This window comes from Amblyomma mixtum, chromosome 2, assembly GCF_055824585.1.
Source record: "Amblyomma mixtum isolate Tamu chromosome 2, ASM5582458v1, whole genome shotgun sequence".
NCBI lineage: Eukaryota > Metazoa > Arthropoda > Arachnida > Ixodida > Ixodidae > Amblyomma > Amblyomma mixtum.
In genome coordinates, this window is record NC_143013.1 from 70,859,707 (window position 1) to 70,931,795 (window position 72,089).

Consider the following 72,089-nt stretch of genomic DNA (forward strand, 5'->3'; position numbering starts at 1 on the left):
GCTCTTACCAATTGTGCACGTCGGTTTCAACTGAACATATACTCTCAATAGCGGATGCTGAGGAAACGCATCGGCTACGCCCGTATTGTATTATCCAACGTTGGCTGCATGCAGGCAATAGGCCGCGGGGGTCGTATTTCGGCTAGAATGAAGAATAAAAGAGCTCTTGAGTGGATGTTTCGACAAATCATCAGACAAACCATGGAGGTCGAATCTACTCGTACCTTAGTATTACTGCATTACTGGCAAGCTAAGCATGCCTTTTGAAAGTCAAGCGATCGAGATAAGTGGAACCCAGCGTTAACGCAGGACAATGGTTTTCCTTGAATTTCGTTCCTGGCTGTGACAGTATGTGTTACAGGACATTAACCTCAAGGCTAGAGAATCGATTACTGAGCCAGATGGCCTTGTCCGAAATGGAGCAGACCGTTGACGGCTACCATTTCACGCAAAAGCACCTTTTCCTTGTAATTCTGTATTTTTGTTGCTTCACGCTGAAAACAGTGTCTGAGATTTCTCTCGTTGTCAGCGTAATATTAGGTCGGCACCGAAAACTCCTGCGTTTACCTGGGGACCGGTTAGGAAAATACCCAGGTAAGCCAGGGAATACGCACTGACTCTCGAGAAAGCGTTCTGTGTGTTCACGTTACGCAATTTTAGATAATCGTGCTTATGGCGCTCGGCTACTGACCCTAAAGACATCGGTTCGATTCCGACCGCGGCGGTCGAATTTCGATGGAGGCAAATGCTAGAGGCACACCTACTGGGCGATGTCAGTGCGCGTTAAAAAACCTCAGGTGATTGAAATTATCTAGAGGCCTCCTCTACTGTGTCCCTCATAGCCTGAGTCGCTTCGGGACGTTAAACCCCATTAAACCAAAAACAAAACAATTTTAGATAATCACCACTCTCCGTTTGAGCAGCGTTGAAATATTTTGCCTGCATGGCGAGATGGGTTACTTTTGAAATGACCAGTACACGAAAAATGCAGATCGTGCCCGGAATTATTTTCTTCAACCTTCTACCGTGCATTTCAATACATTGCTGTGTTTGTTTTGTAATTTTTTTTTACTGCTGCTTTTTCTTCGGTTCATTCGTTGCGTGAGTCCTGGGTGGCAGCAGAAAACATAGGCAGCATTTTTACGCTATGCTTTATTGAAAACACATTTATGAGTCTGAAAATAAGAAAGACCTGAAGCCAACCCTATCTTCTCCCTCATTCGTTACATTCGTGTAAAATGGCAGCGCGTGTCCTGAAGGCCATATACGCGCAGGCCGACGTCACGTAACCCAGCAGCACAGAACAGGGCTCTGCGTCTACGGTATTACGAGGTGCCTCTACCTCTACTCGCAGGCTAAACGACACTAGTGAGTCACGTGACACTATATTCACTGATGGAAACAGCGGTTTGCTTCATCGTCTCAACCCAAGTTTGCATGTGAAACTGCCTAGCAAAGATCCTATTCTTCTTCTTCTTCTTCTCCACCATATCCTATGCACAACTGCTTTCGTTTTCTTCTATAATTTGTTTTTCCGGCACATACCGAGTGGCCAGTCAACGCTGTAAGGAACGGGAGGGAAGGGGGGGGGGGGGGGGGGGGGGTGCAGGGTATCATCGTGCGCACGCAGAACGCTGCCTCACTGCAATTTTCTTATATATTGATAACGGAAGTATTCTATGAACTGAGGTGCAACAGGTGTACAAACACTAATCATGGTGCATGTCCTTTGTACTATTCATGTGAAACGACTAGCGCTTAAGACGGGGACCAAGATATAGAAGGAAAAGGACGCGCGCTAGGCCACCTTTCTACTGGCCTAACTAGCCCAGCTTTTCGCATAGACGTCGTTCAGAGCTCATAGACAGTTGACTTCTAAATATCTCACAGGCTGCAGCTCACGGGATCATAACCTCCCTGCAGTCAGTTATTCCGCGTCAACCTCGGCAAGGCTCGGCAGGTCACCCACGGCTCTCTGCAATATCACCCTCCTTGATTAATCGGACCTGAGGTGAGAGTACCGATCCTCCTGTGCCTGCGCAATCGCTCTCTTCGCTGCCCCTTGCTCAGCACATAGTAGATACGTTGAGAATACAGGAAGCTGCACGAACGCCCCAATTGGTGCGTGAGTAAAAGGTTTTTTCACTCTGCCCCTCAACGGCGCGACATTTGTCGCTCACATAGAGTTTCTTACTATTACCTAGAGGGAAAGCTGGCGGCCCGTCTATGGGAGTTTGCATGGCGACCCCTCGAGACCACTTCAGCCACCATGGGCGCTCAAAGCATCATGGGGCGGTGAGCTACTTGTTGCGGAACTGCAACTTTTGGCCAAAAAATAAAAAAAAATAAAGCTGTTTGATAACTACAAACGTCCTAACATTCAATATTTTGTCTAATGATTGCAACAAACGAGCAGAAAAGCATTTAAAGGGCAACTGCAACACTTTTTTGAGAATTTCGCGACATTCAAGGGTACAGATCTTTATAGGCTGCAGGTAAAGCATGCCAAGTGTTTTTTCACTGGCATTTAAAATAGTGACCTAATCGACGATTGAATTTTGCGCTTCTCCTCAATGCACCGGAGAAGTGCAGGGAAACTCAGCGTGACGTCATGGAAGGTATGATTTCAAATTACCGCTGTCGTCAGCCACACCCTGCCCTGACGCGTTAGACGCTGCCAAACAACTCTCGGCAGGGTTCGCCTTCGGTGGCGTTGGTTTTTTTCCTTCAAAGCACGCGTTTGTGCGTTGGAGATGTACCCATACCTTCGATGACGTCATCATGCGCCCCCACTTGGCGCTGTGCGCTGCGGAAAAGCTGGAATGGCGTCCGGATTTTAATCGGCGATTACTTCACTATTTCAAGTGCTAGCCCAAAAAGACTTCGCATGCTTTACCTGCAGGTTTCACACATTCGACCCTCTTAAGCTCGTTGATTTCTAAAACCTATGCAGTTTCCCTTTAAGTGCAAAGTTTGCCCAAAATAAGAGACGACTCGCTCTCCTATTGGCCAAGTAGTGAACACTATAAAAACTAATATTTCGTAATTAACAGGAGCACTTTTAAAAGTAAATATGTTTTCAAAAAAGATGTTGTTGCATAAATACTATAAGAGGTTTTTTAATGGCATTTTGGAAAAGTGAAACCTTTTATTGGCGTCGTGTGTCGTCGCGGTTTCACTACTATGGGTTTTGCCCACTGCGTTCGCGCGAAAGTCGTCTGCGCACACACGAACAGCGTTTTCGGAATGAAACGTCTTAGTAGTGCCACTCCATGTTCCCAAAAAATTACGACTGTGCCGCAACAAGTAGCTCACCGCCCCATGATGCTTTGGGCGTCCATGGTGGCTGAAGTGCAGCGCCGCCAGCTTTCCCTCTAGGTAATAGTAAGAAATTCTATGGTCGCTCAGCTTCCAGGTATCGATAACCGGTGCTTTGCCTTTTCCGTATTTCTTCGTGCGGGGATTGGATTGGAAAACGTTTATTGTCAGCACTGAGCCCTAGTGGGTATTATACTAGGTGGCTTCGAGCCCATGGCTCTTGGCGACCTTGTGAGCCCACTCAGTGGCCCGGACTTGCGTCAACGGGTCTGAGCTGGCCAGTATAGCCTCCCACCGCTCTAGAGAAGGGACTGGTAGTAGGTCCGCCGGTGGCGGCGCCTTTTTGCAGCTCCATAAAATGTGGTCATATCCGGCTATCTCGCCGCATTGTTTGCAAGTAGCGTTGTATTGTGTTGGATACATGTGTGCTAGTCTCGACGGGCTAAAGAAGGCTCGCGTCTGGAGCCGACGCCACGTTACCTCCTGGCTTTTGTCGAGCTTTTTGTCTGGTGGCGGATAGATCCTCCTTTCCAGTTTAAACTGATTGGTGTATTCGTGAAATGATATGAATGCATCTCTCGTGAAATTTGGGGACTCGACCCGGCTCACTGCTCGGCTGACATAACCTCGAGCTATACTGTGAGCCAACTCGTTTCCCCTGTTCCCCGAGTGTGCCGGCACCCATATTAGTTCCACCTCTCTTTGGTCCCAGTCTTTATGTCTTAATATTCGTTCTGCCTCCTGGGAGATCATACCCCGCGCAAAATTGTTGATAGCCACCTTGGAGTCGCTAATTATGGTGACTGCTTTGGTGCTGGCCATTGCCATGGCGATAGCCACCTCCTCCGCTGTCCCTGAGTTTTTTGTTTTGACCGAACCGGCCGTTAATGTTTCACCCGAGTCGTTCACGGCCACGACCACAAAGGAGTCGCCTCCTTCGTATTCCGCCGCGTCTACATAGGTTGTGTGTTCCGAGCCGTCGAGCTTGGCTTCAAGGGCCTTTGCTCTGGCTCTCCTCCTGCCTTCGTGAAAAGCAGGGTGCATGTTTTTTGGAAGTGGTTTAATAGTGAGTAATTTTCTAACTTTGGTCTGTAATTTTGCCTGCGCGTTTCTTTCCGGAATTTTATCATGTAATCCTAGGTTGCTCAGGATCTTTCTCCCCGGGGGTGAGGTCGCAAACCTCCGCGTCCGGCATTCGGTGCGTGCCCTCGAGCCTCGACGTAAGTCCTTGGCCGTCGCCCTGCCGCTGTGGCGTATAATAGCCGTGGCTATTACTATAGCCGCGTTCCAAATAACCCTGTCGCCACGGCTACTAAACGGCATGTCGATTGGCATTCATTATCACAGGAAGGCCACGACCGGCCTTCATTATTGCCGCCTCGACACCTCCTTTGGCCTGTTTTTGCACTCAAGCTGAATTGCACTTTGATGTGAGTGTGCACGTAAGGCTCCCCGCTCTTCTACCGATCGGCTTGCTTTTTTTTTTTCTTTCGGTTGCCACTTGATACAACATGACATTTCTTTACTGTTTTTTTTTTACTTTTATTTTATGCGATTGCATTTATGGGCCAGAAATTGTGTAGACTGGTAGTGCAATTCGGTCCACCAAAACCATGTGACTTAGGGATCGCGATGGGTAGTGAAAGCAAATGAACGCAGTTGTACAACTATCACGTCAAGTTTTGCAAACAGGCAACCTATCACATAGAGTACGCTGTCAAAGAAGGCCAGCTTTTCAACAGTGCGGATCAAAACTTTCAATGGCCAAATTTATGGCGCCCAAAACAGACTGGTTTCCTAAAAAACAAACTCTCTTATCTCGAAGCCTGAAAGTGCGGGCGTAATTAAATGCAGCACGCTGTTCTATTCAAAGAGCGATTCCGATTGTCCCAGCAGAAATGAAGACCTATTGTGTTTCCATGAGCAACCGCACCAGCAAGTACTTGCAGCATGCGCATGTCATACCTCTTTTTCATTAGGCAACGCGTGAAAATACGTACGCACCTGTAGGCACCTATACATTATTTTAGTTTTGATACCTGGGCGCCGCCATGTTTGTTTTACTCGAGCGCCGCCTACCGCCGACGCCATCTTGGACTGATAATTTGCAGCCGGTGGGCTGCAGACGAAGCAGCGTGCGATCTCTGAAAGTGTCATTCGCCCGTTTTATTCTTGCCAAGCCTAGAAATTTTGGGTGGGAGTTCGCCTCGTGTCCATCCTCGTGTGTGCTATGCCATTAGCTCCAGCAATAACCAACTGTGAGCAAGCGACCATTCCTCGACGCAGCGAACGATCAGCATCGGTGAGTGCCATGCTCGCAGTTCACGCGTGCTTTTTTGTCGCCGGTTGCCTGTAGGGTGAATGCGACACGGTGTTGCATGTTAGAAAAAACTAAAGCAAAATGTGTTGAAACACAAGATCGCGGAGAGCAATGAATATCTAGTTTTTCGTGGAGCGCAGTTTTTTATGAACGCTTTCGCTGCCTGCTTGGACATGGCGAGTGTGACAGTTTAGATGCTGAGCTTGCGACAGAGTACCCCGTTTACAAACTGAACATTTTGGAAACAACGAGTACATGACCGAAACGAATCCACTTCTGATGATCAGAATGTTTGTTTGCGGAGATACGCGCGATGAAATTGAAATTCGGCCCCTCCTGCCGCTTGCGTAGGGCTGTTCGTACTACGAGCGATACAAGCCAGTTGACTGAAAGCAATTCGCATTCTCGCCTTCTCCGCGCTCGCCAGTACTCACTGGTGCACAAATACCAGAAAATGTGCAGTTAGATGATCTAATAGGTTGGTACGCTAATGGAACGCTATTACCACTTACACTGACAGGCAGAATCGCCGCACCTGTGTTGAGAATTCCAATCTCAATCGGGTCGGGGCACTGCTCAAGTCGCTGCGTTTGTTGTATCTCTGGCACGGTTATGCATAGTGTGGATTTTTTTTACAGTGCATTCGATGCGATTTCAGTCGAATAATTTATTACAATGCGTGGCAGAGTTTACCGTCCTGTGCATGCCGTGTATTTTTTCATCTTACGTTGCCATGGCTGCATTTTTCCTCACTTTGCAGTTGGGTAAAAGTTCATGTCGCCGCTTCTATTCATGCCATGCTGTGCAAATTAAATTAGTATTTTTGCACTAACGACATGTTTATTTTTTTTTTCAGGTGGCGATCCCCACACCCTCCCGATATTCACGATCATGTGGGGCGGCGAAACGAAGTGGCCAAATTTGTGAAGTCCTCACATAGTGTACTGCTGAATTAAAAGAACTTTGCCAAGGCCGTCCAAATACTTGATCTCTTAAAATTATGCACAGATTATAGTTTGGTAACCCAGGCGCTGCGCTTCGTTCCGCGCCCGATATTAGGCACAGGCAGTGGGTTGTTTCTGTTTGCATTTCGTTCACAAAGTGCGCTAACGTTTAAGCTTTTTGTTGGCGCAAGTATTTTTTGTTCAACTACGCCCACTGCCAATGCAACTCGGGACCGGCGGAAAAGCGGTGAAGAAATGGACACCGCAGACGTGCTGAGACCTTCACATAACATGATCCACGTAAATACTGGCGGCGTTTATTAAGCATGAAATGCTTTTAGCTCCCGTTGTCGGCAGTGTGGTGACGTCACGCCGAGACCGAGAGCCATCATCCGGGCACTGAAATCCACTCATCCGGGCACTGAATTCCAGTCATCCGGGCTCTGAAACGAGAACATCCGGGCACCGTACGAGACTTAACGAGATTTAACGAGACTCTCTAAGCCCTAATAACGCGTGCAAAAAGCACATAAATGCCACGTTACACTTCGTTCTCGGACGCGCCTCAGCAGTCGGGAAGAGCGGACGTGTCTCACGTCGGCTCCGCCGAATTTTATGATCCTTTCCCGAAGCATTTGCCGAAGCGCTGCGACACCATCTGGCTACACTTCCAGAACAACGAGGAGACCACCCACCCTTGTTCAGGTGGGACCGTTTTCTCAAATCCTTCGAGAATTTGAAGACCAAGCGGATCGCGCGAGTTGCTAAGCCTAACAGTTAGGCCACGACTCAGCTGCCCGCCGCGGCTCCGCGGGCAAATTCTGCCGCAAACCATGACGACCCTGATGGGATACGACCCGGAGGGGATGCAGATTGTCACCATGCCGCAGGCGAAAACCCCAGTTTTCGACAAGGTTACGGAGGCGATTATCCAACGCAAGATAGAAGAGTGGGAACGCGCATCAGCCCGTGACAACCACTCGGCACGGCAAAAAGGTCGAACGCCAGATGGACGCGTCACCGCGGCAGGGGATACGCCGCTGCAGCAGACGCCCCGCACGCAAGTCAAGCGTTGGAAGCCTCCTCCGCAGCCGCGTCTGGACAAGCAAGATGCAGTGATCATAATCAAACCTAAAGGAACGCTGGATCTCAGCAAATTCAGGGGAAGCAACGCGGTCGGAAACGCCTTGCACATTGCTGCTGGCGTCGACAAGGGCTCAGCCGAGCTCAGCGTTTGGCCCATATGGGAACAGAACATCATCGTCGTCGGGGTGCGAGACGCCCAAATAATCAGAAAGATCCTGGCAATTCACGAAATTCAGCTTGGGGACAAGGCACAGGCAGTGTACTCCTACCTCCGCCCCTCCGACGACACTTGCAAAGGAGTAATACAAGTGGACCCGAGGGTTTCCAACGAAGACATCACGAACGCGCTTCGCTCCCCGGACGCACCAGTGGTGAGCGTGAGAAAATTAGGTTCCTCCAACGTGGCGGCCATCACGTTTGAAGGAAGAAAGGTTCCGTTTCACGTCTTCTACTATGGTGAAGCGGTTCCAGTACGCCTATACAAGAAAACAACGCCAGCCTGCGCACTGTGCGGGAAACTTGGACACCGGGCGGATGTTTGCCCTTGCCCTTCGAAGTCAAGATGTCCGCAGTGCGGTCAGCAAGATGTTCCAGAATCCCACGACTGCCAACCCAAGTGCACGGTCTGCGAAGGTCCACATCCCATGGGGTCGAATCAGTGCAAGTACAAGTACCGAACATCACAAAAAACCAAGCCCAAGACAGGAGAATTCAACCACCGGTCAAGATCCAGGCTTCGGAACCGGTCCGGCAGCAGAGGTCCATCGAGCAGCGGGGACCGACTGACCCACCAGGACCAGTCCAGCAACAACTCAGCACCACCCGGCTCACGCTCTTCAAGCAATGGACCTGGGACTACCGATAATATGTCGCACAACAACGGCAGTCGTCCAGCCGAGAAGACAACAGGACCCCATAACAAGGAGCAGCGCAACGGCAGCAAGGTGAGCTGGGCAGATGTAGCTGCCTCCTCCCCCGAAGCGTTGGCTTACAAACGACTTAAAGCAGAGATTGAACAACTAAAATCAGAAAATAGCACATTGAAACAGCAGTTAGTCATCGCAGTCAATCCAAACAACACATTACCTCCATCGACGCAACAGGCATGTCCGATGGAAGAAGATAGGGCAGAGCTACACCCTCCGTCTCCACACCAGTTAGATGCTGGCACCCCCGAGAGGCAAGCAACTACACCAGACGCACCCCACCAGGCACCAACTCCGCAGGCACCACCATCGCAGGCACTAAAGCAGCAATATACAGAGCACCCCCAAACCCAGGAACGCATCACTCGCTTGGAAAAAACAATTCAAGACCTCATTGAAAATAAATTACAAATTATGATCGAGACGACAATCAAAAGTATGTTCGAATCAGTTATTAAACCCATGATGGAAAACCTCGAACCAGTTTTAATAAGGATGCAATCGCAGGAGATCAGAATTGACCGCAAACTTCAGGAATTATCAGATGGTTCTCACAACAGAGGCACAAAGCTGCAGGGTAAAATGGGAACTCGTCGTCTGCCAAGCACTCAGCCAGATCTACAACCTGAGGGCGCACCACATGATGAGGCACAAGTTTCTAGTGTTCAGCATGGCTCCACAACGTAGACATAAACTTACTATCCTACAGTGGAACTGCAGGGGACTAAAACGGAAGAGGGAAACATTACAGCAATACATAGACTCTCATCCCGATACGCCGCAAATAATAGCCCTGCAAGAAGTGAATATGGAGGCTAAGATCAGAGGATACTCAACACATCAAACAAATCCCTCGACATGCATCTTGGTCCACAAATCATGCACGGCAATAACTGTAGACCTTAATCTAGACAGCGACATTGAATATACCTTCATAAAAATACTGCCACAGCACAGAAACAGCAAGGGCACCTATATACTCAATATATATAGTCGCCCCAAACAGCACCGCGTAGCCTTCGACGTGATCTTTCTTAAAGCCCTAAGAGAAGCCCAAAAAGCTCCCCTAGCTATAGTTGGCGACTTTAATGCTTCTAGCCCCCTATGGGGATACCCCAGGGAAGACACGAAAGGCAGAAAACTAGCATCCGCCATCGCTGACATGGCCCTGACCCTACTCACGGACCCGCAGCACCCGACGCGAGTCGGCACCAGCGTAACGCGGGATACTTCTCCCGACCTCACGCTCGTCCGCAATGCCCGCAACTATGAGTGGCTCAATACAGGAGAGACCCTAGGCAGCGATCACTACGTGCTGCAGACCATCTTCGAAAGCAACAAGCACAGCAAACCACGAGGGCAAGCCAGAATTACAGACTGGGAGACATTCAGAAAGGACACCAAACTAACCACATCCGAACAAATAACCAGCTACGAAGATTGGGCGGCTTCCATTCTCGACCTTAAAGAAAAGCTCACAAAGTCTCTTGCCACCACGGAGGACCACCCAGCTGTTGACAACCACCTCCTACACCTTTGGGAAGCAAGACGTAGTCTTATAAAACGGTGGAAAAAACAAAGACACAATCGGAAACTAAGACTTCGAATAGCCAAGCTTACTATTCAAGCAGACCAATACGCATGGGACCTCGCTCGCACCAATTGGCTAACGAAGTGCGAATCCCTCAAAGGCCGCCTAGACACCAAGGCTACATGGAACCTTCTGCGATGCCTAATTGACCCTCCGAAAGCGAAGAGTGAACAACACAGAAATTTGCATCGAGCCCTACACAGCTTTCAAGGCACGGATCATGAACTCGTGGATGAACTCACGCGTCGCTATATCTGCACCGCGCGAGACCCACAACCCTACAATAAGGAGTACCGTGGGGAACCGAACGAAGACCTAGACAGAGATTTCACTTCAGAGGAAATCATTGCAGCACTAGCAGATATGCGCCGAGGCACAGCCCCGGGACAAGACAAAATTACTGTCGGACTTCTGGCCAACCTCGGCACGGAGGCTCTGCAGCAACTCACGGATTACATAAACGAATGTTGGCGTACCGGCACCATTCCACAAGCATGGAAAACAGCCAATGTACACTTTATTCCCAAACCCGGCAAGAAAATCAGCATTGAAAACCTGCGCCCCATATCCCTCACGTCGTGTGCAGGCAAACTCATGGAAAAGGCAGTCCACACCCGTCTCTCCAATTATCTTGAGGACAATGAGCTACTGCCACACACGATGTTTGGATTTCGGGCACACTTGTCCACCCATGATGTGCTTCTGCAAATCAAACGTGAAGTCATTGATCCCGCACGCACAAACAGTAACCGAGCGCTTCTAACACTTGACCTCAAGGGAGCGTTTGACAATGTCAAACACTCCACAATCCTCAACAACCTCCACAGCATGAACTGCGGACAGCGAGCCTACTCGTACATCTGCGATTTCCTTACGGACAGAACCGTCAACATCAGCACCGGCTCAAAACACACAACGCAAGTGAAGATGGGCACGAGAGGCACTCCGCAAGGGGCAGTACTATCCCCACTTCTCTTCAACATTGCACTCCTAAATCTCCCACCTCTTCTCAATCAGGTACAGGGCATACGCCACGCCCTGTACGCTGATGATATAACCATCTGGACAACCACGGGAAGTATGGGAATGATTGAAGAACAACTACAAACCGCGGCGACAACAGTTCAAAATTATGCCCGGGCGTGTGGACTAACGTGCTCACCCGAAAAATCCGAACTGCTAGTCTTCCGTCAACGCAAGAATCAAGACACCATCAATATCCGCGTAGACAACTCACCCATCAAGGAAGTTCAGACCATGAAGATACTGGGTCTGTACATAAATAACAACGGCAACAACCTTCTTGCCCTCCAGAAACTACGGCTCGTGAGCGAGCAAGTCGCCAGGATGATCGCCAGGATAACGACGCGCAAATCGGGGATGCGAGAAGACGATACTCTGCGACTGGTGCAGGCTTTCGTTGTAAGCCGCGTCGTCTACGTAGCGCCCTACCTCCGCCTTAAGAAGCGTGACATCAAAAACCTCGACATCATAATCAGAACTGCCTACAAGAAGGCCCTGGGACTCCCTCTTGCGACATCGACGGACCGGCTCTTGCGACTGGGTGTGCACAACACGATCGATGAGCTGATAGAGGCACACCTTACGGCGCAGGTGGTACGGCTCTCCACAACTCGAACTGGCCGACAAGTCCTGAGTGATTTAAACATCAATTGCCCCCGACAGCTAGACACCAAAACCGACATCCCAGCCTCATGGAGAGGACAACTCAAGGCAGCTCCACTACCCAGGAATATGCACCCTGATTTTCACCAGTCAAGACGACAAGCACGAGCCGAAGCCATGAAAAGACACTACGGCGGGCGCGAGGGCGTGTTCTATGTCGATGCTGCGGGTCCCGAGCAGGGAATGACGGCCGTCGCGGTAGTGCACCAAAATACAACAGTCGACGGACTAGTACTGGCTAGCCAGGACATACTGGCTGCGGAAGAAGTGGCGATTGCTCTAGCTGCAACACACACTAGCTCAATATACATTCTCACAGATTCACAGACAGCGTATCGCAATTACCTCAGGGGCAGGGTCGCACCGCTAGCAGCTAAAATCCTGCAAGATAGCTACATCCGTGGCTACCAACCCACACACAAACACTTAATATGGGTACCAGGTCACCAGGGCATCCCAGGGAACGAGAGCGCACATGCCTCAGCCCGAGCATTTCTCCCCCGGGCACCCAGTGCGGATGCCGTGGAACCTCCTACCCCACTACTAACTTACAATGACATACTTCAGCACTTAAGATTATCCCGTCGGGTCTACCCTCCGCCGGCTAAGACACTAGATAAAGGGGAGGAACAACACCTCCGAAAGCTACAGACCAACACTTACAACAACCCACGAAGACTGCATGCCATAGACCCGGAGTCATTTGACTCACAATGCAAATTCTGCGGGGAGAAGGCGGACCTGTACCATATGGTATGGGCCTGCCAACGAAATCAGGCGATCACTGTTAATAACCAGCCAACGCAGGAGGGGTGGGAGGCAGCTCTGTCCAGCTCGGACGGAAAGAGTCAAAAGCAACTCATCGAAAGAGCACGGACAGCAGCCTACGCCAATGGGGTTCCGGACTGAGAGCTCCAACCACGGCTACAACCTCCTAAACCATTTCATTAAAATATTTTCACCACCACCACTTCGTTCTCATACGTGATCCGGGGGAGAAGCGCTGCGTTCAAAGGGCAAGGCATCGCGCCGAACGGGTGGTGGCGTTCCTCCCTTCCTTTACGGTGCGGTTCGGGTGTCCACCGAGATGGCAGAGAATTACTGCGCCATTTCCTTTCCTCAAAAAACCTTGCGTTCAAATGGCAAGGCATCGCGCTGAACGGGTGGTGGCGTTCCTCCCTTCCTGTACGGTGCGGTTCGGGTGTCCACCGAGATGACATTAGGCCCGTAAACAGTTCATGCTTACTCTACTCTCGTTTACGGGAGAGGCATTTTTTTTTTCTACTTTCGTCGACTATTTCCGCAACGGACAATAAAACAATGATGTCTAGAAGACGTTGGTGTTTCATACAACATTGCTGCTTTTGTTGTACAGACGCAAACACGCGCTTGACCGGTAGCTAAGCAGCCGCGGACGTTGCTCCGCGCGCCGGATTATCAGCCCAGGGGAGGACGGCAACAGTGGGGTGTCGCGCAGCGCACGTGTTTGAGAGTATTTCTCCCTCTCCTGCCCGCTCCTCGTAAAATGGTGTATACACTCGTGTACAGGAAGATGTAATGAAGACGGTTTGGCACAGTCAGTGCTGCTCACGGCAGATGCATCTCTGTACCCCGCGAATCCACTGGATCTGGTGCGCTTTCAAAACTATTGCTGAGCAGACATTAGGAGGAACAGGATTGCCAAAGAGTGCGTGTGGGGTAAAATATTAATCCGCCGCAATTTCTCAATTAATAAGTATTCGTTGGCAGAAATATTGATGGCAGAAAAATGACCCCGCGAAGTTTGGTTCAAGCACACCTATATAAAGCGTTAAACGACTTTAAGACAATGCGCTCAGCCGGGAGCGCTCAGCACTAGGAAGTGCAGGAACAGATCTGCCCGATATTCGACTGCTCAAGGGCCTCAGTGTACATCAACGCATGGAGTCACCATGCACTTGCTTCGACTGAAACAGCAGTGTGGTAGGATGTGCTTTGATTTCCATCCTCTTTTGATTTAGTCCAATCTATTTAGAGGAAGCCCCCAAGGCGGTCTCTTTGTGAAATAAGAGTTATTACTCTTGACACATACAAAAGCTATAGCTTGCCGTTGTAGTAACATGAGAGCACTTGGGTGGATGATAATCAGTAGTTAATCGCTTGTTTGTTTGAATTTGCATATTAAGTCCTGCACCAGCACAGAGGGCCGTGCAAATAAATCACTTAGAGGCTCATATGAGTGCCCTTACCTTCAATAACCTGCAGCGAAAAGCTAGAGGTGGATATGACGCACTGAGGTGGCTCAGTGGTGTATAACTCAGCCGGGTTCGAACCCGGCTTGGAACCCGGCCGCGTTTCGACGGAAGCGGAACTCAAAAGGGCCCGTGTGCTGTGTGATGTAAGGTGGTCGAAATTATTCTAGGTGGCCGAAATTATAACGGGGCCTTCCACTACGGCACCTATTCCCCTCTTTCACTCTGGCCCCGCCGCGGTGGCTCAGTGGTTACGGAGCTCGGCTGCTGACCCGAAAGACGCGGGTTCGATACCGGCCGCGGCAGCCGAATTAGATGAAGGCGAAGTTCTAGAGGCCCGTGTGCTGTGCGATGTCAGTGCACGTTAAAGAACAGGCCAGAAAGCTGAGCTAGTTGGTATACATTCATTATGAAAAATCCAGGCGCTAACAAACAACTACGCACAGGGGACACAGCGCTTGTGTCCCCTCTGTGTCGTTGTTTGTTAGCGCCTGGATTTTTCATGTTAAAGAACCCCACGCGGTCGAAATTTCCGGAGCCTTTCAATACGCCGTAAAACAGCGCGCTTACACGGGACGAAGAAAGAAGACACGCACACATCAGCGCTGTGTGTGTGCGTGTCTTCTTTCTTCGTCCCGTGTAAGCGCGCTGTTTTACGGTGTGATCATGTACCAACTGGCCCGGCAACTATCCTTAATGCTTTCAATACGGCGTCCCGCATTGCCCAAGTTGCTTTGGGACGCTAAACCCCAATAAAGCATTAAAACAATCTTTCACCCTCACTTTCTTCCCTTCCCTTACGGCGCGGTTCGGGTGTCCATCGAGATGTGAGACAGTTATTGCGCCATATCCCTTCCTCAAAAACGAAAAGTGAGAGTTACTGAGTTCCACGAACTGCGCTATAATAGGTGGGATGTAAACTAACGTGTTGTAATGAATTTAAGTGCAATAAAAAGGTAATTAAAATAAATAGATCCTGTTTGAAAAGGGAATAGTCGTCACCTAAATTAGAAAAGGCGATTGTAGCCGTCAATAAACATTTCGTGTCCACGAAACGAACCACAAAGGAAAAAAAATTACAGAGAATGTTTACAACATACGTATAGAGTACGAAAGCACAGCGTGCCGATATGTGCAGAATTGGTCTTTTTCTGCTTAGCATTCATAGAACCCTGGCAGTCCTCATACCACTCCTGGTGCAGACGTACCCCTCCTGGCGCAGTGGTGCAGCGGTTAAGCCATGCGCCACTGCCTTGCGAGGGCAGGTGCTGCCACCGGTGGAATTGTGCGATCCAGGTTGATCTCGGGCAGACAAACTTCGCTAGACGATTTTGCTGCGCTCTGAACCTCCGGAATAGTGCTTTCGCACTAAAGACTTTGAACGAAAAACATCTTTCACTGAGGCAGCCTCAGCGAAAAATATGACTCACGGATTATGGCACTCTCATTATCTTACTTTTCCCCATATCTCTGCGATTGCTATTACAACATATGCCTTATGCATGTGGTGTTACAGGCACGCGGTAAACGCACACGTTTGCAGGTCTGTATTTATCAGCATGCAATATAAGCTCACGGGCAAGCTTCTGCCACCACCGTTGACACCACGAACCTTTCATTGCAAAGCCCTCAGGCCACCTGTTCACAGCGTTCCAGCGCCCTCTTGCTTTTCCTCATCGAATTAATAGAGGTTTGCATGACGCGATGAGTAACAACCGATAGGAAAGCTAATGCATGGTAGATATTGTTTCCAGCCCCATCTGGTTTGGTTTTGGTTTATGGGGGGTTTAACGCCCGAAAGCGACTCAGGCTATGAGGGACGCCGTAGTGAAGGGCTCGGGAAATTTCGACCACCTGGGGTTCTTTAACGCGCACTGACATCGCGCAGCACACGAGCCTCTAGAATTTCGCCTCCATCGAAATTCGACCGCCGCGGCCGGGATCGAACCCGCATCTTTTATGTGAGCAGCCGAGCGCCATAACCACTGAGCCACCGCGACGGCACAAGCCCCATCTGGGCCACTCGTGAGTGACGTCAGGACTCTAAACAGTACGCCCTTCGAGCGCTTTAGACAAATGTAGGACTCTACAACGTTACTCGTCGCTTATACCCTGCACTGTCCTCACATCATCATCAACGCCGAGCAACGAAGCCGATCGAGCCAGAGACCGCCGAGCGCTGTCATCTTCGATCAGACCGGTCTCTCCCCCTTGGCTCTTTCTTGACGCCGCCGTCCTTCGATCCGGGCAGGCCACTCGGCGCGACACAGTTTCCCCACACAGGCGTCGGTCGCGCGCGCGTGATATCCCGCCCTCTCCCATTATTTCGCATCGCGAACATCGGACAGCTCGCCTGTCCTCCCCTTCGACTTCGTGCCACGAGGGATTCACACGTTGAAGGGGCTCCTGAAACCGAGCTGGGCTTGATCTTTCTCTGCTCTCTCGACGAGGGACGCCGTCCTTCCGGGGATGCTAACGGCGCGGCTTTGGCGCGCATATGAAAGTTCAACGAGGAAGTTGCAAGCCGTAATCCGGATTCGTGCGGACGTTATCTCCACGAGTCGCATTTTGTAACGCTTCGTTTGAGTTTCCCTTGCTTACGTCCTTTGTTATTGGTGTTCTTTGCCGCGGCTTACGTCATAGGGAAGCCAACCCGCGACCAATGGAAGAGAACCAACAGGCAGGAAAGCAAAGCGAAACTTTACAAAATGTGGCGCATGGAGGCTCTACGCGCTGCAGGAAACTTTCGGAACTTCGCTAAAAAAGGCGTGATTTTGCATCACCCCCGTTACGTCCATCAGTTTATATCAGGCAAATGATGCTCTCGATTTAAGCTTCTCAAACCCACAGAGGCATTCTGTATAGAGTTGCATTTTTCTATTTCTGCTTTGTGCCTTGTCCTCTTGTTCCACTCATAGTTACAAAGTGAACTGTTCGTAGCAGTATTCCGGTTTCTACCTGTGCTACGAAATTGGATTTCCTCTGTATTGCAGCTTCAAACGAATCGCAGACGAGAAGTCTACGCCATCGGCACAAGGTCAACTGCGCAGAGCAGGCGGCCAAACGAAACCGCGGCATACTGAAAACCGTTTGCCTTGAATTTGAATGTCATAGGAGAAAGTCCCAAAAGTAGCATGGAATTCAAGGTACGTAATATTTAGCATTTAGATGCGTGTGAGCTCGGACTTGCTATAGAAGTAAGCGGTAGTAGGAATTTTCCCATAGCCCGGTAGTTGTATTAACTCGGAAGTTCTAATTTTTATTTTTCTCTTCTTTAATTTCGTTCGTAATTCAACTCTCTACCTCTGTATCTTAACCTTATTTTCTCTTAATCGTCATCTCCCTGCCGTTCTCTTCGATCCGATGTTCGCCTCTTGCGCGTGAAACTATGGGTAACTTCAATTGCATGGCGACCCCGGTTCGCCTAAATGATGAAGGATGGGATGTAACATTAGCATCTGGAGATCCAGACCGAGTTCTGTCAGCCGTTCCTCCAAGCGATTGATGTCATTGGAGAGGACACGTTAGGAAAGGACGACTGAGAAATAGGGACGAAAGGGCGAAGGGTGGGCGTCCCGCACCAAGAAACTTTGGAAAAACTACATCTCGGGCGGTGTCATTTTTTTCAGCGAAGTAAGTTCTAGAAGTGCGTTGTGAAATTATACTGCCCCTCCAAACGCTCCTTATAAATCCTCCCTCGGTTTTAACCCCCCAGCGGACTTGGACGAGCTAGGTTCGTCGTAGGCCGACTGTCTTTTCTGGCTTCTGACGAGTCCAGCTGGTCGAGGGTTTTATGGCACTCAATGGAACTCTTTGGACGGACCCGACTTGCCTTAAACCATGATGATGATGATGTGCGGTTTAAGGCAAGTCGGGTCCGTCCAAAGAGTATTCGTGGTTTCTCGACATAATGCTGCACGAGTACTAAATGATCATTTTGGTATCATTTTCGACTAAAAATGCGTCCGTTAGGGTATTAACAAGGCACTTCGCGTAGGCTATAATTCAACTGTAGTCGTGACAACACGGCGCATTTCAGTTTCATGAAATACCCCCGTGAGAAGGCTACAATCGTGCTGTAGTTCAGCCTCGTCTTTTCTATAACCGAAGTGTACCGCGTGACGGGGTGCAGCAGCCGCTTCTGGCCCTCATTTCGCTGTAGTGCCCCGCTACGAGAGCTCTGTTTGAAACGCTACTTACGAAATTCGACTCACATGTCCGGTCTGACACTGAGCACACCACGAGAGAAGTGAACCACGCTCACCAGTCGCGTGCTCAGACTTCAAACCACAGGGGTGAAGTGGACTGAATGAGATCGCCTGTGCCCCCCCCCCCCCCCCCCCCCCGCCACACGAGCACACACACACACCAGCGGGTGCAGAAAAGGTGCCGGCGCAATCTAACAGTTCTCAGCGGCACGCCTCGACTCGTCGCCTTGGCATGGAGAGGCCGGTAAAGCCAGCACAAAGAACACCGCACGCACGCGACGCTCGATCACGTCCCGCAGCAGTACGCTACCGAAGCGGGCCCCACGCTCCGTTCCTTCGACATCCACGCGTCGTGCGACCCGTCAACCAGTCGACGAACGCGAAACCACCGCGGCGCTCGTAAGTGCGCGGCCAATGCGTTCGCGACGGCAACGTTCAACCGCGTCATGATACGCTACGTAGACGACTCGCGTTCCGGCAGGCCGTCTCGTCGTGCAAGCGGGGCGGGTCGCGCCGCTTCAACGCTGCGCTAAAACTGTCTAATGAAATGTCGACCGCATATGCGAGCGCGCCCGATGCGAAGCCAGATAAAGCCCCCAATCCCTGCTGCTAGCACAAATATCTTTTTGTACTCTCGAAGATCAAGACAGACTAGAAGAAAGCAAACGCTTGAACAGCAGTTGAGAAGTTGGGGAGAGGCGAAATCGGAGGAAAGAAGACAGCGGGGTACGGGAAAGGGCGAAAGAGATCACGGCGTTTACCCTCCCTCGCGCTCTCCTCTTCTGTCTGGCCAGCCAGTTTCGAGAGAGAAATTGCGCGTTGCTTTGCTTTATTTTCCCCCCAGCGCTTCGCTAAACGAAACCGAGCGATGCGAACAGCCGTTTCGTTTGTCCGCGTCCTCCCAAGAACACGACGGCGGCCACGAGGCTCGCTTTGTTGGCCGCGGTGCGCAACCGCGCAATTGGGAAACGACGCTAATAGCCAGGAAGAAATAAAGTATTCGCAAAAAAGAACGCCACGGGTCGGTGAAAGTGAGAGCGGCGGGGCACTGCCCACCTACAAGTTCGGACAAAGTGACCGGTTCAGTGGAAGCTGCCGTGCTCCCTTTCCCCACTCTCCTCTCCTTCTTTTCGTGGCTCCCTCGTTCTTCTGCTTGTCAACGCACCGTTTTGTCTTTCTTTCCCCCTCCCCTATCCTTTCTCTTTCCTCCTTTCGTTTCCTGTCTTCCACGGCGTGTTCCGGCGAGCGAGAGCGCGGACGTTGTGTCGGTGGCCCCCGAGCGTCGCCGGCGTACCGTACCGGCCTCACGGCTTTAGACCGAGGTCGTGAGAGTCAGCTAGTGCGATCGGGCGTCCGGTTAATTCTTCTACGTCGACGTCCTCGTCTTCCCTGGCCAGCGAACGCCCGTTGCGAATGGGAACTTCGTGAACAGTACGCAACAACATCGAGAGACGGCGCATTGTTCAATCCGAGCGGAGAGGTGAATCGGACGGCTCATCGGACAGAGCGCCGAGGCTCGCCCCCATAAACGCGCCGTCCTCATCCTGTGAGAAAAGCGAAAATACGAAAGACAAAGCCGCAGACCTTCGGAGTCCGACCAACCCCGTGCACCTTCCGAGGAGCAATTCGTGCATTTTGTTTCGCTGGTGAACGGTACGGACCCAAGAGAGAGAAAGCTCGCTGGGCGTTGATTACGGAGCCACTCAGAGACTGCGCGCCGCTTTGGATGCTGTGTCCGCGAGGAGACTATCTTTTTCCGCCGGTGAAAGGGCTCGCTCGCTCGCTCGGATCTACGTTCTCCCAGAATCTTCGGGAGTGATCACCAGGGCGATCACCGTCTCTGTTCTCCTTTCTCTTGGTTGTAACCTGCTCGCACAGAAGACGCTTCGATTTAGTGAGTTTGTGCGCGGGCATCGGGCGTGACTGCCATCGTTATGGATTGGCCAAACTTGCAGGTGAGTTTTGTCATGGTATTAGATACGCCTCGCAGGGTATCAGTGCGCACGCTTTTTATCTCACGCGCACGTGGATTAGCGTATGTGGTTTATAATCTGCTGCTGAAATGAGTGCATACGAAACAATCCTTGATTACGTGCTGGGTAGATTACATTGCCGTTTCGCATTCTCGCGAAAGAGTGTTGCGGGAACGGTCCGTATCATAGCGATGCAGTCATTGCTCGTAATGTCAACAGGTCCTAAATTAAATGTGTTTCCCACTGAAAACTTTAATTAGTTCGCCTCGAGTTCATTCCTGCCTTCGATCTCGCTTACCTGCAAGTCTCTACAAATGTGTTTCGAGCAACGCACGCAAAGGTTAGTAAAGCCTTCCTGCCAGTATTGGTAGATGGATGATAGATGACAATCGACAGAGACGCAAACGCATTAGCCGCACGATGCCTGAATTTGGACAGCTAACACCAACGGCACAGTGTCCAAATATCGGTAGCAGCCGCTTATGCAGTCGCGGATGGGTACTGCTTAGCTAATGCTTAATGATTTTTTACGGGCCAAAACAATGCTACGGGTTATGAGGCTAGCCGACGTGGAGGGCTCCTGGTAAGTTTAGAACACTTGGGGTTGTTCACCATCACACGACTACCTGGATCACCTGCCCTGAAATTTCGGTACGCGGGCGTATTGTTTTCTCTCGCCCAACGAAATGTGGCCGCTGTTAAACGGATTTAACTCGCCACCTCGCCCTCGGCTGCAAAACGTCATAGTCACTCACCCACCGCGGTGGATGCAGAGAAGCACTGCTGCTATATAATTCTCAGCCCGTCGCACACGCCTGATAACATCTCCCTGGGACCGCGAATGCAAAACACAGCATAGCAAAACAGCTCACTGGTAGTACAGTAAAGATTGTCGATGTAATGCCTGAAATTGCCCTCAACAATTCAGAAAGTTACAGCTACTGCTATGCAATCAATTTCTCTATTCATAAGATTATTCTTACGTAGTATTAGTGGCGGTATTTTTGATACTGCTGGCAGTCGCATTGGAGGTAGCAGTAGCAGCAGCAGTAGGGGCAGAACTAGTAGTAGTTTTATTAATAATAATAGTGGCTGCTGTCCCGCCGCGTTGGCTCAGTGGTTACGGCGCTCGGCTGCTGACCCGAAAGACGCGGGTTCGATCCCGGCCGCGGCGGCTGAATTTGATGGAGGCGAAATTCTAGAGGCCCGTGTACTGTGCGTTGTCATTCCACGTTAAAGAACCCCAGGTGGTCGAAATTTCCGGGGCCCTTCACTACGACGTCTCTCGTAGCCTGAGTCGCTTCGGGACGCTAAGCCCCAATAAACCAAATTAACAGTGGCTGTTGCATTAGGCACATGTGCGGGACGGTTTTTGGGAGAAGGCCCAATGTAAGTTGTTCTACTTGGGAGGAGAGAGAGCTGCCTCCCCTTGCCTACGTACTTGCTATAGAAGCAATAATTATTGATTAGGCGTGCAGCGGCGTCTGACGCCATAATACTACGAACACAGGGTAATACGAGTTATTTGCGGCTGTAAAATGTAAGGGGTACTATTTAAAACCAAGCAAAGGCTAGTAGGAGAGAGTATCAACGATTTTTTTTAATTGTAACTAAAATAACTACAATATATCGCAATGTCATTAAGAAAATGAACACTTATGTGGAATCAGCGGCTCATCGCTGAGTATGAAGGCGTTCTCGGTGTATTTTAAAACAGAATTGTATGTCGTTTTCATTCATGAGGAACACATAATTGATATTGGTTACAAGTGAAAGTGCACTTTCATACTGCTCGCAAGTGAGTTGGTTCACGTCCTGCAAAACGAAACAATAGGAGAGAACACAGCGTAAACATTCTCTCTGTCTTCAGGTTCTCGTTAATTTCAGTAATAGCTTCACTAGGAGTAGTCTGCTGTTTTTTCGTGAAATTGCGTTCACACTGCATTACTGATAGGAGTGAAAATTTTTTTGCTGTCGCCTTCTTGGTGGCCGGAAAAGAATCTCGATTATCTTAATAGCCTGTCCCAAGGTATTCCGTGTTTCAAAATAAGTAGTTTCATTCGTTTTCACTTCTCAGTTTACAAACTTATCGCCCTCGAAAGAGTAAGTTAATTCGGCACACAATCATGCACACCTACAGCCTTTCCGTGAAATAGTTTCAGGCAGCCTTGCAAGTTCATTTAGCGCATGTGGGGAAGAACTCTTGGTTGGTTGGTTTATGGGGTTTAACGTCCCAAAGCGACTAAGGCTATGAGAGACGCCGTAGTGGAGGGCTCCAGAAATTTCGACCACCTGGGGTTCTTTAACGTGCACTGACATCGCACTGTACACGGGTCTCTAGAATTTCTCCTCCAAAGAACTCTTGGAGAGCACAATTTGTGTGTGTGTGTGTGTGTGTGTGTCTGTGCGTGTGCTTGTGCTTGTGTGTGCGTGTGTGTGTGTGTTTGTGCGTGTGTGTGTGTGTCTGTGCGTGTGCGTGTATGTGGCTGTGCGTTTGCTTGTACATGTGTGTGTGTCTGTGCGTGTGCTTGTGCGTGCGTCTGTGCGCGTGGTTGTGCGCGCGTGTGGGTGTCTGTGCTTGTGTGCTTGTGTGCATGTGTGTGTGTGTCTGTTCGTGTGCTTGTGTGCGTGTGTGTGCGTGTGTGTATGTGTTTGTGCATGTGCGTGCGTATGTGTACTGTTGTGTGTGTGTTCATGTGTGCCTGTGTGCGTGTGTGTGTATGTGTGTGTGCGCGTGTGCCTGTGCGTGTGCTTGTGCGTGTGCTTGTGCGTGTGCTTGTGCGTGTGTGCGTGCGTGTGTGTGTGCGTGCGTGTGTGTGTTGCTGTGTCCGTGTGTGTTTGTGTGTATGCGTGTGTGTGTGTTGCTGCCATTCTCAGTAGTCTTAGCCGAACATCACCCTGATATTGCGGCAAAGTTAACTTCTGAACGAGCACCAAAATTGACGGCGAAACAAAACACCAAATATGACGCTATAATTTCTGCCAGGGGTCTGTTATACGTGAAAATAACTTTTCTAAACTGCAACCTGAGTTTGAAGCCCATAGATCGGGAGTAAGCAGATGCCCTCACATCTTAGACCACTTGACAGTCTCTTTGTTTAAGTATTATTTGTTAAAGGAGTTAGAAAATACGTGTAGAAAGAACATGCGTTATGTAAAGGGATGTTTAATATGCGGCGAACTAACGATGTGGGCGTGCACTAGCATAACATAAAATATTCAACAAAGGCGACGCAGTGGAAAATCGTCATGGTTCCCAGCACTGAAGAAAGTGCCAAAGGGGTAGGAAACAATATGTCAACAATGATAACAAGACTGGTGGAAAGTTTCTTGTTTTTTTTTTGTCATAGGTTTCCTTGAGCTGGCGCATCATTCTTTTTAAAAAATCTGCGTCAGAAGCGCATTTTGTTACAATGCGCTTTCGGAGAAACGCTATAGATTCGCAGATTTGTTTCCCTTATCCGCTATTTATTCGAATGAAATTTCAACCAGAAAGAGACATCAAATCACTCTAAACATCCGGAAATTAACTCAATTATCGGCTTGCGAACAAGTCAGCATCAGAGAGTATCAGTTCAGCTTGCAGCGCTTAGATCATACGCTTCATTTAAGTTGATATTATTGAACCAAATGAGGATTTGACAAAATGGCGCACAATGGCAGCTGTATATCACTTGGGTATTTGATGGACTGCACACTCCACGAAGAAAAGTGAAGACCATTTGCGAGCTTTAACAGCTACCTGTTGACATATAAAGAAAACTACAGCATCTTTACAACTGACGCCCGTGCTCACTTCCGAAATGACGTCACGAATGGGCCAAGATCATACCATAAAAAATGCCGTCTTTCCTTTTTTCCGGCCATTTTTTTTTTTTACTGCCGAGGCCTCATCAATGAGCAGCTTCGACAAAAATGTCTTAGTACATGGCGACAGGTGCATTTTACACGCTCACGCACAGAGGCCGTGCCAAGCCTGCCAAATTATGCCCAGTGGTAAATGAATTCGGTGCATAGAAATCAGATCTTGGGGCAGAAGTTTTAATAGCACTCAAAACAAACATTCGGCACAAAAAGCCATTACTACACAGCAAAATATACCTCGCACATGTGAACCCCATCAGCCCTTTGAGGCGCCACTCACCATTCCACTTGACAAAAGTTATTTTTCCGTATATATACTCAATTCAGACCTCAGGAGAGGGAGTTAGCCTGCTTTACAACGAATTACACCAGCGGTGACTACATTTGCAGTCTGCAACAACTTTCGTAACAGCTGTCACAGTGGTTAAAAATTGCAGCATTGAAACACCGCGATTTTTCTAATGAGTAGCAGAGAAAGCAGGATATCTACATTATTAATTTCAAAGCTGCACATGACGTCACAAAAGTAAACAAAAATTAAGCTATCGCGGGTAACAAATCTTGTGTCCTCAAAGATGGCGGAGGACTGTACTATTGAGCTCACTGTTTTCATATTTATTACGCACGGCGTTCGCTAGTCGATATAAAAAAAAACTGCCTATTGGGACCTGAAGGGCGTTGAATTCGTCTTAAACAAAAAATCCCTGCTAGCTGCTGCATACTCGAAGAAAAAGCTGATAATTTGCAATGTTCACAACACTGCACGAAGCGCCTATAAGCTTTAACAAAGTTATCACCAAAGTTAGCGGCAGTAACTAAGACAGGCAAACCATTTGCTAAGAGTTATGTCACGGTATGTGAGGTTTGCGGTCCCACGGCTACTTATGGGCTACGAAAGATGCCGTACTTTAGGGCTCCGGATTAATTTCGACCACCTGAGGTTCCTAAACTTGCTCTGACATCGCGCAGCACGCGGTGGTTTTTGCATCGCGCCTCCCTCTTAATGCGGTTGCCGCGGCCAGCATTGTATTTATCTCAAGCCTAGGAAATCTTGACAAACGCGTTTAGTTTGCACTCTTGTCACTACGTGCCACGTGGCGCTGAACACTCAAAATCACCGCGGGAATTTCGAATCTTCGGTATATTCTATTCCATTTTCTATGGCCCCTGGAAACAGTTGTGAGCGCAGGAAGCATTTTATAGATCAGATCTTGCAGCAATGAAAAAAAGTCGGCCTTGATAATCACCTTATCCGCACGCAATCTCTCGAGACCCCCTTGTTTTCTCAAAGTTACAAGTTTAAGATATCCACACTGAGTTAAGCAGTGTTCTACACTGGCGGTCAACATTTGACACTATTGGCATGTGGTTGTCGACGATGATTTTCGGGCCCGAGGAGCACCCGGGTTCGAACAAAGCCGCGGCGGCCGCGTTTCGAATTAGGCGAAATTCCTCTGGGCTGTGCGATGTTAGTCCGCAATAAATACCCTGGTTGGTCTATATTACTTCGAAGCCGTCCACTACAGGGCTTCTTTCTCTGTTAGGGCTTTTATTACCTCTTTCTTCCTTTCCCTGCCGGCATAGCTGAAGTGAGTGCAGTAACTACGCGTTTCCTTTCTTAATGAACAATTTTCAAGCGCCCAAGGATTACCACGATGTCAGTTTTTTCAACAAACTTTTTCCTGAAAAGTTGCTTTAACAGCTACCACTTTAAATGGAGCAAATAGCAGCACTAACAAAGAGAGATTGAAAGGTGAGAGATGGAAGTGCGCGAAAAGATATCGTGGAAAAACTTTGAGGTACAAACATGCACGCGGAGGCTAACGAATTTCAGGACAATGCAGCGAGCTATGGAAAGGAAAATGATAGGTGTAACATTAAGAGACAGGAAGACGGCAGAGTGGGCGAGAGAACAGACGCGGGTTAATGTCATCCTAATCAAAATCAAGAGGAAGAAATGGGCCTGTGCAGGGCATGTAATGCGAAGGAAAGATAACCGACGGTCGTTAAGGGTAATGGACTGGATACCAATACAACGCAAGCGTAGCAAGGGGCGGCAGAAAGTTGGGTGGGTGGATGAGATTAATAAGTTTGCGGAGATAGGGAGGCCGCAGCTGGCAAAGGACAGGATTAATTGGAGAGATGTGGAAGAGGCCTTTGTCCTGCAGTGGGCTAATGATTAGCCAGGCTAATGATTTTGATGCTAATGAGGCTAATGATGTTTTTGAGGCTAAGTATGGTGCATCGCGCAGCACACGGCCGTGGCCGGGTTCGAACCCTGGAATCCTGGCTCCGTGTGGCATAGCAGACCAGAGACATATGCTCCTACAGCGGACCTCTCCGCCTTTCTTGTGGTTCTCTCTCTCTTTCATGGAGAAAGGAAGTGACAACGGTGGTTGTCGTTCGCTCCGCAGCTACCGTTGTCACTTCGTTGCTCTGAGAAAGAGAGAGAGAGAGAGAGAATACTTTCATCACAGGAAAGGCGGATGGGTCCGCTGTAAGGACAAGACTTTGGTCTGCTATGCCACACTGAGACAAGGAAGGGAAGAAAGTGGTACAGGAGAGGAAAATAGATCGAGGCTCTTTTATTTGTTTTTCCATTTGTGACGTATAATTTTTTCAGCTACCAGCGGCATTAGTTGCGCATTTTTGACGTGATTTAGAGAGCGTCGTGGGCCTTCTAAGGTGTGTCGTTTTCACTCCTCAAGTATCGTGGGAGTGTGCAGAAATTGTTTTGAGAGTGCGAAAATAAAAAATACCCTGGTACAAATAGAACAAAAATACACAAAAATGAGCACTGTTAAGCACATATTTCACAGAAAATATGCTCGGGTGCGGAGGGGGGGGGGGGGGAGTGTTTGTATTCGTGTGTGTGTGTGCATGTGCGTGCGTGTGTGTGTTTGAGTGTACCAAGTTTCAAAAGAACTACTCCCACTTTCGGCAGGCTACGATTCATACACTTGTACATTAGTGAACATGGGGCATAATTAAATGACAGTATTTTCAGTAAAGTCTGTATTTAGCTAAATATTAGGTGGCTGTCACTTTCTACCTGACACATTCCACCACTCAGTGAGGAAAAATTGCTGTTTTTTTTTTCGCTTGTATGTGTCTGTTTATGCAGCCGGTGTGACACAAACAGCTACATACTTCAAACAAGAAATAAAAAAGGCCACCATATGTGCACATGTAGCCTACATGGTTTAGCTCCCAGATATCGTAAGCATGCTGTCGCTGTGATTAAAGGAGTGCTCTTGTGTGCACGCTCTACACCCCCCCCCCCCCCCCCTTTCTTTTTCTTCTCGCTGTACCTCGCTCTCGTTTTCCGTGGTACGGCTGTCACTGCGAACGCCCGCTTAATACGGGTGAATGAGTGACCGTGCGTGACGTGTGACGCATGGTTGCGCTTTATGTGCACCTACGCTACCCCACTCCTCACCCTTATCCACAGCTAGTAATCAAACAGGCACCAAGTTTGCATTACAACAGAAGTAAACGTCCGGCAAACTTTATAGTTGCTTGTAAACTTATTGTGACGGCCACTTTGCTTCTATACAATACTCCATATTGCCATGGTCTCAATGACTTGTTTACGTCTGTCCCACACATGCAGCCGGTACTCATCAAGCCTAATGATGTGCGGCTCCTGAAGAATTTATTTTTATTTTCTGCTCTTTGTTTTAACGGAGCCCATAGTATCCTGCTTCGCCGAAGCATGGCACTGTGAGCACAAGAAAATGCTTGTTCTACCAGGGAAAAAGAAATCTTTCTTCAAGTATTAATATTGTCTTCATTGCGCTTTAAGTGCGACACGCTTCAATTCAGCGCGAAACACCCACACTTTCGTTTTAACATGAAGTTGAACAACTCTGGCGAAGGGGTAACGAAGGCTGCATTGGATTCAAAGGATTTAACTCCGTGTTTTCCAGTGTGGTCCTGTCTAAAAATCTCATCACGAATATTTTTCTACTCGTAAAAGGCATATGCTTATACATAATAAATCGCCCACGGTCCTAATTACCATGAAAAGAACCACAATTTATGATAAGTCATATCAGCTGAAAGCTTCATTTACTTTCTTCTTCAGTCGGCCTCTCGAAGTCTTGATAAGTGCCGCACACTCACGCTGATAAAGCAAAATTCAAAGGCTTTTCCATCACTGATGCAGGTCGGAACCAAAAGTACAACTAACTGTTTAACCTCTCGTCCCCGCTCTCAGCATATTTATATTTTCCCTTCCCTTTTCCACCAGTATGCATTAGCAGGCCAGAGGCCGTCACTCCGACCGACCTCTACACCCCTCCACACATTAAAAATATTTGTCTCTCTCAGTCGTCCGCATTAAAAGACAGGAGCTCTTCAACGCTTTTTAATAGTTTAAACTCCCGGAACTCAATGGGGCAAAGGCAGACCGTGACGTCAGTGGAGAACTAAAATTTTTCCTCTAAGACTCTGGAGCTTTAGTGTAGCATTGTAGAGCTCCACCCCGTCCTCATAAACCAGCATTGGCTGGTCCTACTGAGGCATCTGTTACAACCGGCATCGTCGCTTCGGCGAACGTGGTTGTTGCGACGCGCATCTGTTCTTTCAATCTTTCCTCTCACATCTTTCAACTCTCCTCTGTGTGCACGTGGCAGCGATTGTGGCTCAGCTCGAGCCAGTGGGCAGGCCCGTGCACTTTTCATTCTTCATTAAGTCGCAACAACAACAACAACAACAACGGGGCGTCATTGTGGCTCAGGACTACAGGTATAGCCCCGGGAGGTTTTCTTTGGTTTGAACTAATGGATTGTGATTAAGTCCCTCGCTTCAGTGTGATGGAAGACAAAGTTTCTCACGGCGGACCCTGCGTGGTCAAAGGAACGAAACGGGCGAGGCAGGCTGCTGCTGAGAAAGATACCATTTTCCTCGAAGAGGCTCAGATCAAAGGCGAGATCGCCGGTTTGATTTCTAGGCCATGGCGGCCACATCTAATGGGGTGGATACGCGGGAGATTATGGTGCATGATAAAGTGCGCCGCTGATTGTAGAAATAAAGCCGTAACTTTCCTCTACGGCGTCCGAAATGACACTATTTTCGAGATAAAAGGCCAGCTTTTCCTTTTTTTTTTTGCGTGTGTGTGTGTGTGTGGAAAAGTTTTACGAGCTCCCGGCTAGGTTTAAAGGGAAATGCAATTAATGCCACCGACGCCAGTGCAGCACACCCCTCTGTTCCACTGAAGCGGATCCTTCGTGGACTCCCAGCACCACCTTGATAAATCGCAGAGGCACAGCAAAATTGCTTTTCATTTATCAGATCAACGCTGTTCTATATATCGTCCTTGGTTAATGGACATAAGATCATATCCTTCCATAAATCATATCCTTCACAGCTTGTTGCTCCCAGTGCACTTCAAAAATAGGGCATAGATGATCTATAAGCCTGAGAGTGGGAGGTAGTTTAGAATGCACACTAGCAATTAGAACGGCGCATGCTTACTCATCGCTTTTTATACCGATATTAGCCTTCATGTTACAGAGGCAACAGCCAATGATAGTGAAGAAAAAAATAATTGAACAGTTTCAATATGCCGCTCCAGAGTACATCTCTCATGTATCGCATATATCCCTATATGCCATTTGTTGCACGATGCCCAACTCCACTGAATTACCTTAAACAACCTGACGTTGAACTTTGAATGACTTAGTTGATGCCCATCATTCAATAACGCTTACCGTCCAAGAATCAGTGTATTACGAAAAAGACTTCCTTTTCTAAGTCCGAATATGGTGTTTTTATCCAGTGCCCACTGCCTGGCTCGATTTTGGTCACATTCACGTCTACATCTAAAGCAAGAGAATAATTACAGCGCCTTATTGTTAGTATCGTAACGTGTAGCAGATATCGGTTAATTAGTATCGTAACGTGTGTTAGTTACTTGTAGGACAGGGTTAACTGAAGAGATATGGAAGAGGCCTTTGTTCAGCAGTGGGCGTAGTGAGGCGGATGATTATGATGACTCTTAGTACCGCGCAGCCGCGTTCCTCTGTAGTTCTGATTTATAAAGGGAACAGCAAATTTTTCGCTTGTTCAGTGCTCTCAGCTTTTCTTTATTCAGGACTTCTGTTAGTTTCTGGGAGAACGCAACTCCTCGCATCGCGAAAGTTGCTAAGTGTAACCGGCCGAAAGCCTCAGTGTAGTATTGTACACTGTCTTCAATACAGGCGCCGCGTGTTCTGACTGTTACAGGTCGCATGAATCTCTCAAACGCAATGCAGGCTATCTCAACGTGACTCACACTGGTTGCTTCATGTATGCTTCACCTCCCACACCTTCCATAGCCAGCCAACTTAATTCTTCATTGACACTATCACGCCGGCTCTGCCATAAACTTCTGCGTTCAGACACGATGCGAGCCAAGTTTTTATCACTTCCTGTTGCCCCACATCACCCACGTACGATCAACCATCCTGCTACGCTCAACATCAAACCACCCCCTTAATTCTCTGACAGAGATCAGGCGTATAAATAAAGTTATCCGGCTTCTACTGAGTGCCAGCTTCTAAAACCAAAACTGCATTCCTACATTTTATCGTCCCCAGCGCCCCCTCTTTCGAACTCGCAACCTCGTTGAAACCCGGAATGCTTCAAAGCCAGCAGAGCGGCGCTAACGATCCCCACCGTAGGTGTATCCCTCGCCTCCAAAGTTATTGCGTCGTGCGGGCAATACAGCGCGCGTCAGAATTCCGCCTTCCTCCGACGCGCAGCCAGCTCATTGTGCATGCGGCGACCACCTGTATCGTCGTCGTCGTCGTCTCCGTACCCTCCGAGAAACGTGTCCACATCTCCGACGAGGCGGCGCGCATTTCAAAAGGCGCTCCTAATTTCTGGGCCGCTCGTGATAGGGGCGACGGCGGACGCGTCAGTGAAGAAAATGGGCTAACACGGTACGCATGCCGCGCCAGCAAGCGTGCGTGCGTTCGCATGCGTGCGTGTGGTGTATGTGCGTGCGTGCTCCCGCAGTGTCTCCCCCCGACAGCGTGGAGATTGGGAAACACTCGGGGCGCGGGCGCGGCTTTTCTCAAGGACTCGGCTCGTGCCGCCGCCAAGCGCATGCACTAAAAACGGCCACCAAATAAACGGAAACGAGTTGGGCCATCGAGCAAGGACGACGTCCTCGCTTCGAATAATGGCTCCCCCGGCCTGTCGGTCGAACCATTTCTACTACGCCTGGTGTAGTCACGCCGCCCGTCATTCTGCGGTTTCGGCAATGTTGAGTTCAGCTTTGCGTGGCACACAAGGCACTCTCGTTGTGTTTCAGCGTTCAGTCGGAAAGTACACTTCGGAGGCGTAACCTTGCAGCACGCCTCGCGCTAGCCAAGCAGAGCGATTTGTCACGATTGCCTAGCAGCGGTTGTTTGTTTCGCGGGCTTTCAGTTAAACAATGTCGATGGGCGTCATTGAATCACAGACCCGCGGCAGCAAAACGCGGCGGAGACTAAACAGACTAGTATACGTTCAACAGCCTGCGTCGAATCTGATTGGTTTGATTTGTTTATGGGGTTTAACGTCGCAAAGCTACTCAGGCTATGAGAGACGCCGTAGTGAAGGGCTCCGGAAATTTCTACCACCTGGGCTTCTTTGACGAGCAATGGCATCGCGCAGTACACGGGCCTCTAGAATTTCTCCTCCAAAGAAATTCAACCGCCGCGGCCGGGATCGAACCCGCGTCTTTAGGGCCAGCAGCCGAGCACCATAACCACTGAGCCACCGCGGCGGCCTCTTCGAATCTGGGGTTACCCTTGTAGTCTACATTTTTGTTCTTTAACCATCAATAACGAACCCTTCGTCCGCAGTATTCATACTCAACGATTATAGACGAAAGCAATTTTGAACGGGAAAGAGTTCGTGAACGTAATATTTTATATATTGTAAGATTTGGTTATAGCAATCAATATATTCTTAAATCTCCCGTCGACAGGTTTGATTTTTTTTCTATTAACGTTTTAGTTATCGTCAAATGCATTCCCCATTGATTTTCTGAGGCAGTCTTAACTGCTCGAAGCGAGCGATGAAATAACTTGGAAAGGTTTAGCTGTACGTCGCAAGAATTAACCATTACCTTCAATATTTCCATAGCAGTACCTTACATTTTTCGAATATTCGAAAATTGTGTCCAAGAACATTGGACATTTATGCATTGGCTTGAAGTGCTCATTTCTTCAATTGAATACCAAATACGCATGCGATCCTGAATCTGAACAAGCGCTTCGGACGCTTCTAGCGTCCTGTACGAGTCTGTTTAGCATCAACCTTTTCCTTGGTCGTTTATTTCGGCTTTATATCCTGGTGAGGTTGTGCGTTTCGCCCGCTACCGATCCGATGCCCCGTAGGTGTGAGTTTCTACGATGCTTTTACAGTGGTAATGTGTTCGCATACACACGTTAGTGTTGTCCAAACTATCCATTACACACAAAAAAAAAATTGTTTCGAAGCTTGTTGTTGCAACCACCTTTATTTTTTTTTTTTTAATGCACATAGTTCCCGAACTGACGTCTAATTCCTCAAGTGCCTGCTCAGTCTCAAGCTGGCTTCTCTACCGTGCCGATCTGGACGAAGGCTATACAATTATAGATACGAGCACAAACCAAGGTGCGGTATATCGGTTAGACTAGGCTACAGACCCAAATTACACCCTTTGTCAATCCTGCAGAGCACTGTTGTGGCGCATAGGGCGTTAACGTCTAGGTAAAACCTTTGCGCGCACGCAGCGAAGGCATAGCAATACCAGCAGTCACTGCTTACTCGGTCGCGTTTAGCCGTCTCAACTCAACCAATTCGTCAGTCCAAGCAAGGGCGAGTATGCCCTGTAACGCCGACGCGGCTTCGAGGTGTTTCTCCGCCACCCATTCATTTCCGTGACTTCCTATACACACACGAGCCGTGCGCGCCGAAACCATGTACCGGAACACTCCCCGGCGTTTCTAAGTTTGTCCTCCGTTTGACAGCCTTTTGACAGAGCATAAATGCGACGGAGACATGCGAGAGCGTCTCGATGACGTTTTCTCTTCGAGGGCATACGTATACCGCAGCAAACACTCTCGCGTGGTTGTCGTCTGCACTGAAGGAGACCGACGTTCGACGTCGCCGTGACCCACAAATCAGGCGCCAGTCGCGGAAGAGGAGCCGGGGTAACATACCGCGTGCGCGCGCTTCTGCCGGGACGTCGAAAGCGTGTGCGGGAGCAGTGGCGAACCGGTTTCTCATTAAAAATGACGGCTTCTGCGACTACTGATTGGACCGGGAATAGCACGACGCGTCTTAGCTGTTGCTGCTTTTGTTGTTCACTGTGCTGTGAGGCATCACGCTATGCATTCATGAGATCTATCAGCTTGACCCGTACGTACAGAGAGGTATGGTCGTAGGGGGGCTATGCAGCAGCGCACCGAATACAGGTGGATCCGGATGTTGCGGATATGGTTTGGAGGTAGGCATTTTGGTGAGCAAAAAAATTGTCCGCGGTTTGACCAATGGCCATCCCGAGTATAATTGCGGAAGCAACGGCGCGGCAATCGCAGCGGCAGCGGCATCTCAGGGGGCACTTTGACTGCCTAAAGTGCGTAGAGGCGAAAGCGTTTTCCTCACCGCTTTGACTGCCTCTGTGGCACTGGTGACGTCACAGACAATTAAGTACTAATTACTAAGTAATTACAAATTACTCATTATTGGTTAATTAGTGATTCATGACTAAGTACTAATTGACTGCTGATTAATGACGCTTAAGCTTCGCCTTTAGGAGTGGAACGCTACAGCGTGTTGTAACGCTGCCAGGCAGTCCACGGAACGCCACTACCCGTTCAGCGCGATGCCTTGCCCTTTGAACGCAACGCTTTTTGAGAAATGGAAATGGCGCAGTAATTCTCTGTCATCTCGGTGGACACCTGAACCGCACCGTACCGGGAGGGAGGAAGTCGGAGTGAAAGAAGAAAGAGAAAGAGGGGCCGTAATGAAGAAAATGAAAATTGTATTTGAGGAAAGGAAATAACGCAGTAACTGTCTCACATATCTCGGTGGACACCCGTCATCCGTTTGTAGTGGAAAGGAATTAGTGGGAGTGAAAGAAGAAAGAGAAAGGGGGGTCGTAATGAAGAAAATGAAAACTCTATTTGAGGAAAGGAAATTACGCAGTAACTGTATAGTGCCTAGAATATACTGTATATTCTAGGCACTATAGTAACTGTCTCACACTCGCTCCTCGCGCAAGCGCATTTGGGACTCTACGGGGCTCCGCGAAATCGCTCACACCTAGCGTAGTGTTGCCGCAACAAAAATGCCGCGTACCGCAAAATGTAAGGCGGCTATATTCACAGTGTTGCTTGCTTTAATGACTTCTCAGTAGATTGTGTAATTCACTGAACAACCTAATTGTTCTTGAAACAAGAAGCACGGCTGTCTAGGCATCGCTTTGTATTGTTCTCACAATCTCAGGTTAACATTTCCTGACTGCTTTTCATTCCCGACAAAGTACAAAGTTTTACTGCTCGCCATACAATAATATTATGCGGCAAATAAATATGGTTCCTGCGGTTAGTTAAAGCACGACCATTCCTACATGGTCATAAAAATTCAAAGAATTGCTGACCTTGAGAAATACCAGCATTTTACAGTGGTTTAATCAAGTGTTCGCAACGCTGAATCACTGCATGAATACTGTTGTAAAAATCGCACAAAAATATATTTCCCTTGAAACAAGCACGAAACTTCTGCGCTTTTCCCATTCCAAATTGATTCCCTGCACAGAAAGGTTATTGTACGTAGATGCAGTCGCATTCACTGATAACTAGAATGCAGGTCCCATGGTAACAGTTCAGCATGATCTGAACAGGAGCACGCTGGGAACTGACAGGATAAGGTTTCTTCGAATATTTGCTAATGTTTAATTTTGTTCATCGCGGTGAATTGTCCTGAAAGTCCCAGCAAATGGTCGTCAAAATTCATGTTCACTCGAACAATTCCTCTCCTAAGATATCTCGGCACTGAGCGTATTATGGCTTCATGCCAGCTTAACGCACTATGAATCATGGTATATGCCAAAGGAATTGCTTCGATCGAAGGTACCAGCGATGCTCAGGTGTTAACTTCGTATTTAGGCAGTGAACAATGCCTTCTATTGTTTTTGTGGCGCGTGGATGTGTGCAGTTCATTCAGAAGCAAAGGCAGCGATGCCTGCAATCAGTTACTCGGAATGAAAAGATTCTCCTGTCTGTGTATTCGGTGGTCTGCATTGTACTCTTATCTCTGTTCATCTTGCATTTCAGGCCGCTTGCGTCGTCGCGCTGACTGCAGCAATCTTCATCATCAGTCCTGGGACATCCACTAGGGCTCATCGATCACGGGTACGTTTGTACAACTTTGAAATTCATTCCGTCGCCGAGATGTTAAAGCATTTTTTTGAGGCGGAAAAGTTCGGTGAAAGAAATTCGCTTCGTGTGCTTTCGTGAACTTTTTTGCTTTTACGTTTTTTAAGCATTTTGTGGTTCTATTGCTATCGTTTGTTTCCCACCCGTTTGACAGCAGAAAATCTCTCGGCTGTTAATGCACACGTTCTGACACGTACACACTGAGTTCAAATCTGTAAACTATGGCATACGAACTGAACTCAGTCGATAAAGGTTTGGTTGATAAGCTTCGTCTAAACGGTGGGTGTCATTAACAACGTCGAGTCACACAGGCAACCAAAGGGGATGCGGAAGAAGGCACATGTAGTACCGTGTCGCTTAGCCAGGCATGCTCTGCGATCTGGATGCTCATCGGTACGCAAGCTAAGCCGCCAATAAGCCTGTAGTCGAGGCGTCAGCCTGGTTCGGCAACGCAGGAAACATGCAGTGTGGCCTCCATTGCGTTTTGTTTGATATCCACGACAAACCTCACGAGAAGTGCGACTGGTTTATGGGCTTTTTCTTGATGCGCGAAAAATTTGATGTTGTGTGGTGTGACGTGTTTGAAGCCCTACCTTTCCTCCGTATTAAATATGGTGTTTGCCGTTTCTTTCTCTCTAGCATCGCTGAGTGGTGCCAGCGAGTTGTGCTTTACTTTCCTGCCAGCTACACTGAGTAGTTCTCTCGCTATGCCCGCCACGTCATTTATTTTTCTGCGCACAGTTTCTGTGCGTTTTCTTTGTTTCTGAAGCAGAACCATAGGAGGTTTGTCAGCATCCCTGCATGTCAGATGGACCAACTTTACGCTGATGTCATCAAGATTCAATACTAAATATAATGCAGTTAATCGCGAAAGCAGCTCAAAAAAAAATAGTCCTACGTTTGCAGCGTATGCGAACATCAGCGCAGTGGATCTCCGGCCAACTGTAACAGTTCTAATGCCTCAAACTATATTCGTTTGAACCTGTACATTCCGTGCCAAGTTGTGACTGGATAATTGAGAAACCAGGCAAAATGATTGGCAAGCCATTTGTCTGTAAACTATTGAGCTGTCAGTAGGTAGGTGAGAAAGGGGTTGCATGATTTACAGGGAGCTGATGTCTCGAAAGGTTCAGAAAGGTTCATCAAAACAACTACACGATATGTTCTGCCTCTCCCCAAAGCAACGCTAACTTTCCGTGAAAAATCTAAGCTGCTTACGAGGGCAGCTGCTTAAGCAAATTGGTATTGCAATCTTAAGTGTGGAAAGTCCGAAGTACACGGGGCCATCCATAGGCGCACAGGCGCTTTCCAACAATTTTGAAATGGTTGCAAGTCGCGCATCAGGCCATTCTAAACGCAAGTAGGAGGGGTCATATCAGCGTATACTGCTTCGGCGCGTGGTCACCAGCCTTTTGTGAAGTCGAGCTTACGCTCAACTTACCGAACACTCAGACATGGCACAGCTCGCTTCCGGTAGTTTTGAAAGACCTGATTGTTTGAGCAGGCCGTCGCGGTCGGCCGCTGACGAAGAACAGCTTACAAGGTGCAACAAGGTTTCACCGGCTTGCGAACTGTTTACTAGCTGCCGGAAGTCAAACAACAGGGACACGTCCTTTTTCCTGGGAATGCCAACGCTCCGCCTAGTTCTGTGACAGCAATGACAAGGTTTTGAACGTTTTATCGAAAGCAGCTCCCTAATCGCGAGGAACATGTCCGAACGCAAGAAGCGATCAGGTTAATGGAACGCCGTTTAACCTCAACAAACCATGTCAGTGCAGATGGTGAAAATATTTTAATGAAATAATTTAGGAGATTATAGCGGCGGGTGGAGCTCTCAGTCCGGAACTCCACTGGCGTAGGCTGCTGTCCGCGCTCTGTCGATGAGTTCTTTTTGACTCGTTTCGTCCGAGCTGGTCAGAGCTGCCTCCCACCCCTCCTGCGTTGGCTGGTTATTGACAGTGACCCCCTTATTTCGTTGGCAGGCCCATACCATATGGTACAGGTCCGCCTTCTCCCCGCAGAATTTGCAGTGTGAGTCAAATGACTCCGGGTCTATTGCGTGTAGTCTTCGTGGGTTGTTGTAAGTGTTGGTCTGTAGCTTTCGGAGGTGTACCTTTGTTCAGTGTCTTAGCCGAACTCCCTCTTAAATGATCCGCTCGCTGTCAGTAAAAACGAGTGGAGCGCGTGTATATGAGTATATGTTTTCGCATTTATTGAAGATAAGAAATTTGTTGAAAGAGAAAGTTTTACCGCCAAGTTTACCATCGGCCTACTCTCAAATTATTAAACAATTACAGGAGTCAACAGCCCAGTGGCGTTCTTGTAAGATAAAGCTATAATATCACGCAAGCGCGGACAAGTCAAGACCAATGTTCTCACCCGGTTAATGGAGCAAGCGGTCCGCATTATCTATTTATTTATTTTAATTCCTTAATGTGAGGTGGCCACTAATAGCCATAGGCCTTTTACAGGGGTGCCCTCAAAGCACAGAAGGAAAAAAGAACAATAAAATTGATAACAAAATAATAACAAAATAGCATTGAAAACGATGGAGATGACGACAATGGATGATAGAAACAGCTAACAGTCAAAAGATGTTGGAGTCCCAGTGAGCACGACAGGTTACTCGGAACCTAATATATATATGCAGTAAGATGAACCATGACAGGAAATTTTATCAATGCGCATACGGCAGACACGTTTTTTGAAACCGTACAATCGCTCAAAATGAATTTTGAAGATATATATTGTGATGCCCCATATTCAATCTATGACTGAAAACTGCGTATTTGTCATCTCCCTATACTGCGAAACATAACATCGAGCCATGTCTTATTTGCGTCATTTATCGCAGGAGGTGCAAACGTACCTGGTCATCCACCATCCTGCAGTCAAGGGGGCACCGGGCGCCGGTGGAGGTCAGCTGGTGGGTGCCACCGGCGGGGGCCATCAAGCCGCCGCCTCGACCAGCAGCTCGTACGGCTACCAGCTGCACAGCGAGACCACTCACCACGTGCCAGTGCTCATCTCCACGGGACACATACCGGTACTGGCCAGGGCCCCGGCGCACAAGACGTACGTCACTGTGCAGCACCTGCACCATGCCGTCCACCATCACCACCAGCCGCTAGTGCTGCTTCCGCACCCTGCACCAGTGAGTGAGCCGTCTTACAGCCAAACTCCGGAGTCACTGCGGCAGCTATTGGGTGCACCATTCTGGTAATGCCGGCCGGAACCTGCAGCGGGACAGCTGTCTTGCGCAAACAATAATTATCCACTCCTGCTTGTTCTGTCTCGCGTGTGTCTTTGAGGCTAAGCTGACAGAGTGCACGGGTGAGAGTTTTGGTCAGAGGATTGTCACAATCTAAGTTAAGTGTATTTTTGCGGGACTGATACTGTTTCCAGTTCCCGCGGCTTGCTAACGTTACCCGTATCTTTGTTTCTGATATTGCAGCTTTGTTAAACCCTTTATAAAACTATGACTTGGTAGTAATGAAAAAAATATACTTTTTTGTGGCAGTACCCTTACAATGCCCTTCCTTTATGATATAATTTCCCTATCTTTCAGGCTCCCACTCTCCTGTCAGCATTTCTCGCGTGTCATAGGATGCAGGGGTGGTCGCAGCACAGCGAAAGAAGTGCACGCAATCTTTGAGTGATCAAAGCATGAGATCTGACTTTAGTATTGTTTGCTTGAAGGCCTACACGCTCATGAACGCGCTCTTGTACATAAAAATAAGCCAATGATGACGTGCAGTATTATAGGACACAACAGAATATACAGTGAAGTAACAAATATCACGAAGGATGCCTTGCGAATCTCATGACCGCCCGACGTGTCTCCATTTGGTGGTCGAGGAAGCATGTGTGCATGCAAGTATTCATCAATCATGAGTTTGGCTTAAGTACTACTCAAATCATCTTTATTTCGCTGTCGGCCTCCTCCTCCGCAGCCGGCAGCTAATATATCCCCCCGGCATGTAAAATAATTTCTGTATACTGCAAACCTTTGTCAGTTGTTATATAAATATCAGTATGCGCAATGCCCTTTCGTGGAACATTATTTCGTGCCTATTTCTTTTTTTTCTGGATCCATTTGCTCTCCTGTTTGCCTCTAACTTGTGCTGTTTTTGAGAACAGAAGCGACATGCATAGCTTGTTGGCTATCAGCCTTGACATCACAGGCGCTATAGCGATCAATGGGCACTATCACCTGCAAAATACGACCACCTTCTTATAACTTTCATCAAACGAACTGGCGTACTTGAAGTGTCTATGCCTTGCACTTTGTTTACTTCAGAGTTTACACAGCTCGGAAAAACGACGAAGTGGAAGAACAAGCAGGACGAGACAAGCGGCGGCAACAAACTGATTTATGGCAACAAAAAAAAGAAAACGTGGCAGCACAAACTAACAACGCTTACAAAATAAAATGAACTCCGCCAGAAAAAAAAAGAACAAATGGGGAGCGACAAAAACACTGCGTCAGAAAAGCTAACCGACCAGGAAAGTCCGTTGCTGGGTTTGCATGTGGCCTTCGAAGGCAGCCATTCTTTGTCGCGAGTCCTGCAGAACGGCGCGTTGACTCAACTCTGCCCAGTTTTCTTTATGTGGTCCACGTGCGTTAGCGCACCCTCCGTACGACTCAGCGGCAACGAAATTGGTTCCTTGGAAGGACACACGTAAACCTAGTAATTTGCTTATTGGCCGGTTCGCTTTTCTGATGCAATATCTGTACCATTCCTTTCTGCTGTCTATTTCACTCTGTATGCCTTGTGATTTTCTGTTGTCATCTCCTTATATTCCGCTTTCCCTGATAACGCCGGGGCCGAACATAGACAGGGTGGTGTGCTGCTTCAATAAATCTGATGCTAATCGGCTTCTTTCTCGTACTGCTTGTTCCTGTACTTCGTCCTTTTTTTGTTTTTTGCGCGCGTTAAAACCGATCATGAACTAACACACTCTCCAAAGGATTTCTTGATCACTTTATTGCATTAGCACCTTGAATCACCGATTTTACCTCACCGCAGGTTCACCACAGGCGGCGCGAGCGGCTGACGGCTCAAGGCTCGAGCTTCCGCCAGAAGCAAAACCCGTACGTGCGCCTGCCCGACTACCCGGCCTACCCGGAACGCAATGCCGCTCTCAGCCTGGAGGAAGACACGCTGGCCGAAGCCGAAGCAGAGCCCAGCCTCAAGGTGTACACTGCGGACGCCGAATACCCGCCACTCAACATGCGCAACCGGAGGAAGCTCTACTCGCTCGGTTACATCTACATGCTCGACTTCCTCGAGAACTCATATCTCAAGCGCTGAACGTCCATTGAGCGATGCCAGGGTTCTAACAAGGTTGGATGTATGCCGGTCTTGCCTAAACACATTTGCATGAGCACTGACCAGTAGTCGTTAGGCACGTTGTGCGAGACGATGTGCGGGATCTACGGTCGCGAAGACGGCAGGCGCTCGTCATAGGCCTTTCTGGTATCTGCAGAAAGATTTTCCACCGCGAAAAGGCTTCGCGGACGCCGCCATAACCGCTATGCTGGTCAAACACGGCCAGAGAGAGAGTCGTGCGTTTCTCTGATCCGCATATTCGAACAAACGCGTTGGGAGCAAGTAGAATTTTAGCATTGCATCCGTGATGTGAGATGCAAGTTACCTATACCGATTATCTATGCAGTACTTGCTACGATAACGGCTTTCAGTTATAATAGCTTAACGTGCGCCTCTAGTGCCTCCACTGGCATCGTTAAGTGCAGCAACGAAGAAATTCAAAGCGCGGTATATCGTAATAATTCTCTCTTCTCGATTCGATTTCTTGCCTCTTCGTCATTGGTATGGAACATACTGTGACGTCAAGGCAGCGTCATGTTCTGACTCTAGAGTAGAAGACGGGCATAACCAAAGTCAAAAAGGCGAATAAGTGAACGGAGAAAATAGTCGCTACAAAATATGCTCCCTGGCTGGTACAAAGCATTCTTTTCTTGGCGGAGAGACATGGGCGTAGAGGGCGCAGTCAGAGGGCGTAGTCAGGCTGATGATGATTATGATGATGAATCTGCTCTTTTCGCCCACCTGTCAGACTAGGAGATCTCGTCAATACTAAGGGAATGGAGATCACTTGAGTCCGTGAGGGGGAGTAAAAACTCAACTGCAATCGATTTGGGCCTGATCTAGTACGGCTGCCACAGTCTCTTCCCATGCTAGTAGATTTGTAATTGTTTTTTTTTTCGTGGTGGCGGGAAGTTGCTGTAAGCATTTTAAAGTGAGCTGTGGGACATAAGAAGTGGTACCCTACTATCGATTAAAATTACAACTTAATGGGCTCCATCCTAGGTCGGCGATTCTGAACAACTGCCACGCACTGAAGGAACGACAAACCCAACCCCTTCTCTCATCACAGCACTGATTACAGGTTTGCTTAAACGATCTCTTTCCATTCAAAGCAACTTGCTAACAGCGCTCAATCTGTAGAACCATTCAGCAAATAACAATGTTACCCGTCGAGACTTAGCTTTGTGGGAAAAAAAAAGCATCATTATCACTAAAAAAAATAAAAAATCTTGCTCACTGTACAGTACGTTCTCAGTCGCAAGCTCTTAAATGTCTCCAAGCTTATTACAATGAAACAGCCACCTTATCGATGACCACACGACAATATTATGACCTTAAAATCAAGAAAAGTCAGAGAGTTTGTGTAACATTGTTAAATATTTTGTTCATAATGCACAGTGCCTGCAGCTGTCAATTTCATTTCTTTTATGCGAAGCATACTACTTTAGCTACCGCTTCAGCCCTTCACCGTGGTTATGCGCCTCCAAATCACGTGATACATGACGTCACACCACGTGACACGATGACGTCACGACAGCAGAGAAACGGGGGCCCACCTCGCGCCGTCGCTGTGGTTGTGCGCCTCCAAATCACGTGATACATGACGTCACACCACGTGACACGATGACGTCACGACAGTGGAGAAACGGGGGCCCACCTCGCGCCGTCGCTGTGGTTGTGCGCCTCCAAATCACGTGATACATGACGTCACACCACGTGACACGATGACGTCACGACAGTGGAGAAACGGGGGCCCACCTCGCGCCGTCGCTGTGGTTGTGCGCCTCCAAATTACGCGACACGATGATGCTTCGCATTCTCCAGGCTTAACCAAGTTAAGCCTCAGCCATTTTTTTTTGCTATAATATTTGAAGCGTTCAACACTGGGTACAGCAGAAACATTTTGCCGCAACATTTCCTGGCGTAAATGCCATGAGGCTTTTATAGTGGCTGGAAGCCTCTCCTAAAAGTCGTCAACCCCCTCTGAGACGTTTCCACCATTAAAGCAACCGGCTGAGGTGCAGGACTTAAATGTCACTGCGCCGCATTTACTTTAAACGAAAGCAAGCAATTAGGCCAGCACGTTGTGACACAACATAAAAGTTCGCTAAGCAGGACAAACCGAATTCTGTCCACCAGCGCCATTGTTCTTTTTTCGTGGTTAAATAAAAATGTTTTGATCCATATACTTCGTGTGCAAGCATTTATGTACGTCCGAACATACCTGTGAGAAAGCAAAGAAACCCCACTTCAGCTGAAACAGGTAATACCGATCTACATGCGGAGGCTTGTGATGCTCTTCGTTTGAACGCTGGTGCGACAAATGAGTGTCCGAAAATTGTGTTTCTGTTTTTGGAAGGCTGCACCGAGTACTTTCATACGTGAGAAATATGCTGGCATTTCCCTACCGCTAAAAAAAGTCATGTTTTATGTCCGCCTTTTTGCGGGTCATTGCGGCTACACTGTAAAAAAAAATGCTCCTCAGTGCAGAGAAACCCGCTGGTAATGCGTTGCCGGAGGGTTTTCCGCAACATGAATACAGCGACTCCGTCCGACGGTTGTCACATTCTTGGTAACGGAAAGTTACGCTATGCTATGCACGAGAATGAAATCGTTTGTTTGCAACGAATGCTTCTGTTGTGTTCTTATTAAAGGTCCCGTAATGTGTATGCATACTTCCTCCGTTCACTTGGAAGTCATCTGATCTAGAACGGAAATAATCTGCATTGTAATTATGTACTATCGAGAGCAAAAATAACAGACCCCTGCTAGCGCGTGCCGATCCGCGCCAAACTGCATGCGAGCACCGCCTGACGAAGCGCTCCTAGTGCCGAGACCAGCGCAGTGGCGTGCGCCCATCTCGAGGAGCGCTACGCATTGCGTGCCACTGCGCTCGTCTCAGCATCTGGAGTGCTTCGTCAAGCGGCGCTTGCATGCAGTTTGGCACAGATCGGCACGCGCTGGCAGGGGTCTGTTATTTTTGCTCTCGATAATACTTTCAGTAGTACATGCACATGCATCTGTGTATAGCTTCTGCCCAGAACGTTCACTGCAGATAAAGCAGTCCAGAGGCCGAGGAAATAAGTATTATGTACAAGACTTTCATGCATTTTATGTATTGCACACGTACAAAGAATGCAATTTAGAATGAAAGAGTGGCAAGTGTTTGGTTGAGTACAAGTACATACGTTTTATTTTCATGACAAATTGCACACATTGTACCTCTAAACATTGCTGTCGGATCCATTGCTGTCGGATATAGTCCCGTGATATGTGACCGCGCTATAGCGCGGTCGCATATCACGGGACTAAAAGCGCGGACGCAAAAATTAGTGCTCACGCCTGGCACACGGCGCCACGAAAAGGTGGCAACCGGAGAGCAGACACTCTCAAAGCCCGGCAAGCAGAAGCATGCCAAGTCACAACTCGAACCCGCCACAACGGGTAAGGGTCATTTCGGGAACACAGTGGAACATGCACAGGCGTACAACATGCGCACCTATCGCATCTCTTGTTCCAGACACAACGAGAGGTTTCTTGTGTGGCGCACTACAGATATATTGACTTGCAACTCGGCGATCATCCTATAGAAGTAATCTTATGAAGAATGGTCTTTTAAAGACAGAGACCTAAAGAGGTGGGTCGACACCTCACCTCATTGCCTGCCTGTCTGATTATAGACGATCAATGCAATTAATGTGGCAGATTGTGCGTTTGCCCGTACAGCGTAGTCGCTCACGTGATGGGTTTAGATCGTGCGAGCAGGCGGTGTGATCTAATCCATCTGTCACTAGGCGACACACGGTACCCACATCCAATCTAGCAATCCCTGGATGATCTGTAATTGGGATTGCTGAATGATCCAATCAAGAAATCGCACTGTGACCCCCCTCTCCAGTCTACTATCCTCTCTCGTCTTCCCTCCAACACTCCACAGAGTGGGATTTCATTCTCTCCAATTTTCCACCACCAACACAGCTCCAAGCGGACGGACGGACAGATTTTTCCAACATGTGGGGCTCTAATACTTACGAATTAAAAGGGCGCAAATACAAACCGCTGCTCTGTGTACAGAGTCATCAGCTACCCTCGCGTTCCTCGTGTATACGGATCAGTTTCCTGCAATCTTCTTCCCTTGCATGACTTATTTCTTACAAGGAAAATGCGTCTGTGTAGGGCGGTTGCTTTGCGAAGGGTTCGGAGCGGGCATACGCAGATCTAGAAATAGGTATCCGTCTTCAGCTTCGGATCCCTGTTACTGCTTTCCAGGGAAGAAAAAAAATATTGATATCAGTAACTACAACAACGTGCGAAAGAAAAGGCGGCTGCGACGCTTAAAACTTATCTAAAGTAAATAAACTAAATGAAATGGACACTTTTCGTCGTCTACTGCTGCGGTTTCTCTAATGAGCGGCTGGGTCGGCTATATAAAGAAATCATGATATACAAGTAAACTCTCGCTTGCGAGCGGGAACGTTAGAAGGCAGTCCCAGCATAACGTTGTCGCTTGAGGCCTCTTTCTATTTACGCCACATAAAGATGGCATTCACTCGACGTTACGTCTGCGACGCGAATCTGCGGCGGAAGCCCACTGCGAGGCAACATGTGCCATGATTTTTCGCGCATATGGAGACACGACTAGTGGCCCATCATTTTCCGTTTAAATTTACGAATTCAAGGCAAGTAATGAAACGACTCACGATGTCGCAAACGTAAACTGACATTTCAGCAACTATAGTACCAAAACAAACGGAGCAGTTCAAAGGTAGGCCATTTATTTGTTGCCGTCCATTGTGGTCGCCTGCGAATGAACAAAACTATGCTTCTGCTTCAAACGCAACAACGAATCGTCGTCGCGAAAGTCTTTGAAAACAAATCAAACTGTACGGTGTCCAAAAGTGCACCAAACCAGCTCAAAGTTGGTTGGTTGGTTCTTGAGGAAACGAAATGGCGCAGTGTCTGTCTCACATATCTCGGTGGGCACCTGAACCGAGTCGTAAGGGAAGAGAGGAAGGTGGGAGTGAAAGAATCAAGAGTTATTCGCTTGTTCGAGTCTAAGATTTCTGATTTTGTGGTGTATACGGTGGACACAGACCACCAACCAATACGGGTTCTAGCTTTGCGCGAACGGAAGGCCCAGATCAGCCATCACCACACCCACACTGGGGCGCCGCTCCGGTGCACTCACCCTCACACAGGAAGGAGGCCGACTAGAGGCATGGAAGCAGACCTCCATGCCCTCACTGGAGACGTTTATTGAGGGTGACCACGAGCGACACACCCACTCAGTCACCTCGACACGGGGACACGCCAGCAACAAGGCTCCACTGAGGCAACAAAGAACAGTGCGCACCTCTAGCACGTGGATGCGGGAGTAAAGGTACCCGATGCGGTGTTGTGATCTCTCTAGAGGTGACCACTGGGCAGGTCTGCTATAGAAAGAGTGGGCAGTGAATGCAAGGTACGCCTGCCGGAGGTCACGGATCCCCAGTAAAGTTTAAGAAGCTGTTAAGTCACAGGACCCCGAGTTGGCGAGCCCGTGTTGGCACTGGTCTGAACGGACAAAAGCCGGCGGGCAAGAACAGTAGCGTACACACCTGACGATGTCACGGAGACGCCTCTCTCTTTATAGACCCTGCAAGGGCGGTCGCGCGGCGCGCGACCACCCTTGCAGGGTCTATAAAGAGAGAGGCGGAGAGAGGCGGAGAAATTGGGAATTTCTCCGCCTGAGTCACTGACAGGTGATTACGTCTCTAGCACTGTTCCGAAAGGTCAATGTCCTCTAAAAACTTCGATAACGCTCGTGACGCTAAAGGAGAACAACGTTGGACGCTGGCAGCGGCCGCACAGAGGCAACGGAGGAAAGGCCGCATTCCCACATTTTTGACAAAGTCGACCTATATGAGGGAAAATACGCCGCCCTGCGGGGATACCTAATTACTAATGCGAAATCACTAAAATACTCATTGAGAAAAAAATGCGTCGTCGGTCATAAAATTTGAGCGTTACCTGAAGATAAGTGCCGTCACCTGACCGGATAACTTCCATTGGCTGCAGGGAAGGGGCGTGACCAGAGCGGATAATTCCCATTGGCTGAAAATAAGTCACGCCACTGGACCGGAAGTGACGTCAATTCCGCCAAGGCATAACAGCTTCTAATGCTGTCGCACTGCCAACAGTTAGGTTCCACTGTGAACCTTTTCTTTAGCTGTCAAGGTATTCTTTCCGATATGAGCGCCGCAAGCAATGAAACGAATAAAGAAGTGTGAATGAAATTTTCATTTGTAGTCGTCATACGTTCCCACGTAGGACTCGGAAGACTGCGCTGAAGGAACACCACAGTTCTCCCTGCTGGCTGATGTTTTTGGATTCCGGCGTCAGCGTTGTGTGCAAGGAAGCACCGTTTGAAACTCACAGCGACACAGAGCTTGTCTCATCTATGTGAAACAACTTATGACTCAATATATGTACGCGTCATTTTATATTTGTATTGCTTAAAGAGTTTCATCATATTCATTCGGAATACACGGAAAGGTAGGCAAACATTGAAAGTTACCATTCAAACGTTCCTCCTTGTTGACTATTTTTGCTCGTCATATGTGCCCGCGAAACTAAAGTATATTACACCAATTTTTATTCATCAGTAATGATTTCCACTTTTTCCAGACGTGTACAACCAGCCACCGCCAAGCGTTCACGCACTCAATTTTATCGCTGTTTCATGAATTCGACAGACAATAAAATGAAGATGTGCCCTCCAAAACATCTGAACCATGAGGCGTTGTGGTATTTCGAGTCAAAGCGTCTGGTGTTTGCGCCGGTTCCGCGCTGTGTAGAGCGAGAACGTAAAGCGCTTTTCTCTCATCTAACCATGATGCAAACTACCACTCGAGCTCAAGTTGAAGAAAACCATCAGAAAGTTTCCAATTATGAAGACTCCCGTAAATATTTTTAGCATATGAAACTTAGATTGAGCACTCGAGAACTGCGAATATTAAGCCTGACCAAGAGACACTGCACGCACTGAAACTGCGGCTGATCATATTCGTTTTCTGCAGACTGTTACAACCAGAAGTTTCCTTCACATACACACGCATTCGTTCGTCGAGCTAGCAATATTTATTAAACATACGCCGCTAATATCCAACTCTGTGTTATGAAGAAGATTATAGTTCCTAGTGAGGCTAAAAAATACTACTATCGAGAACACGCGCCGTCCGTTAGCATTTCGTTACAGGAAATACACTAAAAATATCTAGGAAAGTGTAACGTGACAGGCATGGCAATCATGTTGGTATCATAAAAACAGCTGTCAAATTAAGAGAACTTTTCCTGTCATTTAAGTCAACTGCAGCAGGCCACGTAAAAAAAAAAAAACACCTGTTCTGATATTTTATCCACACACCTATTTCGTGTCTTGAATGTATTGCGCAGTCCTGAGCATATTGACGAAATCTTTCTCTACTTGCGAGTGTTAAGCGACACTGCAACCCAATAAGAGGGTAAAATATAAACCGAAAGGTCACTCCTGCCACTCAACGCCCTAATTGGCTTTTATTACTTGTGGCTCACAGCAGCATGCACTCTGTACATAGAATTCAGTGCAACAACCGCCGGATGGCGAAAGAGAACCAATTACTATGTCTTTAAAATTATTCCTTTCCCAAAAGAGATTACACGTGATATTCTGGCGACATAATGACAAATTTCAGGAAAAAAACTTCTTCCCCTCATTTCTGTTATTCAAGCATTCTACACGAAATAAGAAATTTGTTCTGATCTTATATGCATGCACCTGCCTGTAATTTTCTTCGAGTTGCGTTGTGTGACCAATATTGCTGAAAACGTTTATAATTGCGACTATATAATTGTGACTCTATAATTGCGACTGCTTAAGGCAGTCTGCGACTCAGCAGAGAGCAAAAATATAAACTGAGAAGGCTATTCCTGCTACTCAGTGCCCTACTTCAATCAATCAATCAATCAATCAATCAATCAATCAATCAATCAATCAATCAATCAATAAATCAATCAGTCAATCAATCAATGAGTTTATTCTGCACTGCAAAGACAATTTACAGATTCAGGCCTGCCGAAGCTTCATTGGGCTTGTACGTCAGCGCCTGGCACGTAGCGGAAAGTCGCGTACGGTGCTTACAAACTAAGAATAGCAGAAAGAAAAAAAAGTATGACAGCAATAAAACGCTGAACATATCACACTTCACAGTTAATTAGAAAAAACGCTGAATCCATTAAACAACATCAATAACAAATATATATCAGACAATGTAGGCGAAGAAAGTCCAGGAATATATGACCATGAAAGGAACGACGAGACAAAACAGGCGATAAATTATACCGAAAATTTCAACACAAAGTTAAAGGTCAGATGAAAACAGATGAACGCAATAGTTGTTTTAGTTTACAATTTGTACTCACAGAAAATGCAGTTGACAGCAACACATTTAGTAACGAAGGAACATAGAATGCACGAGTTATGTTACCATAGCGAGTGGTACAGCGGGGAACGCTATATCTCTCTTTTGGTCTGAGAGATCTACTCGGAACATGCTTAACTCTATGCGCACTTTCCCAAAAATGTTTCAGTAAAACCGTTTCAAATAAGAGAGCATTAAAGTTTGGGAGCCTTAGAAAACTAAAAACATCACATTCCTTTGGAAGTTGTAAATCGAAAGCACTGTTTTTTTAAGATTGAGCGCAAGATGGAGTCAAGTCAAGTCAACTTTATTCCAGACATGTAAAGAAAATCACATGGCTGAGGAGGAGGGAAAAAAAGCCGCAATATTGCGGCTTGACAACGTTCCCTTCCCCCAAACTACATCGGCGGCAGGGATAATGAAAGCGTGTAAAGCATGCATACAAGCATACAAAGCACTTAGTTCACAATTTGAACATAACAAAAAAGAAATAAAAAAAAATAAGAATGTACGGTTTATCCGCAACCGGGAAAGCAATCAGCATAGTATATCTTACATCACATACAAAAAGAAAAGGCATATCAAAGCAAACACATTTCAACACAAAGAGAAATCAAGGCATCACAAAGGCAAGGCTCGCAAATATTACAAAAATAAAGTTTTCATCTGTTGGTTCGAAGGTAAACAAGTCTGTTTTGCCAACGAAGCGCACAATGCCCATAAACTGTTATCCCATACCTCAAAACACTGTAACCCAAGGCATGTATTATTGCTTTTCTAACGGAAAAAGGCATGTAGTATCTAAAACAGCACGCAAGAAAGAGCGCGTAATTTCTGACAAACATGCATGGTGAAGGTGAGAATTCCAAGGTAAGTCATTATCAAACGGCAAACCAAGATATTTTACGCGAGAAGCATAAACCAGTGATGTACAGGAGCCCAGGGCACAATCAGATGTATGTTAAAGTAAAGACCGGTCGAGCGTCAACTTCTTTAATGGGTTACAGAAGCATATCAGATTTGTTTTGGATACGTTAACGTTGATGATATTGTGAGCGAACCAGTCCATAGCTTTTGTTGAAGTACTTTGAAGATCATTAATAGCATCAGAAAAGTGCTTCGCATAGGAAATGATAGCCGTATCATCAGCATAATGAAATAAACGTCCCACTCGACAAACAAAAACCCACTTGACAGTGGGTTTTTGAAAGAACTTGGCGCAAACAACTGCAGGATGACATAACAGAGTCCATAATATTTTTCCTCGTGTGCTTTCTATATGAGACTCTAGATGACATTCTGGTATCGTATCTAGCACTGTCAGAAGTAGAAAAGGAATTCCTGTGATTTATTTTAATTAGGCAAAGCAGGTTAATCCAAATAAAAAATTTGTTCTCATATTTTAGACATGCATCTACTTCTCATCCTGCCTGCATTGTACAGTGTTTGGAATATTCATTAAAGCACTGTATTACTTGTCAAGGAAAGTTGAATAAATAGAGACAGCAATAAAAGCCTAAAGGTCGCTTGGTACTAGATTTCTATCACTTCTAACTCTTCTAACATTTCTAATTCAGCTCAGGCGACTGTCGATGATACAAGAGGGGCAACTATTTTTTTGCACTGATATCGTGTCTAATTAAGGTTACAGGTGTCTTGGTCTCATCTAAAAAGTCTTCACTAGAAGAAAATCCTTGTGACGTCATTTCGATTACACACAACCTGTGTAACCTGTTATGTCTTCTTCGATTCTTGGGAAGGACTAACAAGACTTATAAGTCTCTGCTTATGCAGAGAACATGTGTAGAATGCATTTAGTACAAGCACAGGTGTGAAAACCCTATAGACACATAATAGTTTATCTCTATTTGCCAACTACACTTGCTTGAGGCCGCTGTGTCAGTATGCTATGGATAAAAGTGAAGTAATAGTTAATCCGGTACTGCGATATGAATATCAGAACATATGTGCTTAATTAAGCCCTGTCTTTAATCTTAATGTTCGGCACATGTGCAACGTTAGGGAATCTCGAGTAGTCGTCGCCTGGACTGCTTAATTTTACGTATAAGACGAGCATTTAAGCAAAAGGCAGTACGCTTGTAATGAAGGGTGCTTTCTTCTTCTATCTTCTTCTATCATTCACTCCTTCACTATTTTCTCGCCATGCGTGTGAGATCTCCACCGAGAGTGAAACAGCTTTGTGAGCCTCCTTTTCTTATAACAATTTTTTTTTTTTTGCGGAGCATAATACTGCCTTGAAGTTCCTCCCTTGATGAAGGTGGCACTGGTGCTAAATCCGATCTCTGATGTTCGGTTCTAGAATGCAATCCACAGATTCCTGCCCAGTTAGAATTTGCACAGCCTGAAATAGAAGTAATAGAAAGGTTCTCCTAAATAAAAAAAAAAAACTTCAGGGCCTTCCTAACGCCACTTTTAAAGAAGAAAATGCGGTAGTCTTTTATTTGCCTGCTAGGGTGCCTACTTATTTATTTATTTATTTATTTATTACCTCAAAGGCCCCGGTTGTGGGGCATTACATGAGGGATGGGCGGATTACATGCAGATTATATAAAGATTACAGAGTACATAAAGATCAGGATACATAAAGATTACAGGATACATAAAGATGACTGATTACATAAGTATGGCCTCAATCTTTTTCTTGAAGTCGATGCAGTTGACGATGAGTACGGCTTCCGGCGGCAGATCGTTCCAGTCCCGAGATGATATGACAAAAAAAGAACGGAAATGAGATGTAGTTCTTGCAGCGGGTGGATATACGGTCTTGATGTGGTTGTTGCCGCTAGAAGGACGATGAGCTGTTGATATGATAGATGATCCTAAAGGTGAATGATAGAACTTGTGGAATAGGCATAGTCGAAATATTTTTCTTCTAGTTTCAAGGTTAGGCAAGGATGCTCTGGATTTTAAAGAGGGCACGTTAGTATAGTAAGAGTAGTCACAATAAATAAAACGGATAGCGCGGTTTTGAATTTTTTCAAGGATTATAGAAAGGTTAGATTGATGAGGATCCCATACTGCTGATGCGAATTCTAATTTAGGTCGGACGAATGTTTTATAAGCTAATAATTTGATAGAAGGGCTAGTAAAACGAAGATTTCGACGCAGGAAGCCAAGGGTGCGGTTAGCGTCGTTAGCGATGTTCGTGATAAGCGAAGACCATGTTAGGGTATGAGTTAAGGTGATGCCAAGATACTTACAGGAAAGAACAGATGATACTTCAGAACCGAAAAGAACATATTTTGAGGGAATATGGGATTGCTTGCGATGAAAAGAAATCATGCATGTTTTAGTAATATTAAGGGACATTAGCCAATGCTTGCACCAAGTTTCGATTTGGGTTAGATCAGTTTGGAGGGTGTCAGAGTCAGTTCTGCTGGTGATAGGGCGGTAGATTACACAATCGTCGGCAAATAATCGGATGTTCGAGTTGACGTTAGAGGGAAGATCGTTAATGTAGATTAGAAAAAGCAAGGGTCCAAGAACTGTGCCTTGTGGTACACCTGAAGTAACGGGGGAAAGAGGTGACGATGATTTGTTAGCGTAGACAAATTGCTCTCTGTTGGTCAAAAAATTTTGTAGCCATTTTAACACCAAGTGGCTAAGGTTAAGACGTGAAAGTTTTAGTAGTAATCTTTTGTGGGGTACCTTATCAAAAGCTTTTTCAAAGTCAAGGAAGAGCGTGTCAACGGGAATGTTTAAGTCAAGATGAGAGCTAAGATCATTAATAAAAAGGGCTAGTTGGGTGTCACAGGAAAGTCCTTTTAGGAAGCCGTGTTAGTTAGCATGAAAAAACTTGACCGAAACTAAAAATTTTACGATGTGAGAATAAATAACATGTTCCATTAGTTTTGAACAGATGCTCGTAAGAGAAATGGGGCAGTAGTTTTTACATGAAAACGATGAACCTTTCTTGGGGACTGGAACGATCTTACCGATTTTCCAGTCTTGCGGAAGCACGCCTGATGATAATGACTGTTGAAAAAGATGGCACAAAATGACACTAACCACGTTTTCAGTATTTTTTAGCACTTTAGAGTTCAAGCCATCAATGCCAGATGACGATGACACTTTCAATGATTCAATTAGTTTCCTAATACCATTGCTATCGAACAAAATGTCTGGCATAGCTGGATGATCGAAGACAGTGAAGTGCGGTAATTCGCCGTCCGGTTCGTTAGTAAAAACTGAACAGAAAAAAGAATTTAGAGCGCGACAGACATCATGTTCCGGAATGAGATTATGGTCCTCATCATGTAAAGTAATAGGTGTGTTGCGTGAAGGATTAATGGATTTCCAAAACTTGTTAGGATTAGTGCGAAGCATAGAAGGTAATACTGATGAAAAAAAGGAACGTTTAGTTCGGTTCACCAGAGATTGGAATGCTTTTTCAGCACAATGGTACTTTTTCCATGAGCAGTCAGTGTTCACACGTCTGGCTGTACGGAAAAGCCTTTTCTTCTTGTTATTAAGGCGCTTCAGATCGTTGTTAAACCACGGTGACGATGATTTTTCTGTGATCGTGATAGCAGGGATGTGCTTATCTATTAGTTGATGCATTTTGTGTATGAAAAGGGACCAGTTAGTTTCTACTGACCGGCTTGAAAAGTCATGGACGAACCACGCCCCAAAATCTGCTAGTTCTGTGTTGATGGCAGCGTAGTTACCTTTGTCGTATAATGTAAGTGTTTTTTTTTTTGGTTTTATTCAAGCTTGGGACTTGGAATGAAAATGTGCTTAGTATAATGGAGTGGTCACTAAGTCCGGGTAAATGAAGTGGCGTAGAAACTTTATCAGTGTGGGAAGTGAGAATGAGATCGAGAATGTTGGAGGAATGATCAGTTTGCCTAGTAGGTTCAGATACGACTTGAGACAAGCCAAAGGTTAGGCACGTGTTAACAAAGTCACTTACAATGTTATTTTTTGATGTAATGGTGGGAAGATCGGACCAGGTAATGTCAGGAAAATTGAAGTCACCATAAAAAAGAATGGGAATGTGCTGATAGGACGTAGTTATCACGCGGAGTGCTTCGTGTAAGTGAGCAACAAAGGAATCAGTTAGATCAGGGGGTCGATAGCAAACACCAATGATAACAGGAGGGAACAAGGCATGACACTTAATGAAAAGGAGTTCGAGAGGGGAATCAAGTTTAATCTCGGAACAAGGATAAGAATGATGAACACCTATTAGTACACCTCCTCCTCGCCTATTAATTCTGTCGCGTCTAAAGATATTGAAATCAGGAAACATGGAAGTTATTTCGAAGTCCCCTACTGTTGAATTTAGCCATGTTTCGGTTAGTACAATTATGTTGATCTCCGTAGTGCGTATAAGACTTTCGAGGGAATCTAACTTGCCTACAATAGATGTCTGATGCTCTTGCGATATACCGGTCAAAACTCCGACTGGAACCGGTTCAGTTGCCCTTAAATGGCATGCATGAGTCACCTTCTAGAATGTTTGAACACCTTCCATCACTTCACCATATGGAATTATAATAATCCAACTCCCACTAATTACCATTAATCCACTAATCCGCCATCGGGAAGTACTACGACCTTAACCAGAATACACTTTATAACGAAAGCATTGGTACTACGTTCAGGCTTCTTAGGGCTTGACGTATAAATTCCAAAAATGCATTGAACCGCATTCTTATGGGGTGACCTGCTCCCTCTAGTTGCAAGTTCTTCTGAATATTTTAGCAAGAGCTGCGGTACAGTGAACTAGAACAGACAGTGCAGCGGGCGGAAGTCTATGTGCGCCCCAGCGGCGTCGCCATTTATGGTCCGCTGTCAACAAAGCCCGATCGCAGCGCCGCCAGAAACGGGTGGATTACCACGGCGTTCGAGTGGTCGTACTTTTTCACCTAAAGCACTGCCGGAGTACTGGCTGCATGAACTAAAAGAAATATTTAGTTGTTTTATCCACCAGGCACGCGACGTAATGCAAGTTACCGATTCTGTTTGCAGACGAACTCAGCAACGTCATAGTAAAGCATTCACTAGTGGATCTCCTAGCGGCTAGAGAGAGAATGCTCTCGTGCCATGAAATAACTTTCCACTACAAAAATAGTAGACAATAATTCCCCCCATCCCCTCACCCCTCGCTCGGAAAAAAGCAAGTAGTAGTCTGGAGGCAGTTTCAAACAGAAACCATTATTAATTCATATTCCAAATTCGCCCCGGACGAATTCAGACCGGACTGCGTTAAGTACCGGGCACCCAAAGCCAATATCAGTCAAAATCTTTTTGAATGCCCCGTGGACAAACCCCCAGGAGCATCTGCGGCTCTGCAACCAAGAGCAGTGGGAGACTGCGTTGTCCAGCTCCGACCCGGAGGTAAAACTCCGTGCGACGGGCAGGGCCGATGACGTCGCTGCAAGGCTGCGCTATGTAGACACCTGACGTCCAGTCTGGAAGATAGCCCGCCATGAACTTTAATACGAATGTCCTGTGATTCTCTTCCCCAAGCTTCCGATGAATTAAGTTGTTCTACTGCTCCTAACAGTGGGCGACAGAAGCGCCGTCTTTTCGTTCGCCACTGGCGAGGACAAACGCCCCATGGTCAGTCTATCCCGCGCGCTACACTCTATCTTTCAGTACACTGCAGCTACAGCTTTCGCCTTAGCACAGGAAGAGGCAGCCACGCACGGCAATTACGGTTACCATCACGTCCTCCTGAGACCAGATCAACTGAAAAAGCTTACTAGCAGGAGGCACCCATATACAAAAATACCAAGGTGTCCGTTGTCGCTGCTGTGTGCAGATGAGAGATAAAGAGGAGGAACTGGCGTGTAGAAGAAAAGAAGTGAAAAAAAAGAAAAGAAAAGAATGAGCGCTGGTCTCAGTGCAACCCCAGGAAAAGTAACACACAGCACAACTTCAAATTTTCAGTTGAATACTCTTGGATCATTCATCGCTCAAGAAGGGCTGCGTTCTTAACTACTTCATTGAGTAAGCCTTGCCATTAATCAGACGAGGTTCACTAACAAAGGAATTGGAGACACAGAAGCATTTTTCCGTAAACCTCAGAAAGCGCATACTTTATGCGTTACATTTGAAAGAAAGGACATATAGCCAGAAGAGAATACATAATAAATTAACCGCATACGACGAAGGCGGTGGCAAGGGTTGAGCCTATAAACTATGTGCCTACGTGCTTTGAAATAGCGTCTACAGTGATTAATTTTTGATCAGCCTTAAACACAAGTCTATAAGAAGTAAAATTTGTCAGCCTGGCGAAGTGTCGTGCTGTTGCTTTTTTTAGCACTTGGAGACAGGACAGACTTTTGAGAGGCATCTGCCAGTAACAGCGGCTGAAAAATGGTGTCGGGTTCAGCTTCCAGCTGGCACCTATCGCTGGTCTAACGCAGCTAGTTGTTTTAGCTTCGCTTAATTTTAGCTAGCGCTTAATGTGGAAGCGTTCTTCTCTGGTCCCAAAGCCGATGAGGAAATCCACGACGCTGAGAAGCTGTTGAGCGGTGACCAGCCCGAAGCTCGACCGGGCGGCCATGTTATTTACAGCTCATATTGGCCACATCTTTCAGGGGAATCGCATAAGGTTGAGTAGATTTCTAGTAAAGAAGTAATTACTGATTTACATCCACCCAAGCACAGCCATACAGGTACAAAGGAAAACTATAAAGCTCCCACAGTAACTTCACTGTTAAAAAAAAATTGTGCTGGTCAGGGGTTCGAACCCATCACCACCGCTTCATCGGAGCAGTCGCTCTACCAAATGACTTAGCCAGGACTTTTCTTTCCCAACATGGCATTTACTACACGAGGTTATGTATGTACAGAAAGATGATATGTACAGATTATTCACAAAGCACGCAGCTAGGGACGGCACTGCACTAGCTATACCGAAAACAACACAGCTAAAAGGGTGGCAAATATAGACACCCCATCAACAGCGGAAACCAGTCCTGTAGAAGGTCTCTTTCATCATAAATGTGCCTGAGTTGGAGCATCATTCCACTGAAATGGCTTCCGGATAAAGCAAGAGGTTCAGATCTGCGATCCAGCATGCGCGTTTTCCACAAGCTATGTAGTCCAATGAGGAAAAACATGTCATATAGTTCGTAATCAGGTTGAGTAGCCGCAAGGTTACGAACACTGTAGGAATTTAAACCAATGTATTTCTTTAACGTCCTCTGCAACACATCCCAAAACAAAATCACATCCTTGCAGTTAATAAAACAGTGTTCAGCAGTTTCAGGTACACTGCACAGACGTCAGTTAACAGAAGACACAAAAACGTTTTTCATATGGAGCCACGTGTAAACAGGTACAGCTTCGGTGTGTAGAAAAACGTTTTGGTGCAAGGAGGGATCGGCATCTTGCACACTCGCGTTAACACATCATGACCCTTGAGGCCAAAGTATACACAGAGCTCAGATGCTTTTTCTGAGCTAACCGGGACGGCTAGCATATGGTATGGCGAGACCGAATTGGTCAATAACTCTAAGTGGGAACAGTGTCGGCCAGATGTATTAGGGGAATCCCCAAGGTGGAGTAGATTTGAAATAAGGGGGTAATTACTCATTGGCATCCACCGAACACAGTTCGAACCCCGGACCAGGACGAAATTTTAACTGTGAAGATTCTGTGGAATCTATATAGCTCATAACGGAGTGCAGATCAGAGAAGGTATAGGTCTGTTGCACCTCGTAAGGCGCGCGTAATTAAATAATTGTTTCGTTCAGTCAACAGCTTATTCGCAGTTACTTAATTTTTAATTGCTTTCAATTTCGCTCTGAAAATTATTGCTTTCAAATTCCGCTCTGAAACCATCCGGCTTTATTTACACTGGTAGCCCAGCAGGGTCCTACCGAAAAGTTCGCTTAAGATTACGGACTCGAACTTCATCCCAGGTGAAGCAGTGCTTTAGGCCGCTTGTCTTTCTAAAGAGTTGTAGATATCTACCGTAACTTCATATTATTATTAGGTTACGTTAGTGTGTTATTGGCTGCTTCTCGCGGAACGTGCCATGCAAGGAATATTATATGCATGTAAAACGCGATTTGCTTTTTGAAGAATTTTTATCGTTGTTTTTTGGGGTGTCAATTATGAAGGAGCGGCACTTCCACAATAATATACTGTATACTATATCAAATTACGCAAAGAACATGACACAGGACTTCACAGAATAAAGCTTAGGCACGCAGCCAATTTGTAATTCCATGAATTCAGAGGAGGAAGGCGCATTAAATAATAATGCGCTTCTTTTCGCACTTAAGATGAATTCTTGTTAGCATTAGCAGCGACTAAATGAAGTAACAAAGCTAATGATCCCTTATGTTTTCAGATATAAAAAAGGGGAATTATACATTCATCTCCATCCATCAAGCAGTGTGCGTAAGAATAATTTACCTGTTATACCAAGGCTTCTCTACTTTTTTTTGCTTTCGTTTAAACTGTGCGGCCTGTCAAAAAGAATTTTAGCTCAGCAAAGCGATTTGTCACACCACACGAAAAATACCTGACCGGAGCTTAATATGCATATGCGTTCATCAGGTATAAATAACTTCGTGGTGCTCACGGGAGCCAGCAGCAGACTTAGTTCGGCAGCACGACTATTTCCTGCAGGACGAGTTCCGAACTCTGGAGATGAAGTCGATGGTGTACTGCATGTGTATTGTTCTGGCTTTGGTTATAACCACACAGTAAGTTGTAGCTTTTCTCATTTCAGACTCGCAGTGCATTTCAATTTGTGTAGATAAACCGCAGCGCACAGGCGGCACTACTGTTGTTCCATCATCATCATCATTATCAGCCTGACTACGCCCACTGCAGGGCAAAGGCCTCTCCTATGTCTTTCCAATTAACTATGTTCTTTGCCAGCTGCGCCCACCGTATCCCCGACAACTTCTTAATCTCTTCCGCCAACCTTTCTGCCGTCCCTGCTACGCTTTCCTTCTTTTGGAATCCACTCCGTTACCCTCAAGAACCAGCGGTTATCTTTATTTCGCATTACATGCCTTGCCCAAGCCCATTTCTTCCTCTTGATTTCAACTAGGATATCATTAACCGGCGTTTGTTCCCTCACCATATCCGCTCTCTTCCGGTCTCTTAACGTTCCACCTATCACTGATCTTTTGCATAGCTCGCTGCATTGTCCTTAACTTAAGCCGAACCCTCTTTGTTAGCCTCCGTGTTTCTGCCCCATAGGTGAGTACCGGTACGATACAGCTGTTTTAGACTCTTCTCTTGAGGGATATTGACAAACTGCCATTCATGATCTGAGAGAACCTGCCATATGCGCTCCACCCCATTCTTATTCTTCTAGTTATTTCCCTCTCATGATCCGGATCAGCAGCCACTACCTGCCCTAAGTAGACATATTCTCTTACTACTTTCAGCATCTCACTACCAATTGTAAACTGCCGTTTCCTTGCGAGGCTGTTGAACATTTCTTTGGTTTTCTGCATGTTAATTTTTAGACCCACCTTTCCACGTTGTTCCACTGCGCCCCTAAAAACTGCTGCTATGGCCGCTTGGGCCACAAAAGATGCGAGACCACATTGAACGATTAGAGGCGCACGCCCGGCGCAAAGCATTCCATGTCTAGCTGTCCTAAACGCAGTCCAGTTAACTGAAGCATGCACGCGTTGCTACGACAGAGCGCAGAAGCTCATGCTCACATGCACAATCAGGTGGTGTGGACAAGCACAACGGGTTACTACAGGTGCGCCATAAAACACTTGCTTCTCTCGCTAGAGCGTACGTGGATGAGATTGACATCGCAAACTTCATCGCAGGTGGGCAATAGATGTTGTAAAAGCGCGGAACACATAAATCAAAACGGCTAGTCAACGATTTTTCGTTTCACATTTGTAAGTTAGGCGGAACCACCTCATTTAGCCTTCCTAGTCACTATTTCCTCAACACCAGGTGCACGGCTCAAACGAATAATAAGAAATCTATACCCTTTCCCCTCCTACCTCTCTGTCTGCCTTAACGGTTCTAAGCACTGATACCATTTTATTTCTTTAAATGTTTTAGGCGACAGCTCAGCGATATCAAAGTATTGTGTTCGTATTTTTCCCCACGTCGGAACAACCCAATCTGAGGACACCATACTAAAAAAAACTTACAGGGCGAACACGATACTCCCTAATGCGCGCCGCCGCGGAGGCTGAGTGGTTATGGCGCTCGGCTATTAATCCGAAAGTCGCAGGTTCGATCCCAGCCGTGGCGGTCGAATATCGATGGAGGCGAAATTCTAGAGGCCCGTGTACTGTGCGATGTCAGTGCACGTTAAAGAAACCCAGGTAGTCGAAATTTCCAGAGCCCTTGACTACAGCGTCCCTCGTATCCTGAATCACTTTGGGACGTTAAACCCCGATAAACCATAAACCATGAACCGAACCGACTATTCTGTTTGTTTCCCTTAAGGTGTTGCGAATATGTCCAGTATGCACTATTATACTGAAACTTGAACACACTAGCCTTGCGTAAATGTCTTCCGCCCCCTTTCTTTGCCGTCTGTTTAGGAGGTGCGAACTTCGTGAAATGCACGGCCGCCTTTACAGAGACAGCTGTTAAAGCGATGTTTCCCATTTATCCCGCGTCGCTGATTGGTCAGAATGTATTGACGTCACCTATGACAATGACAACGTGATGCACGTAAATGTCTTCCGCCCCCTTTCTTTGCCGTCTGTTTAGGAGGTGCGAACTTCGTGAAATGCACGGCCGCCTTTACAGAGACAGCTGTTAAAGCGATGTTTCCTATTTATCCCGCATCGCTGATTGGTCAGAATGCATTGACGTCACCTATGACAATGACAACGGGATGCACCGATTCGCCAGAATGGAATGCCGTCACTCATGCCATCATCACACAGCGTCACACTGATCGGTGAAAACGGTGTTGCGTAGTGTATGACGTTTGACAACTCACCATGCTGATCGGCCACAATGTCAGTCATTGATTGGCCTGGACCTAAAGACGTCACTGCTCATCTCCTTGTGTTCCATATAGATAGATCGATCCATGTCCATATGGATGGATGCATAAGTAGCCGAGTGCGTTTAGTAGCCATAGCTTAGCTACGAAACAGGCCGACTAGCATTAGCACTTCGCAACATGGACTCCAGCTGCTGTTGGAAAACCAGAAACGTAAACCGCGAGTCATTTTTGTCTCACGTCCTGCAACAACTTCCAACTAACGAAAAATAAACAAATAATAAATATTTGCATTATTTTGCAATCGTTATGAAGAGCCGGAAGCATAGCAAGAGAAAAATTCAGTCCTTTTAGCGATGATGCTGTGCTATAAAAGTTCTCATTTCTGTCTTCAATTTTCAGATGCCAACGTCCGATGGTGAAACCTGGGAGGCCTTCTCGTAATAATCAGTGGAGGCCACCCTTCTTTGGTGGCCAGCAGAGGGGTTGTCCCCAACTGGTAAATATAATTCATCGTTAATTATAGGTGTAACGTTAAGAGACCGAAAGGGGGCACAGTGGCTGAGGGAACAAATGCAGGTTAATGACATCCTAGTCGAAGTCAAAAGGAATAAATCGGCGTGGGCAGGGCATTTAATGCGAAGGCAAGATAACCGCTGGTCCTTGAGGTTAACGGACTGAATTCCAAGAGAAAGCAAGCGTAGCAGGGGGCGGCAGGAAGTTAGGTGGGTGCATGAGATTAAGTTTGCGGGGATACGGTGGCCAAAACTGGCGAAGGATAGGGTTAATTGGAGAGACATCGGAGAGGCCTTTCCCCTGCAGTGGGCTTAGCCAGGATGGTGACGATGATGATGACTAGGGCGAACTACTTTCCATGCACAAATGCTAATGCTTCTTTCCAAAGCATACTGTTAGTGTCAGTGCAGCGCCGGCTTGCAAAACAACGGTATTGTAGCGAAGCTTCTTCCTCTTTTCTTTTTTGCAGCGCGTGAGATGCCCGTCTGTAGGCATAATAAATTACAAAATTCTCAGTAACAATTTCAAGTATTTGACGAAGTTCTGCTCACAAACAAACAGCAACAAGGTGGTGGCGGAGATAGCAGCAAGTGCTCATGCGTGGTCGTTGAAGTGTGATTGCTCATCGGTGTCAGAGCGCTGAATTCGCAGATAATAGCAGATAAAGCACCTAAAACAGCGACACAATATCGAACATCGTAGAAACGGCCCTGCATGGTTATGATTGCTCCAGGGCGCTCTCGTCTTGTCTCGTCTCGTCTCGCATAAAAAGCAGCAAGTGAGGACGTTCCGGAGACAAGAAAAAAACACATTGGAGGGGACACTTAAGCTCCGCCTTAAGGGTATGACGCGATAACGCTAATGGGTTAATGCCCATATATGTACAATTGCTAATTCTCTACTTAGCATTCATAGATCCCTGTGAGTCCTCATATACCACTCCTGGCGCAGTGGTTAAGCGATGTGCCACTGTTCTACGATGGCAGGTGCTGCCACCGGTGTTACTTGTTCGATCCAGGTTGCTCTTCCCGAGCAGCCTCTCGCGAACAATCATTTATTTAACTGCCCTTTGCCACGGAGTACACTTTTCTCACAATCCGGTTGGCAGGTTGCGATGACGCCAACAAACTACGTGACATATATAGGTGGCCCACCTGCCTCCTATAGGTTACTTCTCTGAGATTTTTTCGTGGATTTTTCGCTCCCGGTCAACCTTCGCTGACGACGACGCTGCATCTTCTGCGACGCGAGCTCCTTTTTTCTGCGACGCGAGCTCCTTTCATCTGCTACGCGAGCTTTGAAAGATCGAAGGGTACGCTTCATACCCTCGATTCTCTTCACGTTTTTGTGAGGAGATAGTTATGCCGGAATCAAGAATCAGTCACCTCTTTTATCATTTTTTCCGTTCTGTAAAAGCTGCCCTCTTTTTTCTCCCATTCAGTGCCGACCTGGAGTCCCTGTGAACAGTGTGTGCGGACCAGGATGCTTCTGCGGCATCAACGGAGGAAAAATTAACAATCGGTTCATTTGCAGCCCTCCCGAGCCATGAAGACAACGGCTAAACAGGCGCACATCTTTGCGTTTTCGAGGAATCCAATAAAAAATCGGAGGGGACATTTAAGTTCCGTCTTTAAGGATTCATTCATTCATTTATTTATTTTAGCCTCAGGGCTTACAAAAGCATTGTAGAGGGGAGGGGCAGAAATACAAAGGACACTCTGAAATTTGGTTAAGAAAAGGAAAAAACTAACAATAAAAGAGAAAAGAAAGGCAACAACAACAACAACGACGAAAAAACAAAAACGGCACGTATTCAAGGCACACGGGTAGGTTACAAATACGCAAACGTTTGGTTGAACAGAATGCAGCAGAGTACAGCTGCATATATCCTCGCAGCTGCAGCTGCGATAACCTCATTGGGTTAATGTCTATATATGCAGAATCGGTCATTCTCTATTTAACATTCATAGAACACTGGGAACCCCCGCACCACTCCTGCGCAGTGATGCAGCGGGTAAGCGATGCGCCATTGCCCTGAGCTGGCATTGCTGCCCCCTGTGGGACTCATGCGATCCAGATTGCTCTTGCCGAGGAACCTCTCACTGCTAACCGTTAATTTAACTACCACCGGCCATGGTACGCAGTTTTCTCGCAATCCGGTGGGTAGGTTGTGATGACGCCACAAGGTCACGTGACCTGCATGGTTCACCTGCCTCCTAGGTTGCTTCTTTGGAGATTTTTCGTGAATTTTTGCACTCACGGTCAAAGATTCCGTCGGCAGCGCCTTATTTCCTGTGAACGAGTTCCTTAAAGCTAAGTTCCTTAAAGGGCTGACCAGACAGGTGTATTATGTTTTGGAGCAAACATAACTGCTGTGAACTCACGTGTGCGATAAAAAAAAAAAGTGCCCTGGTGCGTCCGTAGTTGAAACATGGCTCACACAGCACGCAGCAGAAAGGAACAAAACCGACAGTGATCCCACAAAGCTTCCTCCTCTTTAGGCATTGTTTTCATCGTTGATTATACATCTGCCAGCTGTACGTTTCGGTTTACACAAATAGTTTGGAGCAGCAGTGCAGAAGTAGTATACTGACGTTTTACAGGTCTGAAATCGGGTGAAACATTAAGTAATATCTTTCCTCTTGAGACACTTGACCCTCACAGCGCTGTTTTACGAACGCATGCCCTTTTTGTCTAACAGAAATAACACATCTAGATGTAGTCTACCTCACCTTTCCTTCGACTACCTTCCATAGGGTGGGTGTGTGTTCAAATAAGGACGGTAATCGAGATCCTACGATCGTAAAAGCCCCCTGAATTTTTTATACATGACGATCGAATCTGACAACCCATAGGAATAAATTCTCCAAGCTGCATTGTTCGCAAAACATTTCCAAATTGAGAAATAGCAGCAACTGAAGGAAAAAAAACGTGAAAAGACACACAAAATATGAAGACAATGGCGGATCTTACAAACCAGGTTTTGTTGACAAAGCAGACGCACCAAACAAAGAGCATGGACAACTAAACCTTTGAAGAAAGTGCTACAAGGCAGTTTTGTATTAGCTGCACAAACATGAGTCAAAAAGAGCTTAGCTCTTCGTAGAAAAATCCAAGGCGCAATGGCGTATTGCTCCTCTGCAATGTTGTTTAGCAAAGTAGGCCTCTAGTACCCCCAATCTCAGCAGCCTTTCTGCACTGTATAAACGAAATGCTGTCAGAGGGAAGGGAGTGTCCATAATCACTGCAGTGGTGGGCAGTTTGCCGACTGCGAAGAGGCCGCGACAGGAGAAATGACGAAAAAGAACAATAAAATTTTTGTAGCATTTTTCTAGAGCGATTTTAAACGACATTCTGATATCATAATAAGAGCCGCAAAAAGAACAAAAAAACGTAATTTAACCTGTCACTTCGAATAAATGCAGCACGCTTAGCCGATTAAGTGCGTTCCTCTAACCAGATACATCTCCTTCGTATCCTCAACTCATCGCGTTGTTCAGTAAATACTAAAAATTATCCCATTGTGACTCATTAAAGAACTCTGTGACTAAATAGTGAACATAAATACGAAACGAAAAGATCATTGCTGTCATTCAACGCGATCCTTGGCAGAGATCACTGAATCTCAGTAGCATGTTTCAAAAGAAGTCTGCGGAGAGACTGCAGATAACGAAGAGACTGCAAAAAAAATTTACAGTCATGACCTTTCCCGAATGAGATTTAAATGAAATTCCTGTGTAACATTAGGAATGTCGGAAGAAAAAAACAGATTCTTCTGGCCGCCATTTAGGTTAGGCGCAGAAGCTTTTATAGATGCATGTACTTGGCATCTTGACTGGTTTATGGTTTATGGGGATTTAACGTCCCAAAGCGACTCGGGCTATAGGGACGACGTAGTGGAAGACTCCGTAAATTCCGACCACCTGTGGTTCTCTAATGTGCACTGACATCGCACAATACACGCGCCACTAGAATTTCGCCTCCATCGAAATTGCACCGCCGCGGACGGGATCGAACCCGCGTCTTTCGTGTTCTTTGTCTTTTGGTGCCACCTGGGGCCACATGGTGGCAATATTATACAAGAATTTCATTTAAATTTAATTTGGGCCCGATTCACGAGAAGCGAACCTAAAACCCACGTACCTCATGATGTCATCGGCAGTGCCTACATCATCAAGGAGGAGGAGGAACAAATATTTATTTGTCATACACAAAGAGGGTAGGGGTAGGGGTTAGGGAAGATGTTTAAACCAGTGCGTGGGCCCTCTAGAGTGCGCTAGGTGGCTTTAAGTTCATGCTTCTTGTCGACCTCCGGGGCCCAATCCACTATCCGGAGTTGTACCTCCGACTGAGGGCTGCGCAAAAACGCAGTCCCCCACTGACTCTGTTTCAGATTTGTAGTCTTCGAGTGGTCTGGTCCTCTGGGCACTCTAATAGGATGCAATTAAGGTTTTCTTTTGAGTGATTGCTGAGATTGCAACGGGAGTTGAATTCCGCTTGATATATCAGAGAGTAGATATATAGGGAACAAATACAAATAAAAATTCTTCCAAAGTAGGTTTCGAACCTCTGCCAGAGCGAACAGATCAGCTTCGCTGGCCACTGCATTAGAGTAGTACGCCACCGCAGCATGCCCGAACACCCCGAGCGCATGCTTTTACATTCAAAGAAAATGAGTAGTCCCAATTGCATTCTGTAATTTTTTTGCTCTCATCGAGTATGACGCACGGTCATGAAGACGCCTCAAACGATTCTAAACGTATGTAGAAGCCACATGTAGCCGGGAGGTGGGAGCGCGAAGTCATGCGGCGAGGTCAACGTATGTAACATGCGTTTGCGACCCTTCCCACCAACGCGCTTTCTGATATAATGCCCAAATATGTGCCCCACATTTTGTCAACAGAATAGGACACCGTTTACACCGCCCGGCGTAATGCAGGAGACTCTAAGAAAGGAGTATCGTCTGTCTTGAAATTTTGCTAATGCCATAAAAGGAACATTTGAATAAAACTCGTTTGGTTTGGTTTATGGGGGTTTAACGTCCCAAAGCGACTCAGGCTGTGAGGGATGCCGTAGTGGAGGGCTCCGGAAACGAAAGTAAAGATCGCGTGCCATTTCAACGGAATTCTTGGTGACACTGCATTGCTGAAAGACTTGAATACCAGTCTTTGAGGCGAAATTTAACGGGACATGAGGGATGTATGCCCCTGTATCTATGCGGACCTGGCCCATTGCCTCTTCTATTGCCCGGCTGCTCAGCAGTCGGGTTCCTTCCCCCCACCCTCTCTATCCATCACCACCTGGCTCGACTGGCTTGGCGCTGAAGGGGAAGAGAACAGCGGCTTCTGGTCGCCCAGGCGGTCGAAATGCTCGGCCTGTAAATTATGGTCGATTAAAAGTCTTTTACTACTACTACTACTATGAATACGACACCAGAAATCCAAGGCTAATTTTTTGAAGGTTACTGGAATTGTAAGACTCATGAGCCGCAGTTCATCAGGAGGTACTGCTTTTATTGCCAACTGCACTGGCATAAGGCAAGCCTGGTAGTATGGAAACGCAGAACTCTAAGGACGCGTTCATCGGGACTTTTGGACTCTAATAATGATAGTTTCGAGAAACTTACATCTAAATTTCCAAGTGATAACTTTTAAACGCCGCACTAGGAATGTCTCAAAGGCGAAAATTCCGGCTGACAATTTTCATATGCTTTCTAAATTAGCCGCGAAAAAAAACGCACCCACATTTACAATGAATGTTTTTTTTTTTTGTTTTTCACGTTCCATTTTTGGAACGTCGTCGTTTTCCTCATGCAGAATGCTAATCTCGTCTGGGCACTGAGGCATCTGTTACAGCCGGCGTCGTCGCTTCGGCGGGCGCGGTCGTTGCAACGCGCGTCTGTTCTTTCAATCTCTCCTCTCGCATCTTTCTACTCTCCTCTGTCTGCACGTGGCAGCGGTTGTGGCTCAGCTGAGCCAGTGGGCAGGTCTGCGCACTTTCCTTTTCATCCTTCCTTCAGTCGCAACAACAACAACATCGTCTGAAACGGCGTTTGTGATCTCTGCAGCCCGAATTTCTCCTTCCTGTCCGAAGACAACCTTGTAGCAGCGTGCCATGGGTTCGCACATTAAAGAGAGAAAATTACAGAGAAAACTATTGTGCCTGAATAATGTTTCCTTTCACCTTGCGAGCTGAGTCGCTTTCAGCGCTTTAGAAGCCGTGGTAGGCAGCAAAGCATTTCTTCAACGGTGGCTTTTAGAGCATAGCTATAGGATACGGACACCTCACGATAACCCACACATGCCGTCCACCTATAATCCACGAATTTCGGAGAAGGAGTCAGTAAGGTCATTAAAATAACACAAAAAGGAAGGAGCCGAGAACCAAACGGCCCTCTAGGTCACGTATGAAGTAAGTTTAAATTCGGAAAATGTGCCTGCCACGCACGCCTCGTTCTGTGCGTGAAGCAAATACTTTCAGAGAAGAGGTTGGCGTAGAGCCAGTTATGCCATTTGTCACAAGTGTTGTAAACAATACGTTGTGATTAATCGTATAATATGCTTTAATTAACAGAATACAAAGACAAGCTGTGCATTTACCAGTGACTGTTTAATGTACTCATTTCGACAAAGGAAAGTTTTTATTGGATTAGATTGTATTGGAGAAACATTTATTGCGCTCTAAAAATTATGGTAGTTGCCGGCGGTTGTCGATAATATATTCAGTCTTGTCAGCGCGCTGCACCAGACCTATTTGGCCTGCAGCGATCGCTGGCCAGCAGTGCGAGAAAAAACTGAATGCCCCAGTTTTTAGAAACTTCAACGGAGAAAAAGAGAATACTGAAAGAGCGTGAGTTCAAAAATTCGTTTTCTATTGTTTATTGCAGTAGTTTAAATTTACACTGAATGCCTCCTCACAACAAAATCATCTTGCCTGGCTTAGTAGAGCGTTAGGCGTGTTACGAAATTTCTTATAGCGGGCTGCAAGAGGGAAGTTAAAAGGCAATTACTATGAGTTTTCTTGTATAAGCTATCTTTTTAACGAGTCGTTTCCAAAAGCGCCTCAGTCACCGAAGCATTAATGAGGATTTGCGTTTTCTTTTACATTTGACAGTAGTAGTGCTGATGGAAACAGCTGTTAGGCAGAAAGGTAAAAATACTGAAGTGCTTACTTAGAGTCACGTAAGTTATAAACTACTGACCAAACTTTCTATTATTAAACAGAGGTACGAAATGTAAAGGGTTGGGGGAGGGTGCTATGGTTAATGGACACGAAGATAAGAAAATGGCCAGCTCCGTATTTGCCACGCCAGATATAAGTGAGAAAGTTAATAAATTATAAAAGCAGTGATCTATGAGCGACTGAGCACCCTGGGAGGCATATCTTGTAGGGGATTTAATTAGGCATTAAAAATCATAGTTTAGTTAGTTTATTGGGGTTTAACATCCCAAACCAGCTCAGGCTATGAGGGACGCCGTAGTGAAGGGCTCCAGAAATTTCGACCACCTGGGTTTCTTTAACGTGCACTGACACCGCAGAGTGCACAGGTTTCAAGCATTTCGCCGCCATCCAAATTCGACCGCCACGGCTTCTGGACCCTCAGCGACGCTACATTAAAAGAAAGCCGGACGTGGGCTTTAAAACCACAGTGTTTAGATTGTCCGCCATTATTACTCGAACCCAATATCAGACGTCAAAATCCGGAAAGTTTTGCACGCACACACAATAAAACGTGCAGAATCGAGAATAATAAGAAACCTAACAGAAAGTTCGAAAATATTTCGACGAGTCGCCCACAAAAAGAGCAGGAATAGAATACAGCAAACCATATATTTTGTGACTTTTTTTTTGCATTTACATGAAGGCTTAGTACCGTGTGAAACTACGACTGTATCAAACCATGCATCGGAAAACGGCTGGATTACAAAAGATAGTCTAATAGGAAACCACTTTGATGTTTCGAAGACAGGAATGGTATAACATATATATTATAAGGAATTTCGCTGCAGACGTCATGAAGGATCCTTGTTAGCATTGGCAACGGCTATTTTAAATGGTAAAGCAAATAACCGCTTAAAGCTCACAAATGTACAAAAAAAAAATGGGGCTCATACATTCGTCTGCATTGGTAATGAAATATAGTGAGATGATAATTTACCCCAATACCAATGTTTACGAAATTTTCCTTTGCTTGCATTTTAGCTGTTCTACGTGCCAGGAATATTTCAGCCCCGAAAAAAGCTCCGTCATTTCGCAGGACAAATTACTCATAGCGCCACAGAAGTTTCATAAGTGTGTTCAAGTATAAATAGTCGTGCGGTGCTCACTGTAGTGGTCAACCGAAAAGGGTCTCTACCACGAGTATTTCCTGCAAGCTGAGTTCCCAACACTGAAGATGAAGTCGGTACTGCTCTGCCTGTGCCTTGTTCTGGCATTAATTGCAGCCACAGAGTAAGCATGTCATTCGATTATTTCATATGCATAATGCTCTTTGATGAGCATATGGAGGGTAACTATTTTAAATCTTTACAGCTTTATAAACAAATATGACGCTGGTGGTCACGTAGATAGTGCCTTCACTGCTTGTGGGTTGGGCTAAAAAAAAATTGAAATTTAGTTTTTGAGGAAAGGAAATGGCGCAGTAACTGGTTTGGTTTGGTTTGGTTTATGGGGTGTAACGTCCCAAAACCACTCGTGTTATGAGAGACGCCGTAGTGAAGAGCTCTGGAAATTTCGACCACCTGGGGTTCTTTAACGTGCACTGACATCGCACAGTACACGGTCCTCTAGAATTTCGCCTCCATCGAAATTCGGCAGCAGCGGCCGGGATCGAACGCGCGTCTTTTGGGTCGGCAGCCGAACATCATAACCATTGCAAATGCCGCAGTAACTGGCTCACATCTCGTGAACACCCAAACCGCGCCTTAAGGAAAGGAATAAAGAAGGGAGCGAAAGAAGAAATGCCGTAGTGGAGGTAGATTGTTAAATTGGTTTCAGGGGAGGCAAATGGCGCAGTATCTGTCTCGCATATCTCGGTGGACACCTGAACCGCGTCGTAAGGGAAGGGAGGAAGGGGGGAACGAAAGATGAAAGAGAAAAAAGTTGGAGGCTTATCAAGGTTAAGCCCAGTGGATGCGAAGCAGCCTTCGTTTTGCATTCTTATTATTAACGTCCTTAGCGTTTGGAGGCATCTTGACCGCATACACGCTCGGCGCAAAGACGCTGGCGCGGTTGCGGGCACAGAGACTGACGCGACGGCGGGCGCGCGCCGCTTCATCCCTGGCGTGACGTCACATATCGCGTGATGCAGCGGGCGCCGCCGAACCGAAGCGTGGAGGCTTGGAGGCCTCCGCCGGGCGACGTCCGACGGCGCGATATGAGGCCCCATCTGCAGCCGGTGTGACGTCATCACGTGAGGTCACATCATGTGATCTCACTTCAAGGTCAATGGTGGCCACCGCCGGGCGTCGCGCGAAGGCCCGAAACCTACGTTAATATGCTTCGCATAAAAGAGATGTCGCAGTGGAGGTCTCCGGAATAATTTCGACCACCTGGGGATCTATAACGTGCACTGGCATCGAACAGCACACGGGTGCCTCTTGCGTAACTACCTGGGGATCTATAACGTGCACTGGCATCGAACAGCACACGGGTGCCTCTTGCGTTCCCGTGTGCTGTTCGATGCCAGTGCACGTTATAGATCCCCAGGTGGTCGAAATTATTCCGGAGACCTCCACTGCGGCACCACTTTCTCTCTTCCCGGCTACTTACAGTCGTATAAACGTGACAGCTATCTCCAGTAGCGTGGATTTTTGGGCTTCTGGTACATAGTTCCAATACACTGTAGTGCAGCAAAAGACGAGGACACAAGAGACGAGACACAAGAGCGCTCGTGGCGTTCGTCTCTCGTCTCTTGTGTCCTCGTCTTTTGCTGCGCTACAGTGTACTGGAACAGCTATCTCGTCCGCTGAGCCCAACACGCACTCAATAAAGATAGCATCCACGTGATCATCGGCATAAGTTTTTATAGGGCTGTAAAGATTTTTACATATTAGCCTGTATATAGTAAATGCGTGTAATACACTAAATCGGCTATTCAAAACTTTTTAGTCTACTACTTAGATGAAGTCATTACATCGTCATTGGAGGTGGATGGCTCGAATAACCAAAACATAAGGCAACTTTTTCACCCATCTTTAACACGTTTTAATAAGGGTGATAGCTAATTTTAGTTTATTTTACAGGAACGTGAGGGCACCTTCAGAAGTAATATACAGTAAGCAGAACGTGTTGTCGGGCTAGTTGGTTCAGTACTTCAGAC

At 46.9% G+C, this 72,089-nt stretch overlaps 1 protein-coding gene across 1 annotated transcript; it reads left to right on the plus strand.

Moving 5' to 3' along the window:
- The first annotated feature begins 18,823 nt into the window (after positions 1-18,823).
- On the plus strand, positions 18,824-40,934 carry LOC149359688 (uncharacterized). Its single transcript, XM_089569108.1, has 4 exons — positions 18,824-20,265; positions 35,445-35,522; positions 38,401-38,700; positions 40,577-40,934. Exons 1-4 carry the CDS (start codon positions 20,245-20,247, stop codon positions 40,859-40,861), a joined length of 684 nt encoding a protein of 227 aa, XP_089425234.1. The 5' UTR covers positions 18,824-20,244; the 3' UTR covers positions 40,862-40,934.
- Positions 40,935-72,089: the final 31,155 nt, after the last annotated feature.

Excerpts from the sequence above, each read along its gene's own strand:
- LOC149359688 (XM_089569108.1), top strand. The coding sequence starts at position 20,245 with ATGGATTGGCCAAACTTGCAG. Across the intron at positions 35,523-38,400 it reads CTAGGGCTCATCGATCACGG|GAGGTGCAAACGTACCTGGT; the intron begins GTACGTTTGTAC and ends CATTTATCGCAG. Across the intron at positions 38,701-40,576 it reads TGCTTCCGCACCCTGCACCA|GTTCACCACAGGCGGCGCGA; the intron begins GTGAGTGAGCCG and ends ACCTCACCGCAG.